Source organism: Salvelinus alpinus, chromosome 9 (genome assembly GCF_045679555.1).
Source record: "Salvelinus alpinus chromosome 9, SLU_Salpinus.1, whole genome shotgun sequence".
Taxonomy (NCBI): domain Eukaryota; kingdom Metazoa; phylum Chordata; class Actinopteri; order Salmoniformes; family Salmonidae; genus Salvelinus; species Salvelinus alpinus.
Genome location: NC_092094.1, coordinates 10248854 through 10310714, shown reverse-complemented (window position 1 = coordinate 10310714; position 61861 = coordinate 10248854). Strand labels below are relative to the sequence as shown.

Sequence of the window (61861 nt, the reverse complement as noted above, 5' to 3'; positions counted from 1 at the left end):
TCCTCCATTATTTATGTGGATATTTAGCATATTTTTGCATCTCATAATGGCAAGGATTCTATATGTAGATGGCTAATATTTTCATTTATGGGCTTTACAATCTGGTTTACCTGGTTTCAGACTACCTCCTTTAAAGCTGTCTATTGAAATGAAAATCTACTGAGTGAAAATCCATGTTATTATGACTGATCTGTCACAATGATAGGCCAGGGATTGCTTTCTGTCTGTAGAATGCGTTGAGCGCGTCGTTGCCATGTAGCGCAGGCCGCTCTGACGTCTCCGTTGAAGTGTTGACATTGGTAGGAGGAAGCAAGGCGGAGCTGGTTGGAGGAGTACATTATAACATCCTGGTTAGAAGGATGATGGGAAGGGATGGGTTTCTCCTGTCTGGCCCACTGCCCAGTCCCAGAACCTTACTGGGTTCCTGTACTGAAAGCCCCACTCAGTAACTTGAAAAAACAACAGAACGGCAGCCCCGCCCCGCTTTGTTTTCTCTAAAAGAGAAAGGACACAGAACACACTCCCTGAAGTCTCACTGTGAGTCAGTTTCCCTTAGGGAAGTAGCGCTGGGAAATTGTGCTGACATTTGTATCCATAATAAACGATAAGAGGACATGAAGTGGTGTTTTGAAATTATTATAAGGTGTCCATTCTGGGAAAGTACAAGGATGAGGTCATGGTTTTAGACAGACACATTTGAAAGGAGTTTGGATAAGAGCTTGTTCTTACCTTTTTTGACTAACTGCCATTAGAATGCTGTTTGGATTTGAAATTGACTAACTGCCATTAGAATGCTGTTTGGATTTGAAATTGACTAACTGCCATTAGAATGCTGTTTGGATTTGAAATTGACTAACTGCCATTAGAATGCTGTTTGGATTTGAAATTGACTAACTGCCATTAGAATGCTGTTTGGATTTGAAATTGACTAACTGCCATTAGAATGCTGTTTGGATTTGAAATTGACTAACTGCCATTAGAATGCTGTTTGGATTTGAAATTGACTAACTGCCATTAGAATGCTGTTTGGATTTGAAATTGACTAACTGCCATTAGAATGCTGTTTGGATTTGAAATTGACTAACTGCCATTAGAATGCTGTTTGGATTTGAAATTGACTAACTGCCATTAGAATGCTGTTTGGATTTGAAATTGACTAACTGCCATTAGAATGCTGTTTGGATTTGAAATTGACTAACTGCCATTAGAATGCTGTTTGGATTTGAAATTGACTAACTGCCATTAGAATGCTGTTTGGATGTGAAGTCCAGGTTACGACCTTGTTAGTCACAGCCAGGGTGTGATTTGAGCACGCTGTGTCCTGGAGCTTTTTTTGGTTGTCAATCCAGCAAGCAGAGTCAAGTAATTTACTCCTTAATCCCTCTTCAATCCCCTGTATTACATTTGAAAGGAAAATGCTTACCCATGTTACGAAGGAAAGTTTGCGTGTGCATTTAAACCGGGAGTGTTGATGTAAGTACACTGTGTTGTATAATGTCCTAGTAGCTCATGGCATGATGAATATCAGACCGCTTCTCTGGGGCGGTTCCCTGGAATACGCTTCTGTCAGCAGATTCACACTTTCCACAGCTATAGCCTAGCTTGTGCTATTAAGGATAATTGCTCTGTGTGTGTGTGTGTGTGTGTGTGTGTGTGTGTGTGTGTGTGTGTGTGTGTGTGTGTGTGTGTGTGTGTGTGTGTGTGTGTGTGTGTGTGTGTGTGTGTGTACCCCAAGCGTGAACCCACTGCGGTATGCTAAGGGACATTAACTCAGACGTGAACCTGGAGAGGCACAGCAAGCCACTTTAACTTCGACATGAACTACGGTAGTGTACAGACACAGCTCCCTGTCCTCCCCAGGCACAGGGGATAACTCACTGTCGTATCCTCATCTTTAGGGTACAGCAAAATACTGTATATGGCACTTGACAGACTATTTTATCCAATGTGACCTACAGTATAGGGAATGCAGACATTTTGAGTCTTTTGTATGTGATCACTGTGGGAATTGAACCCACAACCTTGGTGTTTAGCGCCATGCTGTTACAAACTGAGCCTCTCAGTAGGACCACTCCTTATGGTCCAATAAGGAGCTGATGTGACTCACTTAGACTGTATCAGGTTACGGACCAAGCCCCGATTTCCAGGATATGTTAAATGACGTGGTGATGGGAGAACTACTGATGTGATGAGTAACAAATTGGTGACTCAAAACACAAGTGCCACTCTCTCAGATTCCTGTCTGCATTAGTCAGTCATTGCTCCTGGAAATACGATCCTTTAAGTTGATGCAGAGACAAAACCCTTTCACACAATGGGTCACAGACAGACCTACTAATGTGTTGTGATGTCTGTAGAAGATTGCTGAGTAATGAATGTGTTCTTTCCTCTTTCCTGGACATGTACTTGTTTTGCTTTAACAGTCTCTCTGCATGGCAGTTTGAACTGCTTTGGCTTAGCCTAGGAGCTCTGACACGTACAGTTGAAGTCAGAAGTTTACATACACCTTAGCCAAATACCTTTAAACTCAGTTTTTCACAATTTCTGACATTTAATCCGAGTAAAAAGTCCCTGTCTTAGGTCAGTTAGGATCACCACTTTATTTTAAGAATGTGAAATGTCAGAATAATAGCAGAGAGAATTATTTATTTTAGGTTTTATTTCTTTCATCACATTCTCAGTGGGTCAGAAGTTTACATATACTTAATTAGTATTTGGTTGCATTGCCTTTAAATTGTTTAACTTGGGTCAAACGTTTCAGGTAGCCTTCCACAAGCTTCCCACAATAAGTTGGGAGGAATTTTGGCCCATTCCTCCTAACAGAGCTGGTGTGACTGAGTCAGGTTTGTAGGCCTCCTTGCTCACACACGCTTTTCAGTTCTGACCACAAATGTCCTATAGGATTGAGGTCTGGGCTTTGTGATGGCCACTCCAATACCTTGACTTTGTTGTCCTTAAGCCATTTTGCCACAACTTTGGAAGTATGCTTGGGGTGATTGTCCATTTGGAAGACCCATTTGATACCAAGCTTTAACTTCCTGACGCATGTCTTGAGATGTTGCTTCAATATATCCACATAATTTTCCTGCCTCATGATGCCATATATTTTGTGAAGTGCACCAGTCCCTCCTGCAGCAAAGCACCCCCAGAACATGATGCTGCCACCACCGTGCTTCACGGTTGGGATGGTGTTCTTTGGATTGCAATTCTCCCCCTTTTTCCTCCAAACATAACGATGGTCATTATGGCCAAATTGTTCTATTTTTGTTTCATCAGACCAGAGGACATTGCTCCAAAAAGTATGATCTTTGTCCCCATGTGCAGTTGCAAACCATAGTCTGGCTTTTTTATGGCCGTTTTGGAGCAGTGGCTTCTTCCTTGCTGAGCGGCCTTTCAGGTTATGTTGATATAGGACTCGTTTTACTGTTGATATAGATACTCTTATACCTGTTTCCTCCAGCATATTCACAAGGTCCTTCGCTGTTGTTCTGGGATTGATTTGCACTTTTCGCACCAAAGTACATTCATCTCTAGGAGACAGAACGCGTCTCCTTCCTGAGCGTTATGGCGGCTGCGTGGTCCCATGATGTTTATACTTGCGTACTGTTGTTTGTACAGATGAACGTGGTACCTTCATGGGTTTGGAAATTGCTCCCAAGGATGAACCAGACTTGTGGAGGTCTACAATTGTTTTTCTGAGGTCTTGGCTGATTTATTTTGATTTTCCCATGATATCAAGAAAAGAGGCACTGAGTTTGAAGGTAGGCCTTGAAATACATCCACAGGTACACCTCCAATTGACTCAAATTATGTCAATTAGCCTATCAGAAGCTTCTAACATATCATTTTTGGTAATTTTTGAAGCTGTTTAAAGGCACAATCAACTTAGTGTATGTAAACTTCTGACCCACTGGAATTGTGATACAGTGAAATAATCTGTCTGTCAACAATTGTTGTAAAAATTATTTGTGTCTTGCCAAAATTATTATTATTTTTTTTTTTTCAGGTAAGTTGACTGAGAACACATTCTCATTTACAGCAACAACCTGGGGAATAGTTACAGGGGAGAGGGATGAATTAGCCAATTGTGAACTGGGGATTATTAGGTGACCGTGATGGTTTTGAGGGCCAGATTGGGAATTTAGCCAGGACACCAGTGTTAACACCCCTACTCTTACAATAAGTGCCATGGGATCTTTAATGACCTCAGAGAGTCAGGACACCTGTTTAACATCCCACCCGAAAGACAGCACCCTACACAGGGCAATGTCCTCAATCACTGCCCTTTGGCATTGGGATATTATTTTTTATTTTAGACCAGAGGGAAGAGTGCCTCCTGCTGGCCCTCCAACACCACTTCCAGCAGCATCTGGTCTCCCATCCAGGGACTGACCAGGACCAACCCTGCTTAGCTTCAGAAGCAAGCCAGCAGTGGTATGCAGGGTGGTATGCTGCTGGCTTGTTAACAAGACATTTGTGGAGTGGTTGAAAAACGAGTTTTAATGACTCCAACATAAGTGTATGTAAACTTCTGACTTCAGCTGCAGAGCCTATAGTGGACATATGGTGTGTGTGTGTCCGTGCAACATGGTGAACTCGCCATGTCAAATGACACCGGGTGACACCCGGGGGTGGTGGTGTGTGGACCATCTGAGAACAGCCCACGCTCTCAACACAACCGTTATGTACATGGTTGAATTGAGGATTCGTAGACTCTCACTATAACACACAACTCCTCTCTATATTACAAGCTAAGTCTATTTTCTTCTCCCTCTTTACTCTCAGGAGGAGACCTCCCAACCACCCGGGAGCGTCCTGCCGTGCTTTGCTGATGCTGCACAACGGTACTGTACTGAACCTCTGTCCTCTTCAGGGAAACTGTACTCTCGTAAGAATGTAGGAAGTACTGCCAACTGTAATGGTAAATGTGCAAGCTTTCAGAATATCCATGTACTACTCCTCACTCCTCCTGAAGTAAATGGTAACCTACCCTCGTGTGTATCCAGGAAATACTGCGCATTGTATTGCTAGAATGCAAGCTGGCAGAATTTCTCCATGACGCTCCCTCTTTGTTTCCCTGTTCAGGTTTTCATCACAACCGTTTTGGTTTCTGAATAGTACATGTGACCAGGCCACACTCCCTGTTCTCTATGCTCTCATTTTTAGAAGGGGACATGACATGCAGACAGTGAAATGCGAGAATTAGGAGAGTTACTCTCTCTCTCCAACCCGTCACCAAGGTAACCTGTGATCTCCCTACTTCCTACTTTAATAACAAGCCGGTCTCAGCCAGGCCATCGCATTGCTCTATAATCCACAAATAACCTACCACACCCACTGTCTGCAGACCTCTGCTGGCAGAATGAAGACAATTTCAATGACCTCAGACACAGTAAAAATACAGAGCACTGAAGGTGTACTGAGTTACTCCCCCCAGAAGCTGGTTTCCTATGGTGGTTTAGATGTGTGTTCCCTGTTCTAGCACCATATGAAATCAGTGTTCTGGGAGGCAGATTAGCAGCTCATGGAAACGGACCAAATCGTAGTTTACACGTATATGATATATAATGATGTATGGTGTATATGGTAAGTACAACTGCATAAAGTGTTTCATTGCAATTTTGTAAAAATATATATTTCTGTCTTGATAACTATGTTATTAGTTTGGCTACTTTCTGTATAACATCTAAAGTTATTAAAGTGAATAAATGATACCATCAGTGTGTATGACTCCTTTATTTATGGCTGTAGTCTCTATTGTTATTTATTCCTGTACTCTCTGTTGTTTATTCCTGTACTCTCTCTCTCTCTGTGGTTGTTTATTCCTGTACTCTCTCTCGCTCTGTGGTTGTTTATTCCTGTACTCTCTCTCTCTCTGTGGTTGTTTATTCCTGTACTCTCTCTCTCTGTGGTTGTTTATTCCTGTACTCTCTCTCTGTGGTTGTTTATTCCTGTACTCTCTCTCTCTGGTTGTTTATTCCTGTACTCTCTCTCTCTGGTTGTTTATTCCTGTACTCTCTCTCTCTCTGTGGTTGTTTATTCCTGTACTCTCTCTCTCTGTGGTTGTTTATTCATGTACTCTCTCTCTCTGTGGTTGTTTATTCCTGTACTCTCTCTGTGGTTGTTTATTCCTGTACTCTCTCTCTCTGGTTGTTTATTCCTGTACTCTCTCTCTCTCTGTGGTTGTTTATTCCTGTACTCTCTCTCTCTCTCTGGTTGTTTATTCCTGTACTCTCTCTCTCTCTCTGGTTGTTTATTCCTGTACTCTCTCTCTCTCTGGTTGTTTATTCCTGTACTCTCTCTCTCTCTGGTTGTTTATTCCTGTACTCTCTCTCTCTCTCTGGTTGTTTATTCCTGTACTCTCTCTCTGTGGTTGTTTATTCCTGTACTCTCTCTGTGGTTGTTTATTCCTGTACTCTCTCTCTGTAGTTGTTTATTCCTGTACTCTCTCTCTGTGGTTGTTTATTCCTGTACTCTCTCTCTCTCTGGTTGTTTATTCCTGTACTCTCTCTCTCTCTGTGGTTGTTTATTCCTGTACTCTCTCTCTGTGGTTGTTTATTCCTGTACTCTCTCTCTCTCTGGTTGTTTATTCCTGTACTCTCTCTCTCTCTCTGGTTGTTTATTCCTGTACTCTCTCTCTGTGGTTGTTTATTCCTGTACTCTCTCTCTCTCTGTGGTTGTTTATTCCTGTACTCTCTCTCTGTGGTTGTTTATTCCTGTACTCTCTCTCTCTCTCTGGTTGTTTATTCCTGTACTCTCTCTCTCTCTCTGGTTGTTTATTCCTGTACTCTCTCTCTCTGGTTGTTTATTCCTGTACTCTATCTCTGTGGTTGTTTATTCCTGTACTCTCTCTCTCTCTGTGGTTGTTTATTCCTGTACTCTCTCTCTCTCTGGTTGTTTATTCCTGTACTCTCTCTCTCTCTCTGTGGTTGTTTATTCCTGTACTCTCTCTCTCTCTGGTTGTTTATTCCTGTACTCGCTCTCTCTCTCTGGTTGTTTATTCCTGTACTCTCTCTCTGTGGTTGTTTATTCCTGTACTCTCTCTCTCTGTGGTTGTTTATTCCTGTACTCTCTCTCTGTGGTTGTTTATTCCTGTACTCTCTCTCTGTTATTTATTCCTGTAGTCTCTGTGTGTTGTTGACCATGAACTGTTGCCTCAACACATTTTATGGTTCTTCTTTAACGGTGCCAGTTAATATCAGATTAACCATAAGCATGTCGATACATGTCATCTCTTGTGGTGACTCGACGGTGACTGCACACACACACATGCAAGCTCGCGCACACACAGATGCCCGCACACACACTCAGGGCCGTAACTACATATGAGGACACCGAAGTCCGGACCTCGGTAATCTTTTCGAATTTGAAAAAACTAAAATGTTGGAACTTGGTTGTGGTCTCATCTTACTGTTTAGATTTGTCTGTGTTTTATATATCTCCACACTATGAGGTTGGAATAATACTATGAAAATTATGATAATTACCTTTTAGTGTACGAGCTGTTGGTGGGATGGAGTTTTGGCAAATTAGTTCATAGACAAATTCCAAACCTTTCTTCCAATAACAGCTAGATTTTAGACCACTCCCAGACAGTCCAAGTCAAATTCTTGCTAGAGAAATTGCTCTTTGCGAAGAAGCTTTTTTGTTTATTTTTGACCATTTTAATTGAAAACAACTACAGTAAGGTACTTAATTATTACAGAGAAATTATTTGATATTGAGATAAAAACGTCCGCATTGGATTTTTAATAAAATACTTTTTCTGCTAACAGATCCCTTTGTACTTATTAAATTATTTGTTTTTAATTCTGGTGCTGAGTTAATGTGTAGTGGCTAATTGTATAGCTAATAAGCTATGTGTTTGTAGATAGACTGAGGTTAATGAAGCTACAGCAAGCAATGTGATAATGACAGGAGTCATTTTGGCTTGTTTTTGCTGTTCTCCAAATAGCATTTTAGCATTCACTAAAACTCAGACCCTGGTTACGGTCCTGCACACACTTGCACGCACACACACATATTACACACACACACGCACAAACACATACACACACACACTGTCCCATCTGACATTAAACACACACACCCCTCGCTCTTCGATGTCGGACTATATTTCACCTGACAGACAGGGAGGCGATGTTCATACTTGTACAGCTTACTGGAGTCCGAGAGAGTTCCTCTCTCAAGTTATCATGTTGGGGCGAGTGAGTCTCTGAACTTACAATGGCTGGCCCCAAGTCGTTATACTTTTTTTCCCTGTGCTTTATGCTATTTGCCTCATGACTCATGTGTGCTTTGTTAACTATGAACTTGCTTGTTTACCCAACCGTGGGACAGACTGTTTGTTCCCACACTCGGGACTCTGACTCTCTATTGGTTACACAGACTTTTGGCCTCCCATCCTATTCTAACCACCTCTCGCCGGCTTTGTATTCATGTTACCTGATGAAATTGCTGTACAATATGATCTTGTTGCCATCTGGTGCACATTCAAATGTCATAAAAAATCAACACTGTTTCTAGCCCTAATTCTGACTTGTGCTCTTGTAACCGATGTGAAATGGCTAGCTAGTTAGCGGTGGTGCGCGCTAATAGTAGTTGTAGTTGTTCCCCTTGCTCTGCAAGGGCCGTGGCTTTTGTGGAGCGATGGGTAACGATGCTTCGTGGGTGACTGTTGTCTGTGTGCAGAGGGTCCCTGGTTCGCGCCCGGGCGAGGGGACGGACTAAAGTTAAAACTGTTACATTGATGCTGTTGACCCGAATCACTGGTTACTGCGGGAAAGGGAGGTGAATGTAACCGATGTGAAATGGCTAGCTAGTTAGCGGTGGTGCGCGCTAATAGTGTTTCAATCGGTCACGTCACTCGCTCTGAGACCTAGAAGTAGTTGTTCCCCTTGCAGAGGGGCGGCCGCGGCTTTTGTGGAGCGATGGGTAACGATGCTTCGTGGGTGACTGTTGTTGATGTGTGCAGAGGGTCCCTGGTTCGCGCCCGGGTCGGGGCGAGGGGACGTACTAAAGTTAAACTGTTACACTGATATCGGTTTCACTGATTTCTGCTCTCGTAAAAGCTTGGGTTTTCTGGACGTTATCACTAGAAGCTTATTACCTAAAATGGATCAATTGAAAGTGTGGGTTCACAGCTCCAATCCAGATGTGTTGGTCATTACTGAGATGTGGTTAAGAAAGAGAGTTTTGAACAATGATGTTAACCTTTCTGGTTATATCCTTTTTCGGCAAGACAGATCTTCCAAAGGTGGTAGAGTGGCAGTCTTTAACAAGGATCACCTTCAGTGCTCAGTTGTCTCCACCAAGTCTGTCCCCAAACAATTTGATTCGCTGGTTTAAGCATTACATTTTCAAATAGCTCTTTGTTGACTGTTGCTGGGTGCTATCGTCCTCCATCAGCACCGGGCTGTACCCTAAACTCTCTCCTGGCCCTTTACACGCTAAGTCTTAATTTGTCCTGCTAGGTGACCTAATTTTTTTACATTTTATTTCACCTTTATTTAACTAGGTAGGCTAGTTGAGAACAAGTTCTCATTTACAACTGCGACCTGGCCAAGATAAAGCATAGCAGTGTGAACAGACAGCAACACAGAGTTACACATGGAGTAAACAATAAACAAGTCAATAACACAGCAGGGAGAAAAAAAAATGAGTCTATATACATTGTGTGCAAAAGGCATGCTTAAACATCCTGACCAAGTCCTAAAGCAATGGGACTCCCTAAATCTTTCTCAGATTATTACTGATCCCTCAAGGATCCCACAAGATCCCACCCAGAAAAGGCTACTCTCCTTGATGTTATCCTCACAAATAATCCTGATCGGTATCAGTCTGCTGTTTTCTGTAATGACTCCAAGCACCCAGAAAAGGCTACTCTCCTTGATGTTATCCTCACCAATAATCCTGATCGGTATCAGTCTGCTGTTTTCTGTAATGACCTTAGTGATCACTGTTTTACAGCCTGTGTTCGTACTGGTTGCTCAGTGAAACATTCTGTCCTGATTTGTCATAGACGCTTGCTAAAAAACTTTAATGAGCAAGCCTTCCTTCATGAACTGGCATAGAATCAGCTTGATCCCCTCTGTCGAAGACACTTGGACCTTCTTTTTTAATATTTTCAGTGGTATTATTAACAAACACGCCCCCATAAAGACAATTAGAATTAAAAACAGGTTCAGCCCCTGGTTCGACCGTGATCTGGCAGTTACTCCACCTCAAGAATTCCATTTGGCGAAAGGCTCAGCACGCATACTCAGGGTGACTGGCTCTCGTTCAGGCAAATGAGAAATAAGTGCACTCAGGCCATCCGGAAGGCCAAAGTTAGTTACTTTAAGGAACAGTTCTCTCTCTGTGGGTCTAACCCAAAGAAGTTCTGGAAAACGGTTACAGACCTAGAGAAATAAACCCTCCTCACAGCTGCCCATGTCCCTTAATGTTGATGTGGTTGTTACTGAGAAGGAGCACATGGCTGAGCTCTTCCATCTCCACTTCATTAAATCCTATTTGACTCAGCAATGCCTCATTGCCTGTCTTTCATTTCCTCATCTCCCACCCCTTATAATGCGACTAGCCCCGATGCTCCTCCCTCTTTCCCCCCTGCCCCGCTACAAAGTTTCTCCCTGCAGGCGGACACTGAGTCCGAGGTACTAAAGGAGCTCCTTAAACTTGACCCCGAAAAAAACATCTGGGTCAGATGGTTTGGATCTTTTCTTCTTTAAGGTTGCAGCCCCTATCGTCGCCAAGCCTAACGCTGACCTTTTTAATGTCTCTCTTGTCATGATGTATGTTTTGTCCTATATTTAAATGTTTAATCTCCAGCCCTTGTCCCCGCAGGAGGCCTTTTGGTAGGCCGTCATTGTAAATAAGAATTTGTTCTTAACTGTCTAGTTAAATAAAAAAAATAATAAAAAAATGTAAAGGCAGGGTGATGGATGGACGGCCTCACTGAGCTGATCTACACACGAAGGAGATGATGATGATCTACACACAAAGGAGATGATGATGATGATCTACACACGAAGGAGATGATGATGATGATGTACACATGAAGGAGATGATGATGTACACAAAGGACAGGGCCAGCAGAATCCAAGGAGATCGTTTGACTGAGTGATAACAGGGAAACCTGGGCAGTGGGCAAGTATTCGTAAAACCTCTGAGTATAGGTGCTGATCTAGGATCAGTTTAACCTTTTTTATCAGAGTATAGGTGCTGATCTATGATCATCAAAAAGAAAGGAGGACCAAGGCACTCTTCATATAATGAATTAAAATGCCTTTATTAGTATGGCATGTTCAATAGAAACAAAGTTTTAAAAATCCGACACGTTTCGGCTGCATGGCCTTCGTCAGGGAGTACAAAGAAATAATACAATGTCCTCTTTTGAACAGCTTTTCCAATTAGCCCTAATTAGAAGAGGGAGTGGTTACAAAATTGATTGGACACACCTAGTAAGCAATACTCTACACATTAAAAAGTGAAATACTGTAGCTATGTTATCATAAAAATACAACTTCAAGCTAGAAGTATCAGGACACTTAGAAAGGTAGTTCTGACCTTAAATATGACTGGGAGAAGTGTCAAGAATAAGAAAGCAATATATTCCATAGTACACAGCAAAACATGAACGACAACAGTCTAAACATAGCTGAGGGCAATTGAGCAAAATGTCCACTAGATGACAGCAAATGGACCAATCACGACCCTACAGGAAGGGTGAGAAATCCATATCTTCATTTAAACCAGGGTACTTAGTGGCCTGTAGTTTGTAAATCCATATCTTCATTTAAACCAGGGTATTTAGTGGCCTGTAGTTTGTAAATCCATATCTTCATTTAAACTGGGTATTTAGTGGCCTGTAGTTTGTAAATCCATATCTTCATTGAAACCAGGGTATTTAGTGGCCTGTAGTTTGTAAATCCATATCTTCATTTAAACCAGGGTACTTAGTGGCCTGTAGTTTGTAAATCCATATCTTCATTGAAACCAGGGTATTTAGTGGCCTGTAGTTTGTAAATCCATATCTTCATTTAAACTGGGTACTTAGTGGCCTGTAGTTTGTAAATCCATATCTTCATTTAAACTGGGTACTTAGTGGCCTGTAGTTTGTAAATCCATATCTTCATTTAAACCAGGGTACTTAGTGGCCTGTAGTTTGTAAATCCATATCTTCATTGAAACCAGGGTATTTAGTGGCCTGTAGTTTGTAAATCCATATCTTCATTTAAACTGGGTACTTAGTGGCCTGTAGTTTGTAAATCCATATCTTCATTTAAACCAGTGTACTTAGTGGCCTGTAGTTTGTAAATCCATATCTTCATTTAAACTGGGTACTTAGTGGCCTGTAGATTGTAAATCCCAAAACTTTCCCTTTGGTTTAACTGTTTAAGACGGTCCCCTTTTCTAATAGAGGCCGGAACATGATCAATACCCATAGCTTGTAGGGAGGCAGGGTTGCCATGGTGTACGGACTTGTAGTGCCTTGCCATGGGGTAGCATCTGTTTAATCTTTTTGATCAGAGTATAGGTGCTGATCTAGGATCAGTTTAACCTTTTTTTTATCAAGGTATAGGTGCTGATCTAGGATCAGTTTAACCTTTTTTAAATAAAGTATAGGTGCTGATCTAGGATCAGTTTAACCTTTTTGATCAGAGTAGAGGTGCTGATCTAGGATCAGTTTAACCTTTTTGATCAGAGTAGAGGTGCTGATCTAGGATCAGTTCAACCTTTTTGATCATTTGTAAGTCGCTCTTATCCAGAGCGACTTACAAATTGGTGCATTCACCTTATGATATCCAGTGGAACAACCACTTTACAATAGTGCATCTAACTCTTTTAAGGGGGGGGGGGGGGGTTAGAAGGATTACTTTATCCTATCCTAGGTATTCCTTAAAGAGGTGGGGTTTCAGGTGTCTCCGGAAGGTGGTGATTGACTCCGCTGACCTGGCGTCGTGAGGGAGTTTGTTCCACCATTGGGGTGCCAGAGCAGCGAACAGTTTTGACTGGGCTGAGCGGGAACTGTACTTCCTCAGAGGTAGGGAGGCGAGCAGGCCAGAGGTGGATGAACGCAGTGCCCTTGTTTGGGTGTAGGGCCTGATCAGAGCCTGAAGGTACGGAGGTGCCGTTACCCTCACAGCTCCGTAGGCAAGCACCATGGTCTTGTAGCGGATGCGAGCTTCAACTGGAAGCCAGTGGAGAGAGCGGAGTGACGTGAGAGAACTTGGGAAGGTTGAACACCAGACGGGCTCGGCGTTCTGGATGAGTTGTAGGGGTTTAATGGCACAGGCAGGGAGCCCAGCCAACAGCGAGTTGCAGTAATCCAGACGGGAGATGACAAGTGCCTGGATTAGGACCTGCGCCGCTTCCTGTGTGAGGCAGGGTCGTACTCTGCGAATGTTGTAGAGCATGAACCTGATCAGAGTATAGATGCTGATCTAGGATCAGTTTAACCTTTTTGATCAGAGTAGAGGTGCTGATCTAGGATCAGTTTAACCTTTTTGATCAGAGTAGAGGTGCTGATTTAGGATCAGTTTAGAGGTGCTGATCTAGGATCAGTTTAACCTTTTTGATCATGCTGATCTTAGATCAGCACTCCTTCTCTGAGTTTCTTTATGAATGAAGGCCCAGACCTATGGGCCCCACAGATCAGGAAATCGCTAACTTCCCACGACATGCAGTTTATCAAAACACTTCTTGTGACGTATTCCCATGTTGTGGTACGACTACAATACGACAAGCGATATGAAAATGTTTACCAGAGGGCCAACATGTCCTTTCCTAATCTCCATTGTCTAATCTAGATGGGCCTAGCATTGATTGCTTGTCTGAGCCAATTATTCAGGCAGAAATGAATGCAAGAGCTATTCTCCAGGATTACATCATCAAAATTCTTCACATTTCAGCATCCGCTGTTATCCTTTGTCTAATACTGATGAGCCTCTGGTTACTGTACGCCTACCACACTGTCTCTGAGAGTTCGTAGAATACATAATATGATTATTATTGTAGACAATGCAATGCTGAATAATATCGGATGAAACACTGTCTGAAATGGCACCCTATTCACTATAGTCATAGGGTCTGGTCAAAAGTAGTGTACTATGTAGGCAATAGGGTGTCATTTCGGACGTAACCACTCTCTGTCACGTGCTGGCATTCTGTAATATTCGTAAGAAAACTGAAAACAGACTAGACATGTTATTTCAAATCTACATTTGTCTTTGTTCTTGGAAAAGATTCTTCTCTCCTCAACCCTAATCTTTTCTAATGTCCTTGAATTAAAATGAGAAATACGTGTACTGCGTGTTCTCTCTGTACCTCATAAAGCTGGCGTATGTCCTTTTGTTTCATAAACGGCCTTGGGGTATGAATGATTTCATTTTGTAAGAACACTTCTTTCTCTAAGGTCTTCTGCTAGGCTTAAAGTGATGTCATGCAAACGGTTGGTCCTAAATATATTTCTATGTCTATGTGATGATGGCCCTGTAATTATATTATGTGATTTTATTAACATAATTCCCTTGACTTTGCCTCATACAGCCAATAGAATGGATCCTGTTTTTTCATAAACAACAATATTATGACCAAATGGGAGTAATGATGAGGGATTTTGGGATTTAAAAAAAAACTGTTGGCAACAACTCCAACATATTAAATGCAGCACTATTATACAGTGTTATAACATTGGCTGTATGTGGTCCAATCATTGAGAAATTCAATTAACCTTGAATATGTATAAAATGCATGTATTACAAAGCTATAGTAGGCTCACATTTTAATATAAACTCTACATTTGGTTTGAATAACAAATAGGTTCGAATTTGATTACATTGGTATAGGCCATCATCAGAAAGAGTGAGGCAGGCCTGACAGTGTCTTCCAGTCAGGAGATGTTTTGGTGCTGTTCAGAGGGACATCAATTATCTTTGCAGTGTTCACTGTCTCACATATATTGGAATTTCTCTCCCAGTATTCACTGTTACTGTAACAGTTTTCCATATTAGCTGGGAACCAATGGAATATTACAATACACAAAGGAATGTCACATTTGTTACCATCCACTGACCTACATGTACCCCACCACCACAACCACCCTCATTCAACGCTTCTTGCTCATTGTCCAGGGTCAGATAATTACCATTAATTGGATCCTGAGACTGGTTTCAAAGGAAATAAGTATTCTACAGCATACTTTTCATAACTCTACAGTTAGGTATTTTCCCATGCTCTTTTAGAGGTTGCACCTCACAACAGATCTAGGATCAGCATTATTTGTGTTCTATATGACATGTGTACCATTACATAGGTCTACTATCAGCAGTGGCGATTTTAGCATGTAAATCTTGGTGGGGTAAAAAAATATATATATATGTGGGAATTAGGGTTGCAAAGGGCCGGAAATTTTCCATGGGAAGTTAAGCCTGGGAATATGGGGAATTGGGCTTAAATTCATCAAAAAAAGTTTTTGTGGGATAAACATAAGGCAATTATAGGTCTTGTGGCATATTTTGGTAAAACTATCCCCAATTCAATGGAATTGCAACCCTCTGCATGCACAGTGCATTCTTCCATCACATGTACAGCTGATTCTCAAGATCTTGCACACTAATGAGATGCTATTGAGCCCACACTACTAAACTGTCTGAGCCAAGGACTACATGCTTTCTGGTAAGTTTTCATTACAATACTGGGTGGGGTGAATATATTTTATATGACATACATTATTTTTTGTTAACTAGTAAATAGTAGTTTACATGAAAGTGTGTTTAAATCATTTCTAACTGTTTACAATTTCTGCCTGTTAGTTTTTTCTACCATGTGGGTTTTAGCTTGCTTGAGCCTGCTAACTGAGTGGTGTTAATTCACCTGTTTCCATACATGTTTCATTTTAAAACATTTATCTTACAAAGTAGTTATGTAATCTAACTGCTTAACTATTTATCTGTACATGGAATTGTATTTGTTGTTTTTTTAAACCCATTTTTTACAGGAAAATGCCACGGGCAATATCTGATGTTTGGAGACATTTCACTGCAGCTAATGTAGAAGGAAAAGCTGTGTACATTTGCAAATACTGTGCCAAATCATATGTGAAGAATGCAACAAAGATGCAGAATCATCTGGCCAAGTGCATAAAGTTCCCTCAGCACTCACAACAAGCAACAAAAGTCCCTCTACTTCTATTCGAGGTGAAAATGATGAATCAGACATCGATAGCAACAGCTCATGGTCCTCCTGGAATCAGAAGTTTTTTTGACTCAATGGAGGACCGTAGTCAGAGATATGCTGATGAATGTCTTGCTCGAGCTGTGTATTCTGGTTCACCTCTGATGCTCACAGGCAATGTGTATTGGAAGAGATTTCTGAATGTTCTTCGCCCAGCATACACCCCTCCAATCAGACATGCTTTATCTATACATTTGCTGGATGCAGAGTTCGACAGAGTGCAAGTGAAGGTCAAGCAAATCATAGAGAAAGCAGACTGTATTGAAATCATCTCTGATGGGTGGTCGAATGTTCGTGGGCAAGGAATAATTAACTACATCGTCTCCACCCCTCAACCAGTATTATACAAGAGCACAGACACAAGAGACAACAGACACACCAGTCTCTGCATTGCAGATGAGGTGAAGGCAGTCATCAATTACCTTGGACCACAGAAGGTATTTGCACTGATGACAGACAATGCTGTGAACATGAAGGCTGCTTGGTCTACCCTAACATCACACCCATTGGCTGAGCTGCTCATGCATTGAATCGGCTCCTTAAGGACATCATGGGACTGAAAACAATGGATACACTCTACAAGAGAGCCAAGGAAATGGTTAGGTATGTTAAGGGTCATCAAGTCATATAGCAGCAATCTACCTCACCAAGCAAAGTGAGAAGAATAAGAGCAACACATTGAAGCTGCCCAACAACACCCGTTGGGGTGGTGTTGTCATCCTGTTTGACAGTCTCCTGGAGGGGAAGGAGTCTCTCCAAGAAATGGCCATATCACAGTCTGACGATATGGACAGCCCCATCAAGTGGATCCTCCTGGATGATGTATTTTGGGAAAGAGTGGTAAGCAGCCTGAAACTCCTGAAGCCTATAGCAGTAGACATTGCATGGATTGAGGGAGACAATGCCACCCTGTCTAATGTTCAGACTCTGCTTGCAGATGTAAGAGAAGAAGTCCATACTGCCCTGCCCACTTCACTGTTGCTCCAAGCAGAGGACACTGCAGTTCTGAAATAAGTCAAAAAGCGTGAAGACTTCTGCCTGAAGCCTATACACGCCGCAGCGTACATGTTGGACCCCAAGTATGCTGGCAAGTGCATCCTGTCTGGTGCAGAGATCAACAAGGTCTATGGTGTCATCACTACCGTGTCTCGCCACCTTGGCCTGGATGAGGGCAAGGTTCTTGGCAGTCTGGCGAAGTACACTTCCAAGCAAGGGCTTTGGGATGGAGATGCAATATGGCAGTTGTGCCAACATATCTCATCATCCCCCTGATGGAAGGGACTTTGTGGATCTGAGGCTCTTTCCCTTGTTGCCTCCATCATCCTCCAAATCCCACCAAGATCAGTCACCTCAGAGCACAACTGGTCCTTGTTTGGGAACACACACACCAAAGCACGCAACAGGCTAAACAATACAAGTGTTGAAAAATTGGTGGCCATCCGGGCAAATTTGAACTCAACAAGGTTGGAAAGTGACAATGAAGATGAGGCCTCAGAGTCTGATGTTCAAGAGGTGGTCATTGAGTAGGTGCAGGGAGAAGACATGGAAGCCTGAGAGGAAGACAACCTAAGCTTTAGTTTCTAGACTATCATTTTACAGATGTATGTTGAAAACGTTTTTGGGAGATGCGATGGATCATTGGGGATCATTCAATATTCTCTTTCTTTTGTTGTTCAGTGAAATCATTCCATGTGAAGAGTCAACTCATTTAATTAAAGTTCAATTCGTAACTAAATAGTTTTTTAAATATCTATTAGAAGGATTTAATCATTTGCAATTATGTATACTTATGATAAGGTAAAAGGTTTATGTGTCTGTCTTCATATGATATGGTAAATATAACCAATGCAAAAAACATTACATTTAAATGGTATTAATATTATTTGCATATATTTCTGTTAATTCCCGTTATTTCCCGTATATTCCCGTTAATTCCCACGGAAAGTTTCCACCTCTAAATATTGCCCAAAATGTGCAATCCTAGTGGGGATGCATGCCAGCAAAGTCACCACACAACACAAAAAAATACATTAATTGCACTATAACGGTGACAAACAGTGCCCACAAACTGTTAGGGCCTACATAAAGCTGTCCCAACAGCAGTCCCAACACCTTACCACCGCTACACCTGGTTATCAGCGGAGCCTTGTCTGGCAGCAAAACAGTTCAGTCAGCCTCATTTACTGTCTTTAAAAAAGCTAAATTGATATGGCTGACTTACTTTAAAAAAATTGGTTTCTACTGTCATTTGAGATGTACAAACTATGGCATAAAGGGGACGACAAGCGGATAAGAGGCTATCCGTAATTTTGATTAAGACATTAATGAGTGAGCTAGGACGGACGTAGTCATATAACTATTTGTTTAGCACTTTTGAAATGTACAGTGACAGAATTCGAGCTGCAACAAACACTCAAACTGGACAGTTTTATCTCAATCCCCTTAATCCAAGATTTTGGACCACACAGCCACTCCACTGAATAGCAGGCTAGTGATTGCTTTGCAATGCTAGCAGTTAGCCACTGTCACTGATTCCTTCCAAACCACTCATTTTGAATTTGCGATTTCCAACTTGTTGTTTATGTCTAATGGCCGATGAGTATCGATACATTTTATCTATAATTTCTCTTCATTATTTCTCTTCATATGTCAAGGATTAAAAAGGGTTTGCCAGTAGATTGTTGACTTGATTCATAATGATCGTTAGCTAAGATTTTGAAAGTATGTTGACATGATCAGTCCAATCAAAGCTACTGTACATATAACGTGATTTGATGTCATTTTATCTGTGGCCAATGACCTTGAGCCTTCTTCGAAAGGCACTTCTAATGTAACTCTATGGCAGCACCCAAGGGGCTAGAATTTCGTAACTCTAGTTTTAGACTTGGCGGTGACGTAGTGTCCCCTTGAGTGACAGAACACTGAGCCAATCACAGAGCACCATATTTTCTGCTGGCTGGCCCCACCACCACAGAAAGCACTGAGCTAGGCTGAAACACCTGCATTTTGTAGCTGCCTTACTCAAGAAAACAAAAAAGAGAATGTTTGTATGCAGCTTTATTAACTCAATTATATATATATATATTTTTTTTTTTACATTGTTTGCAAACTGATATGTGACACGTATTAATGCCAAAATAACATGCAAAACAGGCAAGCCCTGCCCCACCTGCCTTGAATAACGGGTCACCACTGCTTGGCATAGATTCTACAAGTGGACCTAAACCATGCCAGAAAAATGCATCCCCCACCATAACACTGTGTCCTTTATTTGGGCACTTACCAGGATGCCTACAGTCGGGAAAACTGCAGTTTGGGCTGGTTTTCTCGGGCAGCATGCAAGCCAAATATACAGTTTGTTGCATTATAGCCACAGACATATACTCCATAGAAAGGATTTGTAACATCTTACCCTGGCAATTTGACTGCTAAACTAATGGGTACTCAAGCAATGGATGCCAGTCCTGATTTGAATGGGAACTGCCATCTATGGATTATATTTCTATGGTGGTTTGGTATTGTCATTTTCCCTTTTGCCGATTTCAAAATACAATCGCGGGAAAAACGTACAGTTTGGAAAGCAAATGCCTTCTGCTGAAAAGAGAGACCCAATAGAATAAAAACAATTCTCAACAACTACAATTTTTTAGCAAACACCAGCACTGATCGCTTAATCCGGCCATGCTTCTCACTGAAATGAATTTACTGAGATGCACCGCAGAGACCGCCAACGTGGTTTTCCTCAATATTCTTTTCAGTAAATTAACTCCTCCCACTCTAAATCCTCAAGCTTTTTCCTTATTGGCCGATTTGTGATATTCCGCCATATTCAAACTTCCGCCGTCACTTTTGGTTGGATTGATCGATTTACTGCGGGTTTGTTTCTTTCTTTCATCATCGTTGCTGCTGTTCCATTATAATTTCATTGTTTTGAATTAGTAATATTAGCTAGCTTCCTACACCCAACCTCTAAAATGGAGGAGTCAGAGGTGGTCGAATTATCTGTGGAAGACAAGCCGAAGAGTCGAAGGATTTCCTCGAAGAGAACGTCCACCATCAGCCTAGCCGTCGTCAGCTCAGAAACCTCCCCCGCCACTGTCAACAACTCTAAAAAGTAAGGAGCGATGGGTAATATTGATACATAAATGTGTGTTTTGACTAAATAATATTCAAGATTAGCTAGCCAAATTTTGAACCCAAAGTTTGTCACATCACATGGCAAATCATTAATGTTTCAATAAATATGGATTCAGGTTTGGCCTTCATGTACCGACGTTACTGTGGCTAGTTAGCCTAGCGTATCTGCTAGGGTATACGTATATTGGCTATACTAACTAGTAACGTTATGTAGCTAACTAGTTCGTTTGATTTATTTAGACAAACAAATGTGAAGTTTGAGTAGTCTCAAATTTGCCTAAAATAGTTAGCTAGATAACTACGTCCATAGCAGTACATTAGTGGACCACCCCACAGCCTTTTAGAGGCATCTGATGCTGAGCTTACTATCTTCTGAGGAAAGAGTCCATCAAAATATGGCATTGTTCTTCTATATCGGTGTTGTAGGTTTATCTAGAACACCTTAGAGGAAAGTTGTATGCTTTGTCTCAAACATACTGACCAGACCCCCATCGCATGTTGATTTTTGTCCACCCACACCAGACGCGATCAGGACACACAGGTTGAAATATCAAAACAAACTGAACCAACTATATTCATTTTGGGACAGATCGAAAAGCATTAAACATTTATGCCAATTTCCCTAGCTTGCTGTTGCTATCCTGGGATATAAACATTGGGTTGTTATTTTACCTGAAACGCACATTGTCCTCTACTCAGACAATTAATCCACAGATAAAAGGTTAAACAGAGTTTGTTTCTAGTAATCTCTCCTCCTCCAGGCTTCTTTTTCTTTGGACTTTATATGGCGGTTGGCAAGCTACATTGCAATAAATGTTTAATGCTTTTCGACATGTCCCCAAATTAATATAGTTTGTTAAGAGTTCGTTTTGATATTTCAATATGCTTGTCCTGATCGCGTCTGGTGTGGGTGGACAAAATCAACATGTAAGTCTACACTTAACACCAAAAGTATGATTTGTGTGTGTGTCTGATTTGTCAAAGAGTCAGATGCCATACGCCCTAGGTAGGGGCATTTGGGTTGGGATACAGTATGAATATCTCAAATAGTGTTTATTTCTGCCTGTTTTCTCTCTCTCACTGTAGACCTCCACTGTGCAGAGGGAGTTCCTTCACCTTTCTGACTCCAGGAACACCATGGGACTTCAGTCTGGTGAGTAGTACTAAACTAATGTCACGCCAACATCAAACCAGCATCTATCTCTGTCTTTCTCAATTACTACGAAGTCAAGTCAATAAACTTTAACACAGTACAAAATAAATACTTCATTTATTTCAATGTGAAATGTACAGTGCCTTGTAAAAGTATTCTGCCTCTTTGTTTAGACAAGCCTACATTAGTTCAGGAGTAAAATGTGGCTTAACAAATCACATAAATTACATGGATTCACTCTGTGTGAAATAATAGGGGTTGACATGATTTTTGAATGACTAACCCTTCCTCTGTCCCCCATACATACAGCATCTGTAAGGTTCCTCAGTCAAGTATTTCAAGCACAGTTTCAACTTCAAAGACCAGGGAGCTTTTTGAAAGCCTCATAAATAAGGGCAGTGATTGGTAGATGGGTAACAATAACACATCAGACATTGAATATATCTTTAAGCGTAGTCAAGTTAATAATTATGCTGTGGATTATGTATTAAACCACCCAGACACATCAAAGATACAGTTGTCCTGAACTGAGCTTCAGGACAAGAATGAAACTGCTGAGAGATTTAGTTACCATGAGGCCATTGGTGATTTTAAAACGGCTAAAGAGTTCAATGGTTGTGGTGGGAGAAAACTGTAGTGACTCACAATAATTACCTAAATGACAGAGTGAAAAGAAGAATACAAATATACAGAATAAAAAATATTCCAAAATATGCTGGGAGGAAAAAAACAGCAAAGCAATACACTTTTTCAGTATAAAGAGAAACTGGGTGAGGCTAAGCAAAGACAAAATCCTAGAATAAAAACCTACTACAGTCTGCATTCCACCAGAAACTGGGGAGATCACCTTTCAGCAGGACAATGAACTACAACACAAGGCCAAATCTACACTGGAGTTGCTTACAAAGAAGACAATGTTTTTGAGTGGCCAAGTTAAAGCTTTGACTTAAATCTGCTTGAAAATCATTAGCAAGTTTAGAAAATTGCTGAATAGCCATGATCCCCAACAGAGCTTGAAGAATTTTGGGGAAAAAATAATGGATAAATATTGCACAATCCAGGTGTGCAAAGCTCTTAGAGACTTACCCAGAAGACTCGCAACTTTAATCAATGCTAAAGGTGTTTCTAACATCTATTGACTCAGGGAGCTGAATACTTATGCAACTACTATATTTGTATTAATATAATTTTTTTATTTTCGTACGTTTTGACGTTAGAGTATTTTGTGTAGATCGTTGACCAAAAACTTACGGTTCAATCCATTGTAATCCCACTTTGTAACACAATACAATGTGAAGAAATTCAAGGGGTCTGAGTACTTTTGCATGGTACTGTATATACACATTTTTACGTTTTGTGAAGGTTAGCAACACACTCATTCTGTACACGTGTTTATCTTTCCCACAGAAGAGGAAAAATAAAGAGCCCAAGGATGATGACACTGTCAGTCTGTCCAGCTTTGACCTCAAAGTAAGCCAAGGCTCCACCAAATGTTACAAGATTTCTGAGGATTAATACACTTGCGTCACACGTTCCCCCCCCCCCCCCCCTAACGGCCTTGTGAGTGTCACTAACTGTAGTCTGAGCCTTCTCTGGTACCCTTTTTACAGAAGAGAAAACGCAAAGAGAAAAAGGAGGATGAAGACACCGTCAGTCTGTCCAGTTTTGACCTCAAAGTAAGTCGACAGAGAGGGATGGAAACTTTGCTGTTTTTATGTATTATTTCTTACATTGGCACAAGCATTTTGCTACACTCGCAATAACATCTGCAACCATGTGTATGTGACCAATAAAATGTGAGAAGTGGAGTAAAGCAAAGCGATAGGGTCGTTAGTAATATCCCCTGGGTATGTATTCAGATTGCCGTCCGTAACACTGATTTCTCTCCTCTGTATTCCAGGAGCCCAGTAACAAGCGTGTGCGGCCACTGAGTCGGGTGTCATCTCTGGCTAACCTGATCTCCCCTTCCAAGAATGGAGCTGTCCGACGCTTTGGTCAAACCATCCAGGTACAGTATATACCCCCTGTATTACACTGTAATAACTCCAGACAGAAGCCAATGGCACTTGACCTGATAGTAGATCATTTTTTCGTGTGGATTTTGTTTAATGAACAGCAGGAAGTTATAGAGAAGGAGATTGACAGTAGAGTGGCACGGACAGAGAAGCCGAGACCAGACTCTGGCATGTCTAAATTTTTACTCATGTCTTCAGAACATGTCACTGCGGGGTGACAGCAAGTCGCCGGGTGCGTCCCTGAAGTCGTGCAGTAAGGCAGCGGGCCCAACACCTCCCAAACGCAGAAACAGCACTCTGTGGTCTGAAACACTGGACGTTCACCAGAAGAGCACCTTCTCCACCAAAGAGATTAAGAGACAGGAGGTAACATACAACTGTAGCACACGTTATCATCATAGTTCAATGACTTTTATAGATAATGCGTTGTGCCAAACATAATATAATCACAATATATCATGCCTTATTGCTTTATTATAAACTGGGTGGTTTGAGCCCCTCTGGCATTATTGCTTAATTATAGTATAGGTAGTAGGGCTGGGTGATATAGTGAATAAAATTTATTCTAATTGATCATTTAGCGCGATATTCCAAATGTCTGTATCGCAAGAATCACGATTTTTTTATTTTTTAAAAATGTTTTTGAGTGTTTGTCTGCTTGTTCTCATGTTGTTTTGTCGTTCTCGCTCCTGTGCTGTGTGCACCTTCCCATTTACAAACACACCAAGCCCCTGCCACTCACACCAAGCCCCTCCCCCTGCCACCCACACCAAGCCCCTGCCACCCACACCAAGTCCCTGCCACTCACACCAAGCCCCTCCCCCTGCCACCCACACCAAGCCCCTCCCCCTGCCACCCACACCAAGCCCCTCCCCCTGCCACCCACACCAAGTCCCTCCCCCTGCCACTCACACCAAGCCGCTGCCACTCACACCAAGCCGCTGCCACTCACACCAAGCCCCTGCCACTCACACCAAGCCCCTGCCACCCACACCAAGCCGCTGCCACTCACACCAAGCCCCTCCCCCTGCCACCCACACCAAGTCCCTCCCCCTGCCACTCACACCAAGCCGCTGCCACTCACACCAAGCCGCTGCCACTCACACCAAGCCGCTGCCACTCACACCAAGCCCCTGCCACTCACACCAAGCCCCTGCCACCCACACCAAGCCGCTGCCACTCACACCAAGCCCCTCCCCCTGCCACCCACACCAAGCCTCTCCCCCTGCCACCCACACCAAGCCTCTCCCCCTGCCACCCACACCAAGCCCCTGCCACTCACACCAAGCCCCTCCCCCTGCCACTCACACCAAGCCCCTCCCCCTGCCACCCACACCAAGCCCCTGCCACTCACACCAAGCCGCTGCCACCCACACCAAGTCCCTCCCCCTGCCACTCACACTAAGCCCCTGCCACCCACACCAAGCCCCTCCCCCTGCCACTCACACCAACAAAGTTGAGAGATCACTTCTTCCTCTCTGACAACTGGTTTCAACTCTCCATTTGGGGTTTGGTCCAACAGATTTGGTCATATGGACATCGAAACACATTGAGACATTTCATTACTGTAATAGAAAAGTTAACCTTTTTAATGATACCATTTTTATGCCTCAAATACTCAAATTGTACGCAGAGCAGACACTACTGAAACGTGAGTATCAATGAACATTGATTCTGGAAAATAAGACCACATACAGCTAACAGAAGAAAAAAAACGATATGATTTTTAGGCCATGTCGCCCAGCCCTAGTCTAGTATGTAGTAAGGGGATTGATGTCATAGTTAGCTGCTTGTGTCTGAGTTCGATATGTACTCTTTGTCTGGTATGTAATAACTTATGAATTCGGAAGTGGCGAGCCTTATTAACAACATATTTCATGTTCTCTCTAGGCCATTCATGAGCTGTCCAGAGGAGAACAGGACCTTATTGAAGACCTCCAAATGGCACGAAAGGTACAATAAATGATTCAATTAACAAGTTTGTCTCTTCCCCTCGTGAAGCTGATTGACCTTAGCTTTCATTTCTTGTTCAACAGGCATATCATGATCCCATGCTGAAGCTTTCCATCATGACAGAGGAGGAGCTAACTCATATATTTGGAGATCTGGATTCTTACATTCCACTTCATGAAGGTACTAGGTCTTCGTCATATTCTTACATTCCACCTCATGAAGGTACTAGGTCTTCGTCATATTCTTACATTCCACCTCATGAAGGTACTAGGTCTTCGTCATATTCTTACATTCCACCTCATGAAGGTACTAGGTCTTCGTCATATTCTTACATTCCACCTCACGAAGGTACTAGGTCTTCGTCATATTCTTACATTCCACCTCATGAAGGTACTAGGTCTTCGTCATATTCTTACATTCCACTTCACGAAGGTACTAGGTCTTCGTCATATTCTTACATTCCACTTCATGAAGGTACTAGGTCTTCGTCATATTCACTACTAGCCTCAACAGGGTTGGGGGTCAATTCCAGTTCATTTTAATTACCTTTTAGTTTCAAGAATTGGAGTTGGATTTTCCATTTACTTCCTAAATTTGAAATGGAATTGACCCCAGCCCTAAGCCTTAGTGTCAAAAGTGCTGCCAACTCTTTATTTGAGAGTTGGTGGCTACTGGTTTAGTAACCCACCATACGCCCTCTGGTGGCTACTGGTTTAGTAACCCACCATACGCCCTCTGGTGGCTACTGGTTTAGTAACCCACCATACGCCCTCTGGTGGCTACTGGTTTAGTAACCCACCATACGCCCTCTGGTGGCTACTGGTTTAGTAACCCACCATACGCCCTCTGGTGGCTACTGGTTTAGTAACCCACCATACGCCCTCTGGTGGCTACTGGTTTAGTAACCCACCATACGCCCTCTGGTGGCTACTGGTTTAGTAACCCACCATACGCCCTCTGGTGGCTACTGGTTTAGAAACCCACCATACGCCCTCTGGTGGCTACTGGTTTAGTAACCCACCATACGCCCTCTGGTGGCTACTGGTTTAGTAACCCACCATACGCCCTCTGGTGGCTACTGGTTTAGTAACCCACCATACGCCCTCTGGTGGCTACTGGTTTAGTAACCCACCATACGCCCTCTGGTGGCTACTAAACCAGTGACTATGACAAGACTATTTGAAAATAAATATCCTCTTCACATAGAGTTTTGTTTGTGTGTTTCTCCTTGCTACAGACTTGTTGGATAAGCTTGCAAAGGGCACCGGACCTAATGGAACAGTTGGTCAGATTGGACAGATCGTTGTGGACTGGGTAGGTGCCTCCTCTCTTGTGTATTGGGTTTATGGATATTATCTGTGTATTTGTATATTTCTTTATGTCTAACTTTTTATCGCGAGAGTTTGAGTGAGTAAGATTTCCAATGTATTAATTACACATTGCAAATAAACTTGAAATGTAAAATCTTTCTCACATCGCCAATATTTAGAATGAATGTGTTTTTGTTTATTTATGAAATAAAGCTTCATGCTCTCGCCCCCACCTGTTGCCTTCATCCGCAGATGCCATCTTTGACCTTCTTCTCCCCGTCTTTAGAGAGAGAGAGGAGTCAGCTGCCATCTTTGACCTTCTTCTCCCCGTCTTTAGAGAGAGAGAGGAGTCAGATGCTATCTTTGACCTTCTTCTCCCCGTCTTTAGAGAGAGAGAGGAGTCAGATGCTATCTTTGACCTTCTTCTCCCCGTCTTTAGAGAGAGAGAGGAGTCAGATGCCATCTTTGACCTTCTTCTCCCCGTCTTTAGAGAGAGAGAGGAGTCAGCTGCCATCTTTGACCTTCTTCTCCCCGTCTTTAGAGAGAGAGAGAGGAGTCAGCTGCCATCTTTGACCTTCTTCTCCCCGTCTTTAGAGAGAGAGGAGTCAGATGCCATCTTTGACCTTCTTCTCCCCGTCTTTAGAGAGAGAGAGGAGTCAGATGCCATCTTTGACCTTCTTCTCCCCGTCTTTAGAGAGAGAGAGGAGTCAGATGCCATCTTGGATCATCTTCTTCTCTTTTGCTTAAAAAGCAGACACATTTCCATGATCTGAAAATGACACTGTCTTCTCCTCTTTTGCTTAAAAAGCAGACACATTTCCATGATCTGAAAATGACACTGTCTTCTTCTCTTTTGCTTAAAAAGCAGACACATTTCCATGATCTGAAAATGACACTGTCTTCTTCTCTTCCAAGTTTCCTTGTCTGAATGCGTACAGGGATGAAACTACTTGTCTTTCATTTCTTTATTTTTTGGGGAATGAAAAAGAGAATGTGTAGACTCATCTTCATGATCCCCCTGTCTTCCTCTAGTTGCCAGGTTTGAATGCTTACAAAGACTATTGCAGTAACCAGCTGGCTGCCAAGGCCCTGTTGGACCAGAAGAAGCAGGACCGGAGGGTTCAGGACTTCCTGCAGCGCTGCCTGGAGTCTCCCTTCAGTAGGAAGCTGGACCTGTGGAGCTTCCTGGATATACCCAGGAGCCGGCTGGTCAAATACCCCCTACTGCTGAGAGAGATACTGAGGCATACACCACCAGATCACCCTGATGTACCCTGTCTGGAGAAAGCGGTTTGTAGAGAGCACCCACACTACCCTACGCTGCTCACTGACATCATCACACACACAGTTATCAGATGCATCATAAAGTTACAAACGATACAGCCATACATGCTAATAGAATTATACATTTATTAAAAATTACTTTCTTAAGACTTGTCTGAAGTGTAACACTGTGATTCCAGGTGGCCATCATCCAGAGTGTGTTGTCTGACATCAACATGAGGAAGGGAGAGTCAGAGAGTCAGTACTACATTAATAAGCTGGAGTATCTGGATGACAGGCAGAGAGACCCGCTCATCGACAACTGCAAGACCTTGCTGTGTCATGGAGAGCTACGCAACAAGAGTGGCTCGGTGAGCATTGTTATAGCAATTATAGCAATACAGCCTGTTCTGTATGGCTTTATGCCCCCTCCAACTAACATGTATCCAGGCTTTCTGTTTTTCTTCTCAGTGTAAAGTTTACCCCCCCCCCCCCTTCAATTAATCAAATGTATTTATAAAGCGTGTTTTACATTAGTAGTTGTCACAGTGCTTCACAGTACCAGACGTGTTATGATAACTCTGTGTGTTGTGTAGAAACTGCATGTGTTCCTGTTCTCTGAGCTGCTGGTGCTGACGAGGCCGGTGACGCGTAATGAGCGGAGCTGCTACCAGGTGTACCGTCAGCCCCTCCCCATCAGAGACCTGGCTCTGGAGGACCTGCAGGATGGAGACGTACGCATGGGAGGGTCATTCAGAGGGGCTTTCAGCCAGGGGGAGAAAGGTGAGTTACTGCAGGGTCTGTCTGTTCCTTATGGGATGGCCTTCAGCCAGGGGGAGAAAGGTGAGTTACTGCAGAGTCTGTCTGTTCCTTATGGGATGGCCTTCAGCCAGGGGGAGAAAGGTGAGTTACTGCAGGGTCTGTCTGTTCCTTATGGGATGGCCTTCAGCCAGGGGGAGAAAGGTGAGTTACTGCAGAGTCTGTCTGTTCGTTATGGGAGGGCCTTCAGCCAGGGGGAGAAAGGTGAGTTACTGCAGAGTCTGTCTGTTCCTTATGGGATGGCCTTCAGCCACGGGGAGAACGGTGAGGTGTTATGGTCTGGGGCTCAATTGTTTCAATTAGACTTTCTTCAATTCCTTTTTCAAAATGCGTTGGACAAGTAGATCTCTGCACTCAGGATTAAATGCCCAGTTTATGAGTCGCTGACACAATATCCTGTGTGTCGTTAACACCACCTATATTTTACTGGGTTCATGATCCTTTGGGACAGATACTGAGACCTAGGAGATGTGCAGTTTCTTCCAGTTGTGCTTTAGGAGGTATTATATGTGGATGTGTTTTACCATGAACGACCGTTTATATCATCTGCAATTTGTCTCCCTCTCTCTCTGTCCTCCAGCTAAGAACGTGTTCCGCGTGACCTCCCTGGACCCGACCCACGGCCAGTCTCACACCCTGCAGGTCAACGACGTCTTCCACAAGCAGCAGTGGCTCAACTGTCTCCGCAGCGCCATCGACGCCCAACCTCGACAGCAGAGGGCGCCACTCAGAGATCAGCGCAGTGAGGCTACAACCATGACCAGGGCCAAGCGTCGTTCTTCTGTGGTGTCCATGTCTGATATGGTGGGGGCAGATGAGAACGTCTGCTCCCAGGTCGGTGAGCCAATCCTGGGGTGTAAAGGCACAGAGACACTCCCCAGGTCTGGTTCTTCAAGTAAAATCAAAAGAGAGTGGAGCCGTGGTACGCATCGCAGGAGGAAAGAGACCGGGGTTTAGGAGAACGGAAGAGTCCATGGAGGCCAGTGGGATGTCTACACCTGTACACCTTCATTCATTTGTATTTTTACTGTGTCTTCTTCTATGGTGTTATGTTGGACTTCTTACTTGTGATATTAATGTGTAGGCTACTCGTGAATTTCCATGGCACCTGTCTGTCAAGTAGTGATTTTGCATAAAATAATATGTCTGACAAATAGCAGTGATGTACCGGGACGACCATGTAGCAGCTATGTCAAAACTGTCCAATCACATCCGTCCAGTGTGCACTGCAAACCAATAAAACTGAAGAGTTCTGTAAATTTCAGGAGAAAAAAAAGTTTTAGAAAAGATTATTGGTTTACTTTACAAGGGAATGATATTTGCCAACCAATGTGACTGAAAATGGTTTACAGCGGTTATGAGAATTAGGATTTTACACTTTTTATGTTAAAATGACTAACTCTGTTTTTATACAAAATAGCACTGTTTTAGCTCTTAGAATAAGAATATATGTTGCTTGGAACTGGAATTATTAATTATTAACCACTTGATTTGATAAGTCATTATTTCTACAGGGTTGGTCAGTGTGTTCTTCGTTACTATTAAAAAGGCCCGTGCTGGCTTCGTTGAGCCGTTTCTCTGTGTCCCAAATGACAGCCTATTCCATGTATTTTTTGGTTCAGAGCCCTATGTGGCCTGGTCAAAAGTAGTTACACTATATCGGGTATGGGGTGCCATTTTGAGACTGGAGCCTCTCTTTCCATGCAGCACCATGTGTTGAGGTTGATCTTCAGTAGTGTACACAGTGCAGACCACATGCAAATATTAGTCAACTGTCTGATGTGTTGTTGTGGAGACAAAGGTGACAAAGGATGAAATGAGTATGTTGTTATGAGAAGGCTCGGTAACTTGTGTGCCAATTTTCTACCCTCCTTCACAGGGAAGTGTTCACTCTCACACATTTTATAAGTCTTGGATTAGTGTAAGAACGGCAGAAGGGGAGTTTCTAACATATTCCTTAAACCAGCCCGTTCCTTTTAAATCCGTGAAGGAGAGAAGGGTAGAGAATTGAACCGCAACTGAGTTGTATTAATGGTGGGAAAGTAAAGGTTTCAGAATGGGTTCTCTTGAGAACTGGAGGTGAGAGAAGCATGAAACTGCATGATCAACCACAAGTTATGCTGTGTGCAAAGAGAGGGAAAAAGTATCACTGGAATGCTTTGTATGGATAGTGAAAAGGGAAAGACCAATTAAAGATTATCCGAGGGGAAATCTGTGAGAAGCTATCTGTGTGTGTCTGATATTTAATTCCTTTTCAAATAAAAATAAAGAGCTTCAATGCTGTGAGATTTCCGTGTGTCAGCTGTCACTGGTGGAGAGAACAAGACCTCTGATGTGAAGAAAGAGGAAGTCCTCTAGTGTGTGTGTGTGTCAGTTGTCACTGGTGGAGAGAACAAGACCTCTGATGTGAAGAAAGAGGAAGTCCTCTAGTGTGTGTGTGTGTGTCAGCATGCTCGGAAGCTGACAGTGACCGCTAAACCATGCTTACTTGTGCAATCGTTTTAACCCTGGAAAGCCCCTACTTCCACGGCTACATCCACCAGACAAGATGTTCCTTCCCCATTCTCCAACATACTGTTAACTGTGACAGTTTGTCATTTCAGATAAAAGCTAATGTTAACCACACAGTAGTTCTGCATTTCTCTTCAAAAAGTATTGTGAATATGCCACTGCTTGGTACTCGGTATACATGTTCCAACATATAATACAGTACCAGTCAAATGTTTGGGCACACCTACTCATTCAAGGGTTTTTCTTTATTTTTACTATTTTCTACATTGCAGAATAATAGTGAAGACATCAAAACTATGAAATAACACATATAGAATCATGTAGTAACCAAAAAAGTGTTAAACAAAACAAAATATATTTCATATTTGAGATTCTTCAAATTAGATGCTCTTTGCCTTGATGACAGTGTTGCACACTCTTGGCATTCTCTCAACCAGCTTCATCTGGAATGATTTTCCAACAGTCTTGAAGGAGTTCCCACATATGCTTGTTGGCTGCTTTTCCTTCACTCTGCGGGCCAACTCATCCCGAACCATCTCAATTGGGTTGAGGTCGGGTGATTGTGGAGGCCAAGTCATCTGATGCAGCACTCCATCACTCTCCTTCTTGGTCAAATAGCCCTTACACAGCCTGGAGGTGTGTTGGGTCATTGTCCTGTTGAAAAACAAATGATAGTCCCACTAAGCACAAACCAGCATTATTCGCTGCAGAATAATGTGGTAGCGATGCTGGTTAAGTGTGCCTTGAATTCTAAATTAATCACTGACAGTATCACCAGCAAAGCACCATGACACCTCCTCCTCCATGCTTCACGGTGGGAACCACACATGCAGAGATCATCCGTTCACCTACTCTGCATCTCACAAAGACACGGCGGTTGGAACCAAAGGACAGATTTCCACCGGTCTAATGTCCATTTCTCGTGTTTCTTGGTCCAAGCAATTATCTTCTTCTTATTGGTGTCCTTTAGTAGTGGTTTCTTTGCAGCAATTTGACAATGAAGGCCTGATTCACGCAGTCTCTGAACAGTTGATGTTGAGATGTGTCTGTTACTTGAACTCTGTGAAGCACATATTTGGACTGCAATTTCTGAGGCTGGTAACTAATGAACGTATCCTCTGCAGCAGAGGTAACTCTGGGTCTTCCTTTCCTATGGCGGTCCTTGTGAGAGCCAGTTTCATCATAGCGCTTGATGGTTTTTGCAACTGCACTTGAAGAAACTTTCAAAGTTCTTGACATTTTCCGGATTGACTGACCTTCATGTCTTAAAGTAATTTCTTTGCTTATTTGAACTGTTCTTGCCAAATAGGACTATGTTCTGTATACCACACCTACCTGGTCACAACGCAACTTATTGGCTCAACGCATTAAAAAGGAAAGAAATTCCACAAATTAACATTTAACAAGGCACACCTGTTAATTGAAATGCATTCCAGGTGACTATCTTATGAAGCTGGTTGAGAGAATGCAAAGAGTGTGCAAAGCTGTCATCAAGGCAAAGGGTGGCTACTTTGAAGAATATAAAATATATTTAGATTTGTTGAACACTTTTTTGGTTACTACATGATTCTATATGTGTTATTTCATAGTTTTGATGTCTTCACTATTATGCTACAATGTAGAAAATAGTAAAAACAAAGAAAAACCCTTGAATGAGTAGGTGTGTCCCAACTTTTGACTGGTAGTGTGCATCATTTATTTTCAGTAAAGCAACAATGGAAGAGTAAAAAGTATTAAGAACAATACAATCAATTAATATGATAGCAAATTAATTTCAAGGGGTGTGCACTTGACCCCTGCGACAACACCCTCATTTCTAACACTCCAACCATACAGAAGAAGACAAAATGCAACACTTATAAACTCAAAATAGACATATACAGTATTCATGGAATTTACATAAATCAAATAATTTGTATTATTTACATAGTTTATATACACATTATTCAAAATAAACATATATGTTTGATATTTACACATAATTACACAATCCTAAAAGCTTAGCTAAAAGATTTAAGAATTCAGAAAGGTTGGACAGACTAGCCTGGTCCCAGATCTGTTTGTGCCGTCTTGCAGTTGGCAAGGCACAACATCCCAAACATAAGGCAGGACAAATAGATCTGGGTCCAAGCATAAGACTATGCTTAGTGGGAACGCTTAGGCCTAGATTCAATCCGTATTGTAGAGACTGCATTTAAGGTGAACGCTGCATATCTCGGTTCAATCAGAAATGACCTTTACAGATGAATAGAAATATAACCCTTCAGCGATACAGATTGAGTATCGCCCTCAGTCTTTCGAGCATAGCTAGCTGACACCTGTCACATCAGTAAGCTTACATTTATATCCCTACTTTTCATTGTAGTTTAACTGAAACCATAACTCTAACAAATGAGTTTGGGCTCTCTTACTTCTAGCCTGGTCCCAGATCTGTTTGTATTGTATAAACAACTCCTATAGTCGTTGTCAATGTGTTTTTAGCCTGACAATGACAATAGGAGTTGGCAAGAACGCGCAAACAGATCTGGGACCAGGCTACCCTGCATCTTCATTCCCATCTAGTCTGAGTGCCAGTCTGTTTGTGCAATCAGCCATTGTTATGCTAATTGGTTGAAAAAATGTCAGCATTACAATGAGTTGGCATTGACAAAAACACAAACAGACCTGGGACCAGGCTTATTCCTATGTGGTGGAATCGTTCGGCACAAGACAAAACAGACTCATAAAAAGGATGGGGCTTGTTAGAAGTAGGATGGGGCTTGTTAGAAGTAGGATGGGGCTTGTTAGAAGTAGTCAAAGTCCAGATCTGGTGGTGGCTGATATGAGAGGTAGCAGGTGATGCGATTGGGCAAGCCCAGTTTGGACACGTCGTCCAGGGCTCTTCTGCCCAGTGCTGTTCTCAGAGCTATCCTGCTGATCTGTTGTAGACTGAGGGGAGTATCTGGGAAAGAGCGAAAGCATGTCAGTTGAGATAATTATATTATATTACCCCTTTTCATACTGTTGTGCCAACCTGAACTGCATTGTGAGGTTCTAATATATTCTTAAATATTTTATTTTCACATTGTCCTCTCCAGCATGGTTCCAGCAACTACGGTGGATGCATAACAAATGCAGCTCAGCTCTGCTCAGTAGTGTGAAAATCTCTCTTTGAAGATCATATTTTCATACATAGGATAATCTCTAGACTTTTCTAGTCTTTTCTACCTACGTGGAAATACTTACTTTCATAGAACTCTAGGCAGATATTGGTGGGAGACCCTTGACTTGTGTAGTTGATGGGCTTTTTGCCCAGGTTGTCCCTGGCATATATGTTCCCACCGAACTCAATGAGCAGCTCGATCAGATCCACGTTCTTTACTTTGGCTGCGTGATGGAGCGCCGTCTCGTGGAGCTTGGCAGCGTTTACGTTCGCCCCTTGGAGAAGATGAAAAGGTTTGATTTTAAAGGAAAGTGATCGAGACTTACCGTTACACACATTCTGAAAATTACAACCTGCATCAAAAAGTACAGAAAAATTTTTAACTGCAGAGTTTCAAGATCAAGTTAGGGTTGGAATTTATGTAACGCTTTCAAATGTACGTCGGACGTTTCTCAATCTCTCAAATTTCACCTTATTTTTAAGGTTAGGTTACTCATTTACTTGAGAGAGCACAGTCCCATTAATGGTCTTTGAATGATCAGGAGCAAAACAACATTTTGAAATAATATTACCACAATGTGGTTCACCCACCTGCATTGAGGAGCACCTTGGCGCAGTCAAAGTGTTGTCTGGCACACGCTACATGTAACGGTGTGCCGAAGTGGCAGTCATGGGCCTCCATCAGAGCTCCCACATCTATCATGAGCTGAACGCAGTCAGAGTTACCTGTAACACACACACACACACGTCAGTCATAGTTTGACACTTGGGTATTGAGGGGGACTAACAACACAATATCAATCAATCAAATGTATTTATAAAGCCCTTTTTTACATCAGCCGATGTCACAAAGTGCTATACAGAAACCCAGCCTAAAACCCCCTAACAGCAAGCAATGCAGATGTATCCCATTATCCCAGTGTATGTGTGTGTTCTTTATACTGTGTGTGTGGCTGCAGCCCCCCCCCCCCCCTCACAACACATGAACATGTACCCCCCATGCAGGCCTCGTGGAGGGGTGAGAAGGTGAACAGCGGAGGGTTGACCGTAGCCCCGTGCTGTATGAGTAGTTTCACACACTCCAGGCTACCCGCAGCGCAGGCATCGCACAGAGGGGTACTGCCGTCAATGTTCCGCGCATCCACCTGAGTGAGACAGACAGATAGACAGACAGACAGGCACACACAAATCAACATTACAGCACAACATTTGTTGTTCACCGATACCCCTCAAGAGTCCTTAAATAGAGAATCTGAACTATTGATGGTCCATTTTATAACAGTCTTATAACAAATCAATGTGTAATTTCAAATCTAAAAACCCTTAGGCTCCCAGGGACTATCTCCCCCTCAAATTCTGAATTTTGCTTCTATTCAAATGTCTCCCGGCCCTCACAGAAACAGTCACAGTTGTTTGCATGTAGGGGTTACTGCAGATAAGTCACCACCCTAAGGTTTCCAGATTCAGCAGTAGTACCACTACCGACAGACCTGTCACAAGAGAAAAATAGCCCTCTGACTCACGTGAGCGCCAGCATCCAACAGCAACCGGACACACTGTGTCTGTCCCTGTATGCAGGCCTCGTGGAGGGGGGTTATGGAGTCCACAGCCACTATGTTGACTGCTGCCCCTCCCTGGATCAGCTTCTGTAGCTGAAGAGCCTTGCCCTGGGCTGCTGCCTCGTGTACCGCCGAACGGTCTGTCCAGAACCCCAGGCCATGAGCTGCAGGCGGGGAGGGAGGGAGAAAAGCAATGAATTCCTATATATGCTCCAAAAAGTATTGGGCTCCAAAAGCTCCAAAAGTATTGGGACAGTGACACATGTTTTGTTGTTATGACTCCACCACTTTGGCACTTCGTCCAAAATAATTTTTGAGTCACTTTTATTGTAAATAAGAATAGAATATGTTATTAAACACTTCTACATTAATGTGGATGCTACCATGATTACGGATAATCCTGAATGAATCATGAATAATTATGAGTGCGAAAGTTAGACGCACAAATATCATACCCCCCCAAAAAGAAATGCTAGCCTCCCATGTTATTGTAATGGTAAGAGATTGGGGCGACGCACAATTGGCATAGCGTCGTCCGGGTTAGGGAGGGTTTGGCCGGTAGGGAGGGTTTGGCCGGTAGGGATATCCTTGTCTCAGTATGTAAAAAAATATATAATAATAAAATGTATGCACTCTACTGTAAGTCGCTCTGGATAAGAGCGTCTGCTCTTGGCCGGTAGGGATATCCTTGTCTCAGTATGTAAAAATGTAATAAAATGTATGCACTCTACTGTAAGTCGCTCTGGATAAGAGCGTCTGCTAAATGACTAAAATGTAAATGTAAATTAGCATGTCTTGGGGGTATGATATTTGTGTGCCTGTAACTTTCTCACTCATCATTATTCACGATTCCTTCATGACTAACTGTAATCATGGCAGTATCCACATTAATGTAGAAGTGTTTAGAAACATATTCTATTCTATTTACAATAAAAACGTGATTTAAAATGACACAATACATTATTTACCATGAATTTCTATTGGGCACTAATTAATCTGAAACACAACCAAAACGAACATCAAATGCATCCAACAAGTTTGTAGAGTCACAAGCTTGATGTAGTCATTGCGTGCTAGGAATATGGGACCAAATAGTAAACTTTTGACTACTTTAATACACATATAAGTGAATTTGTCCCAATACTTTTGGTCCTCTAAAACGGGGGGATATCTACAAAAAGTGCTGTAATTTCTCAACGGTTCACCCGATATGGATGAAAAGAGCCTCAAATTATAGCTGACATTCTGCACTTTAACTTCATTGTCACTGTATCATTTCAAATCAAAGTGCTGGAGTACAGAGCCAAAACAACAACAAAATTGCCACTGTCCCAATACTTTTGAAGCTCACTGTATGATACAGACAGTACATGTGTAACAGTTTAACTTTACGTCCGTCCCCTCGCCCTGACCCGGGCGCGAACCAGGGACCCTCTGCACACATCAACAACGGTCGCCCACGAAGCATCGTTACCCATCGCTCCACAAAGGCCGCGGCCCCTGCAGAGCAAGGGGAACCACTACTTCAAGTCTCCGAGCGAGTGACGTCACCGACTGAAAGGATGCTAGTGCGCACCACCGCTAACTAGCTAGCCATTTCACATCCGTTGCACATGCACATGTTGTATGATGCCTGTATCTATTTATTCTGCCCAATAACTGTTGATCTAATTTTCACATTACAAAGAGGGCAATTATATATTTTACAGTCAAATTATTTGAGCTCATTACACAAAGTAGGCCTTTAATTTATGTCTGTATTTATTATTAAATAATGTCAGTTCTTGATTTGGGCAGGAGCTCACTGGAGCTGAGTACCAGTGTTGTGCCGAAAATCTTCCCCCTGTCAGAATCCTCCCTCCCTATGTTTAATATAACACACATACATTCATTATGGTTGCCTATCCTGACATAAAGTTTGTTCTATAGAAAGTATTTGACTCTGATGTGTGCCACATAAAGTATTTGACATTAGTGACAAAATTAAGGAAATTAGAAGGGGATTTCGGCAAGGCCATTTTCTTGCCTTGCCGCCCCCCCCCCCCCCCCTTCTATCTTGGGACTGCAGGGACTGGCCCACTTCATAATCAATTTGGTAGCTCATGTTGACCAGTAGTGTGTGCCACAGAAATTATTTGACTCCAGCCACAAAATTAAGGAAATTAGAAGGGGGGGGGGGTTCGGCAGGCAAGTAAATGGCCTTGCTGAAATCCTCCCCGTCTAATTTCCTTAATTTTGTGGCTAGAGTCAAATACTTTCTATAGAACAAACTTCATGTCAGGATAGGCAACCGAAATTAATAATGAATGTGTGTGTGTGTTATATTAAACATAGAGGAGGGAGTAAAATGTTGGCAAGCAATAAACATTTCGGAACAACTACTAGTTGAATAAGACATGGGAGAGATGACGAATTTTGGCAAAGAGATTTATTTATAGACTAATATACTTGAAACAAATAGCCAAACCGAAAACTGCAGACATTACTAGTGCTTCCCCCGCGATCAAACCGCCATAAAAAAAAATGATAGAAAGCCTAACGTGATCATTGACAGCTGCCTTGAAGGGCACAAATAAAAAAAATCCTTTCTGCTATTAAGATCAGTGAAATGTAGGCTAAACTGACAACGGAGTGATGAGCAGAAATCTCAACTAGCAAGCAACAATGATGCGTTGAGTGTGTGCGCTTTCACGCAAAGGGGGGGGGGGGGTCCTGGCAGGGGTGTGAAATTCGGCACAACACCGGCACCTCACATTTTCTAACGCTTCAGCTCTTGTTCCTACTATAGAATATGAGCTCGAAAGTATTGTGGAGCCCCTGCACCTAAACATAAATACTAGCGGCACCCAAAATGAGTACCGGCAACTATTTCAGTCCAAGTAAAGCACTGAAAAAACACTGTGCTAGATCTTGAGTTATAGCTGAAACCCTTTATAAGCTCCAGGGCAATAAATCATTGGTCCAAGACGCCGCTCTCACGCCACGTGAATCCTGTCATAAACCCGCCCCTCCCTCCCCACGAGGCTTACCCAATGTGACGTCCGCTGTCTGTCTATGTGATGGTTGGTGACATGCATAGGCATTGCCCTAACCTAAATGTATTACATCTAGACAACATTGGCTAGATTAATGATCTGGTCGGCAAAAAAGCTAGACACAACGAATGAATGTCATATAAGGATCACCTAGGTTACCTACGTAGCCTACAAAATAGTACATGCTCTAATACACTGGTCAATAGCTTGTTATAACAAGCTTAGCTGGATGGTCTCAAATTAGGTCAGTAAAACAAGGAAGAGCAGAACGTTTTCTAATATTAGGCCTGAATAAGCCAGCTAAATAAAATACTCAACAAGGGAGAGGCATGACAAATATTTTACTATAATTTTGATTGTGGGTTAAGCATTCATGCTGTTTACGTCATGAGCATTAGCCTCTTTGAACTTTCAGACAGGCGAGACACAAATAAAACAACTCACCTATATCTCCAAACAGCGATGGTCTGGCACGAGTAATCTCCATTTAGCTATAGATATTATATCCTCTAGTCTTGCAGAATAAATTGATGCATTTTAAAACGCAGAGAAGACCAGTGAAGCATTGCTGCAGTAACGTTGTTGATAGTGGTGGATGATGGCTTAAATTAGAAGCACATAGAACTAAAAAGAACATCAATGGCTTGTGGGATATGTAGTTTGTTGTTACCTGGTCTCAGAGTATTTCATATTATCCTGTATGAGACACTCCATTTAGTATGAGATGTTACGTTTCTTATGGTATGTATTCATTTGTGGTTGTCCATTACCCATTTCATATGATATGTTATGAATTACAATTCATATTATATGTTCCGAATTTGCTAAATGTACAATATGTTAGGAATTTGCTAAACGTATGATATGTTACAAATTCTAGCTAGGTGGCTAACGTTAGCCAGCTGGCTAACACTAGCTAGGGGTTAGGGGTTAAGGTTAGGAGTTAGGTTAAAGGGTTAAGGTCACCGTTAGGGGAAGGGTTAGCTTAAAGGTTTAAGATTATGGTTAGGGGAAGGGTAAGTAGTTGCAAAGTAGCTAAAAAGTAGTAAGTAGTTGAAAAGTTGCTAATTAGCTAAAATGCTAAAGTTGATGAGATTCAAACTCGCAACCTTTGGGTTGCTAGACATTTGCATTATACTCCTACCCATCCACCCCGACCAACCACCCTGCTTTCGTTTTCTGTCTTAAGTAACCATCTGTTTCATGTAACCATATGAAATGTAACATATCATGCTAAAAGGAGTGTCCAGATTTGCATACAAAATCATATGAAATGCTCTGAGACCAGGTTGCAACGAATGATGGTTCCAGCCAGAAATATATTTTTCTTAATATTCGGTTCTGGTTCCAACATGGACCAACTTGAAAGAAAGTTGAACATCCATGCTTCTGCAGTAACTTAATTGGAAGAAGACCCAGATCCAGGTAATATTAATAAAGACATCACACTAACCTGTGTAAATCCAAATTGTGTAGAATGAAATGAAATCAAATTTATTCATGAAGCCCTTCTTACATCAGCTGATATCTCAAAGTGCTGTACAGAAACCCAGCCTAAAACCCCAAACAGCAAGCAATGCAGGTGTAGAAGCACGGTGTCTAGGAAAAACTCCCTAGAAAGGCCAGAACCTAGGAAGAAACCTAGAGAGGAACCAGGCTATGAGGGGTGGCCAGTCCTCTTCTGGCTGTGCTGGGTGGAGATTATAACAGAACATGGCCAAGATGTTCAAATGTTCATAGATGACCAGCAGGGTCAAATAATAATAATCACAGTGGTTGTCGAGGGTGCAACAGGTCAGCACCTCAGGAGTAAATGTCAGTTGGCTTTTCATAGCCGATCATTCAGAGTATCTCCACCGCTCCTGCTGTCTCTAGAGAGTTGAAAACAGCAGTTCTGGGACAGGTAGCACGTCCGGTGAACAGGTCAGGGTTCCATAGCCGCAGGCAGAACAGTTGAAACTGGAGCAGCAGCACGCCAGGTGGACTGGGGACAGCAAGGAGTCATCAGGCCAGGTAGTCCTAAGGCATGGTCCAAGGGCTCAGGTCCTCTGAGAGAGAGAAAGAAAGAAAGAGCGATTTAGAGAGAGCATGCTTAAATTCTCACAGGACCGGATAAGACAGGAGAAATACTCCAGATATAACAGACTGACCCTAGCCCCCAACACATAAACTACTGCAGCATAAATACTGGAGGCTGAGACAGGAGGGGTCGGGAGACACTGTGGCCCCATCCGACGATACCCCCGGACAGGGCCAAACAGGCAGGATATAACTCCACCCACTTTGCCAAAGCACAGCACCCACACCACTAGAGGGATATCGTCAACCACCAATTTACCATCCTGAGACAAGGCCGAGTATAGCCCACAAAGATCTCCGCCACGGCACAACCCAAGGGGGGAGCCAACTCAGACAGGAAGATCACGTCAGCGACTCAACCCACTCAAGTGACGCACCCCTCCTAGGGACGTGTCAGCATGGTTTTAAATGCTTGTCAGCAACGGGTGTGGCTGAAATAGTCGAATCTACTAATTTGAAGAGGTGTACACATACTTTTGTATATACAGTGTAACTTTGGAAGGCGGCTCACGTAGTCTACTCCCTATTCACAAAGGAAGTGACCGGTCGTGACCAAAATAACCATTGATGTAATGGTGGCTTGAGAAGTGGTCTTCTAAGTTTGCCAAACATTTTCCAAACAGCCTGCCCAGCCACGGAAAGACGCCCTGTGTGAAAAATTCTATGACAAAATATGCCACTTTGAATGACCGAAATTTATAAATCCAATATTGGTCTTTCAAAGTCAGCTAATCAAAACTGTACTGTGCAAGTAGGCTAATAGTAGGCCTACTATTAAAACAGATCAATTAGGATGTCCATAACAATGCTTAAACCACATCAGACCACATTGGAGGCCTGGAGAAAATGTACAACATTTTGATTTTGGATTGTAGTTACCCTTTAATTCAAGTGTGCAGGCACCTAGCACTGTTGTTTGGTTTCTGTAGTGTTTCTGTAGCAACTGGATTGATGCAAATAATCATGATATCATTCTGCCAGGTAGGCATAGGCTACGTTGTAGCTGGTTAATATTTAATTGAGAAGATTTTTGGGAAAGCCTTTCCATCTACCAGATGATGGTTAGGCCAATCATTAGCATCGTTATATTTTTCCTGTTCTTTAATTGTTTGAAACCTGGACATTTTACTTCATATTATGAGGCATGTTTTACCTTGCTTCAAAGTAGCCTATAGCCAAAATCCCAGCATAGAAACGTGGAGGCAATTATTTTATAAAAACTTCCTCATATGCGCTCTCCTGTTCTATTGGTTTTCAAAAAAACTTTATTTCATTGTCTAGCAGCCAAAGGCTAGTCATATTAGCAACCCATGTTATTTGTTGCATCTTTAGATCTCCCCTCGTTCTAAATTTCTAACGGATATTTCCATCTCTGTTCATGAAACCGCTTGCATGTCCAGTACGCATTTTAAAACAGTATTTTCCCGCAAATTGTATTTTGGAACATTTGCCCATAGACTTACCGCCATGTGCACATTGCTGCATTTAAAATGTGAAGAAATGATAGTTTATCAAAATGGTAAGCTAAACATTCTGATCCTTTCTATGATAACTATTTAAAAACTTTCTTTCCTTGCAAACAAATTAGAATCCTTCAATTATCAGCTAAGATCTTTAATTATCTCTGAAATGTATTCTGAATGTTCATTAGTCTGGTTTTAGACCAGGTCATAGCACTATCTCGGCTGCATCCCTCGTAGTAAATGATGTAGTAAACTGTATGGATATGAGACAATATTGCGGTGCCTTCTTTATTGACCTTTCCAAGGCATTCGACACGGTTGATCATTCACTGTTAGTTCAGAGGCTATCTTCAATTGGCTTAGATCAAGCAGCATGTAATTGGTTAAAAACTACTTGACAGAAGCCAATGTATAGCCTATCTATTGATGGTGTTCAGTCAAGCTTCCTAAATATAACAAAAAGTCTCCCTCAATGGTATAGTCTGGGTACAGTACTTTTTACTGTGTACTTCTATTTTTACACACAGCTCTGACACTCACACTTACCCCACCAGACATGCCACCAGGGGTCTTTTCACAGTCCTCAAATCCAGAACAAATTCAAGAAAGTGTACAGTATTATATAGAGCCCTTATTGCATTTAACTTCTTTCCATCTTATATTGCTCAAATAAACAGCAAACCTTGTTTCAAAAAACAGATAACAGCAACACCTCACGGCACAACGCCTCTCCTTATCTGACCTAGATAGTTTGTGTGTATGCATTGATATGTAGGCTACATGTGCCTGTCCTTGAGCTGTTGTTGTCTATTGATGTTCTGTATTATGTCATGTTTTGTGTTTTGTGTGGACCCCAGGAAGAGTATCTGCTGCTTTTGCAACAGCTAATGGGGATCCAAATAAAATACCAAATACATGAACAATATTTGTTTGTCTGGGATTTTCTTTAAACTGCACCTGTGTGTGGACAATACTGTTGTGTATTCTATTGCCCCTACTGTCGACCAGGCTCTATCTGACCTACAGTCTGCTTTGGTTGTTTTACAAAATACCCTTATTGATCTTAAATTAGTATTGAATGTGGGAAAAAGCAAGTATGTGTTGTTTTCTAGAGAGCATAAAAATGACTTAAAATATTTAAGCATCTGTACCTTAGATGGTGCCCATATTGATCGTGTCCCTACTTACAAATATCTTGGCATTTAGATAGATGATAAGTTGTCCTTTAAAAAACATAGATTAATTTAAGTAAGAAGATGTGAATGAAAATCTTCTATAGCTTCTTCTATAGAAAAGGGTAATGCTTCTCACTTAATAGTAGAAAGCAGTCAATGTTCCTACCGGTCCTAGAATATGGCAAAATCATTGACACGCATACAGCTGCCACTTCATTAAAGCCGTTAGATGCAGCTCGTTCCAGTCTCTAGCTGCAGCGAACTGAAAAGAGGAGCAACCCAGGGATGTGTGTGCTTTGGGGAACTTTAAGAGAATGTGACTGGCAGAACAGGTGTTGTATGTGGAGGATGAGGGCTTCAGTAGGCATCTCAGATAGGGGGGAGTGAGGCCTAAGAGGGTTTTATAAATAAGCATCAACCAGTGGGTCTTGCGCCGGGTATACAGAGATGACCAGTTTACAGCGGAGTATAGAGTGCAGTGATGTATCCTATAAGGAGCATTGGTGGCAAATCTGATGGCCGAAAGGTAAAGAACATCTAGCCGCTCGAGAGCACCCTTACCTGCCAATCTATAAATTATGTCTCCATAATCTAGCATGGCTAGGATGGTCATCTGAATCAGAGTTAGTTTAGCAGCTGGGGTGAAAGAGGAGCGATTACGTCAAAGCTGCAGGCTATGTGCTGAGAAAAGGACAGTGTACCGTCTAGCCATACTCCCAAGTACTTGGATGAGGTGACTACCTCAAGCTCTAAACCCTCAGAGGTAGTAAACCCTCACACCTGTGGGGAGAGGGACATTCTTCTTACCAAACCACATGACCTTTGTTTTGGAGGTGTTCAGAACAAGGTTAAGGGTAGAGAAAGCCTGTTGGACACTAAGAAAGCTTTGTTGTAGAGCATTTAACACTCAATCCGGGGAGGGGCCAGCTGAGTATAAGACTATCATCTGCATATAAATGTATGAGAGAGATTCCTACTGCCTGAGCTGTGTTGTTGATGTAAATTGAGAAGAGATTGGGGCCTAGGATCGAGCCTTGGGGTACTCCCTTGGTGACAGTGGGTGAGACAGCAGATTTTCTGACTTTATACACTGCAGTCTTTGAGAGAGGCACGCACAAACAAAACGTACGCTTGAACGAATAAGACAACAAAATGTGTCTTTTGGAAACAAACTTTAGAAGAGGAATTGGATCAGCAAGAAAACAGAATGAGACGTAACAACATGACAATATTGTCCTTACCAGAACTTTCCAGGTACGTGGTCAAACTGATAGAGGAACTTAATGTGGGTATATCACCAGAGGATTTGGATTGAAGCCATAGGATCTGCGTGAAACAGAAATATTCTAAATACACACGAATAATAATGTTCACACTATGGAACTATCAGGCCAAAGTCAACATTCTGAAGGCGCAAGGGGGAAAGGAGATCAAAATCCAAGGCCAGAACATTCTATTTTTCCAGGACCTGTCTGCTAAGCTGAGAAAGAAACGTAAAGGAATACCTGCCAATCAGACAGCCTCTTGAGGAAAATGGGATAAAATCTCAACTCCGCTTCCCGGCAGTGCTGTGGGTAAGGAAGGGAACGCAAAGGATGGAATTCACAAGCGCTGATGAAGCTTTAATCAAGCTGCAAGAAACCTTTCCAGTCGAAGGCCTACAAACATTCTGCATAATGGGGACCTCAGTGGACAGAGTGGAGTTCTCTGCACTGAGAAGAAGATGGAGTGGGAAAAAGCCATGAAGGCACTGTAGGTTACATACAGTGATACCTAAGACCTGCTTATCGTATGTTGTGAAAATATTATTTTCCCCTCCCCCAATACAATCTATACTCTACTTTCCCCAAACTGTTCTTCTCTATTTACAGTACCAGTCAAAAGTTTGGACATACCTACTCATTCCAGAGTTTTTTTTTTTTACTATTTTCTACATTTGTAGAATAATAGTGAATACATCAAAACTATGAAATAACACATGGAATCATGTAGTAACCAATAAAGTGTTGAATAAATCAAAATATATTTTATATTTGAGATTCTTCAAAGTAGCCATCCTTTGCCTTGATGACAGCTTTGCACACTATTGGCATTCTCTCAACCAGCTTCATGAGGTTGTCACCTGGAATCTGGTGCATCAGACACTTCCCTGAAGTATGAGTGGGGCCTCCACTCACCTCACTTTGTTCTTTCGGTGGACCCACTCGCCCCACGTAGAGCCCCAGCCACTATACTTTAATTTAATTCATAAGGTATAATTCATAAGAAGTCCTTTCTTTATGTTTTTTGTCTGTTCCCTGTTAAATGTTTGCTCAGCCTACATGTTCACACGTTCCCTATATGTAATGTATAGAATAACTATGTACTCATACTATGATTCTTCCATACCCACGGGATGTCTAACACGCTCATATGACATGTCTGCTCAAATGTTTTATCTGGTTCTTCAATGAAAGACAAGGTTAACTTTTATTCTATACAAGTAAAAGCCAACAAAATCCAACTGATTACATTGTGCACAGGCTTCATGATGGGGGAAAAAAAACCATAAGGTTCTTGAACATTTAAAGAGATTGTCAGCAGATGTGGTTTCCTGCAAGAGTTACACTTCCAAAAAGGAGAAATGTAATATTTAAAGAGGAGCTGGGTTGGAGAAGTCTATGCTTCCACCTACTGTGGTAACAACAGAGGTATAGGCATCCTGATAAATAAGAAGATACCCTTTTCCCTTATATCCCAGCACATGGACCAAGAAGGACATTTTCTACTTTTGGATTGTACAGTCGTGGTCAAAAGTTTTGAGAATGACACAAATATTAATTTTCACAAAGTCTGCTGCCTCAGTGTCTTTTGATATTTTTGTCAGATGTTACTATGGAATACTGAAGTATAATTACAAGCATTTCATAAGTGTCAAAGGCTTTTATTGACAATTACATGAAATTGATGCAAAGAGTCAATATTTGCAGTGTTGACCCTTCTTTTTCAAGACCTCTGCAATCCGCCCTGGCATGCTGTCAATTAACTTCTGGGCTACATCCTGACTGATGGCAGCCCATGCTTGCATAATCAAGGCTTGGAGTTTGTCAGAATTTGTGGGGTTTTGTTTGTCCACCCGCCTCTTGAGGATTGACCACAAGTTCTCAATGGGATTAAGGTCTGGGCCACTTAGTTATCACTTTTGCCTTATGGCAAGGTGCTCCATCATGCTGGAAAAGGCATTGTTCGTCACCAAACTGTTTCTGGATGGTTGGGAGAAGTTGCTCTCGGAGGATGTGTTGGTACCATTCTTTATTCCTGGCTGTGTTCTTAGGCAAAACTGTGAGTGAGCCCACTCCCTTGACTGAGAAGCAACCCCACACATTGAATGGTCTCAGGATGCTTTACTGTTGGCATGACACAGGACTGATGGTAGCGCTCAACTTGTCTTCTCCAGACAAACTTTTTTCCGGATGCCCCAAACAATCGGAAAGGGGATTCACCAGAAAAAATAACTTTACCCCAGTCCTCAGCAGTCCAATCCCTGTACCTTTTGCAGAATATCAGTCTGTCCCTGATGTTTTTCCTGGAGATAAGTGGCTTCTTTGCTGCCCTTCTTGACACCAGGCCATCCTCCAAAAGTCTTCGCCTCACTGTGCGTGCAGATGCACTCACACCTGCCTGCTGCCATTCCTGAGCACGCTCTGTACTGGTGGTGCCCCGATCCCGCAGCTGAATCAACTTTAGGAGACGGTCCTGACGCTTGCTGGACTTTCTTGAGCGCCCTGAAGCCTTCTTCACAACAATTGAACCGCTCTCCTTGAAGTTCTTGATGATCCGATAAATGGTTGATTTAGGTGCAATGTTACTGGCAGCAATATCCTTGCCTGTGAAGCCCTTTTTATGCCAAGCAATCATGACTGCACATATTTCCTTGCAGGTAACCATGGCTGACAGAGGAAGAACAATGATTCCAAGCACCACCCTCCTTTTGAAGCTTCCAGTCTGTTATTCGAACTCAATCAGCATGACAGAGTGATCTCCAGCCTTGTCCTCGTCAACACTCACACCTGTGTTAACGAGAGAATCACTGACATGATGTCAGCTGGTCCTTTTGTGGCAGGGCTGAAATGCAGTGGAAATGTTTTTGGGGGGATTCAGTTCATTTTCATAGCATAGAGGGACTTTGCAATTAATTGCAATTCATCTGATCACTCTTCATAACATTCTGGAGTATATGCAAATTGCCATCATACAAACTGAGGCAGCAGACTTTGTGAAAATTAATATTTGTGTCTTTCTCAAAAGTTTTGGCCACAACTGTACCTTACATGGTGAAAAATACACATTGATTTCATTGTATGTGGTGTTTTTAGATAGAATTCAAGCTATATTAAATCAAACCCAGACATGAATTCTTATTTTAGCAAGCGACCTAAATCAGACATTCAGCAAGTTAGACAGACATAGCAATAAAAACGGGAAATTCAAGGAGCCTCCTAAGAGGCAGAAAAAGTGAATCTCTACCAATATTTTACAGGACCCCTGGAGATACCCAACTACAAAATACTACTCATTTTTTCTCAAAGTAAGAAAAGCTATTCAAGAATTGACTACATTTTTATTTCCAAAAATGCACTCAACAATATACTGGGTTCAAAAATCCATGATAAAGTGATATTGGATCATTCTCCTGTACCATGCTTAAATATACAAACAGAAAATGCACCTAACAATAGAATATTATGGAGAATGAACAGAGCGCATCTTCAAGACCCGAAATGTATTTAAAATATAAATTATATAATTAAAACCTTTACCATTTACAAATGTAGACATACAGGACAGAGAAAAGCCGACCCCCAACATAATTTGGGATGTTTTTAATGCGTACATTATGCCAATGATAATCTCATACTCTGCTAAAATTACATCTGAGTTGGAAATTCAATTTATAGAAAAATATAAATAAATCACTATCTTAGCCCCAAAAAAATCTTTACGAGGTAAAGAAGAAAATGCAATTTGTGAAATTAACCAGGAATATGATCTTCTACCTTTGAAGAGAGCTAACAACTACAGGTGCAACTCAAATAACATATACTATTTAATGGCAAATAAACCTCGCAGCCACCTCGCAGCCATCCCAAAAATAATACACGCCAAACCAGTTATAATTTAAAAAGATAAGGATATAAATGCTTTAATTAGAAACAACAAAGCTATTAATAAAATATATATAGTTACTATGAAAATGTATATAAATCAGAATTAAATAACAGTTGGATTGGTCCTACAGCCTTCTTAGACTCAATAACCCTGAAGCAACTATCAGCAGACAAAAAAATAATCGAAATAACCCAAAAAGAAATACAAGACACTGCACAACTACGCTACTTCATGCCGAAATGTCAATACCGGCTTTCCCCCTATTTACTCAAATGACTCTCAATTCAGTGTTTTCGAGTTCCATGATAAAGTAGAGGAATTTCTATGTTTTTATTTCAGTAGGTTGATATACATTTGCAAGTTAACTGTTATTTCAGCTATATTATAACGAGGAAAATCTGGAGTCCACTGAGGATTATAGACCCATAAGTTTAATAAATTGAGACAATAAAATAATAACAAAACTCATAAGCAACAGAATGACAGTCTTGATACATATTAATAATCAAACTGGGTTTATTAAAAATAGACACTTACAAACAAATACAAGAATATGTTTCAATATAATACAATATGCTAAAAAAACAAGATGTTGATTTAACAATAATGGTTGTTGATGCCGAAAAGGCTTTCAACTGTCTTCAATGGCCTTTTCTAGTAAAATTTTTGGAAGCTTTCAACTTTCCAACTGAGACAATACATTTAATAAAATACTACATTATCTGATGAAATTGCTTTAGAAAGGGGCACAAGAAATGGATGTACTTTGTCCCCCCTCCTGTTTGCACTGGCAATTGAATCGCTTGCTGAAAGTATTGGTAAGCATGAATACCGACGATCTCTTGACATACCTGACTAATATTGAAAACTCAATGCCCCGCTTTGTAAAAAATATTTTTAAAATACAAAAAAATCTCAGGATATAAAATATAAGTGGAAAAACTGAAATAATGTCAATAGGAAAAAGAAAAAGAATCACTCAGCAATACTTTAAGTGGACCACAAAAAACAAAAAAAAATACTTAGGATGCTTAATAAGGGACAACAAACAACTAATATATTAAGATAACTTTATCCCATTACTCAACAACATGAAAGTTGATCTAATGAAATGGAACAATCTTGCCATAAATCTTACAGGTAGAATAAACCTCTTCAGAATGGCATGGCTCCCAACGTTTTTTCTTTCTTCTTCAGGTAATACCAATTACCCAGCCAAAGACATTCTTTAAAATATTGTTAAATGCACTAAAGAGGAACAATGTGTACATATTGAAGATGCGCATGTTCATCCCCAGAATCTTTTCACATGTCTGTGTTCAAAGGATGGCACTGAGAACATGAACAACTTCATAGTTAAAAACATTGATATGTAAGAAAATGAAATGGATTCTACAAGAACCAATATTTCTCCCTAAAAACACACCCCTATGGAACAATCCTTGGATAACTATTCAAGAATTCACTGATAAATTGGTCCACATGGAAAACTAAAGGCATAGAAACCATAAATTACTTGGTCACAGGAAATACATTTATTTACTTTACAGAATTAAAAAGCAACTTGGACTGACCAATGTAGACATTTTCAAATACATGCAACTTAAAATATCAAGACATTTCGATCTAAAATCAGAGTAATGTTGGGGGAATTATATTTGAGTCAGAAAAGGATACTCATATGATAGGTAAGATATACAAAACCTTGCAGAAAGCATATCCAACTGACAATCTCTTAGAAAAAAAGGTAAACTAATGGAACCAAGACCTAAAAAACTGATATTGGCACAAGATGGAGGGAGTGTTGTAACAAAACTAATGGAATTACAGTTAACGAAAATGTTTGCTTAATCCAGTATAAATATATGTACAGAATTTCTTATATAAAAGACAAAATTCACAAATTTTACACCACAATGCTAGATACTGTCTTAAATGTAAAACTAACAGTGACTTAATGATTCGTGACTTTTGGGAATGCTATAAAGCCCAAACGTTGGGTGGAGTAAGAAAGTTGGCCACTAGATGTCTTGTGATAGAAGACATAAAATCCTTGAAAGATACCAACATTCTTGTAGTTTAATGGTAAACTTTGAAAGTTTCTAGTAATATACCCTCCCTTTGCAACCTTAGTCTTGCCTACTACTTACTAAAACTACACACTGTGTACTAATCATACAACATACTATTTATTACGTACTGTTTAATATAAATGCATCCAGTAAGCAACAAATCAACATGCTGGGCTCCCATACTGAGAATGTGTCATCTAATGCGAAATTGTGTTGTTTCCTGCCATTGCGTTGTTTCCCGCCATTGCCCCCCCCCCCCCCCCCCCCCCCCTCCAGTCGTTCATATCTAATTATCAGCTATGTATCAGCTGTTGCCAAACACATGTGAGTCTGAAAAGACTCAATAATGTGCAGTGAATTCTAGATGAAAAGTATAAATGAGTTTGAATCCTGGCCTCTAAAGCAAACAAAATGTTCAACATTTCACAAAGGCCTACTATAAAATCTATTTTCGGGTACCCAATTAGCCTACTATTTATATGGGTACCCGGACATGGCACTTGTTTTAGTACCTCGTACTCAAATGAGATTGGTTAACATAAGTGGTGTCGCTCAGAAAAGTTGAACATTCTTAAACGTTCGGTGCCGAAGCGAAGCCGTGTTTATGCGAGCAAACATAACAAGTCGCTCCGCTTGGTGAACCACCAGAGGTTCGGCTCCCAGCATCCATACGAAATCAAAAATGTGGTTGTATAACCAGAGTCAGTGTGCTAGCTTAGCATATAGCGCTGCCTCCCTCAACTTGCCTCTGACTGTGCTTAAACCAGGGTCCTCTACCTCGTCAACATACGTGACATTCCGCTTGACAGTGTACAAAGCGATTGAGCTATACAAAAGGATAGATCCATCTGCAATATTTCAAGCTAGCTGTGGAGTAAGCTTACGGTAAGCTCTTAACTCCGTTACATTCACCCCCTTCTAAACTCACTCCACAGCGACACCAGCCGTCAAGCCGTGCTTTTTAACATTTCACTAGGAAAGTCAGTTAAGAACAGATTCTTATTTACAATGATGGCCTAGGAACAGCTGGCTGGTTAGCTGCCTTGTTCAGGGGCAGAACAACAGATTTTTACCTTGTCAGCTCGGAGATTCGATCTAGCAACCTTTCGGTTACTGGCCCAACACTCTAACCATTAGGCCACCTGCCACCCCCTGCTGCTAACAGTAGAGCTTCCACCACTGTCCCTGTCCCATACCAAGGGGAACATTTTGGGTTTTGCCCTAACACTTACTTTACTTTAAGAGTAAAAACCAAGTATAATACAAATCTAAACGCATTTTAAGCTAAAATCTTCTTCCAGCAGTTGACAGGTTCTTCTAGCAAGCTCAAAAAAAGAGTCCTCGTCCAAAATCATGCCTCCTTAATACCCTCCATTTTTCTTTCTGCGAACTCATTGTGGCTAACACCTACCCCAATGACGCATCCAGTGGTGAACAAACACCTAATGAGGCCATCGTTCAAAGAGGTGCTTTTTCAGCCCCCTTAACTCCCACCTTTTTCTCACCTAAGCAGGATGTCTGCTTCAACCCCTTAACTGCTCTAAACCTAGGGATTTCCAAATCCAACTGACTCCCTTATCATACTTAATTACCTTTAACTTTTAAAACAGTAATTTTTAATCATGAACCTTCCTTACTCCACTCAATTCTAATCTTACTCCAAATAAACGTATTACCCCCCCATTACATCTTAAACATCCATCAACTTAAACATTTCATCATTATAACATTTCATTATCAACCTCCTAAGGCCTTGTTAATCTTTTTCCCCCTTTTTTGCACCTTTATTTAACTGGGCAAGTCAGATAAGAACACATTCTGATTTACAATGATGGCCTAAGCTTAACAAACATAGTCTATATGCATCGTACCTTAAAGCAAACAACATTATAACATTTCATTATTACCTTCCTATGGGCCCGACGGTCTTGTTCCTCTAAGCTAAACAACACTATTAAACTGTTAACCATTTACTGCATTCCTCTAATCACCCTTGAATATCTTCCACTGTATATTTTCCCCTGTTTTCAACTTTTAACATTTAACATATTTAACCTTTAATCTTTATTTTAATAAATGCCACTCCCGATTCATTAATTTTTGATATTTTTCTTATTTTCTTTAATCAATACCAATTCCCTCTGTGTTAATTCTTCTTTGTGCTCCATGTGTGTGTGTGAAAGTGAAACTTCTTCATGAGTGTGTGTGCGTGGGCGTATGCAAGTTGTGTTTTTAAAATGTCACACAGAGAGATAGGCCTTAATCTACTACTCTTGTCAATGTGACTTTATTAAGCAAATGTTGACTCCTAAACTTATTTAGGGGTTTTATAACAAAGAGGTTGAATACATATTAACTCAAGACATTGCACCTTTTCATTTTTAATTAATTTGTTTAAAAAATAATTGAACAACATTATTCCACTTTGACATTATGGAGTATTGTGTGTAGGCCAGTGACAAATAATCTCCATTTAATCCATTTTAAATTCAGGCACCAAAAACAAAGTTAAGTCAAGGGGTGTGAATACTTTCTGAAGGCACTATATAGGTAAAGTAGGCAACAGGATAGATAACAGACAGTAGCAGCAGCGTATGTGGGGAGTGTGAAAGTGTGTGTGGTCAGAATGCATGTGAGTGCATGTCATGTGTGTGTGTGTGTGTGTGTGTGTGTGTGTGTGTGTGTGTGTGTGTGTGTGTGTGTGTGTGTGTGTGTGTGTGTGTGTGTGTGTGTGTGTGTGTGTGTGTGTGTGTGTGTGTGTGTGTGTGTGTGTGTGTGTAAAGAGTCCAGTGTGTGTGCATAGAGTCAGTGCAAGAGAGTTAGTGTGAAAAAAAAGCAAATGCAGGTTGTCTGGGTAGCCATTTGATTGGCTATTTAACAGTATTGTTTAGAAGCCTTATGGCTTTGGGGTGGAAGCTGTTCAGGGTAATGTTGGTTCCAGACTTGGTGCATTGGTACTGCTTGCCGTACGATAGCAGAGAGAACAGTCTGGGGTTTGGGTGGCTGGAGTCTTTGACAATTTTTGGGGTCTCCTCTGACACCGCCTGGTATAGAGGTTCTGGATGGCAGGGAGCTCGGCCCGAGCAATGTACTGGGCCATACGCACTACCCTCTGTAGCGCCTTGCGGTTGGATGCTAAGCAGTTGCCATACCAAGCGGTTATGCAGCCAGTGAAGATGCTCTCGCTGGTGCAGATGTATAACTCTTTGAGGATCTGAGGGTCCATGCAGAAACGTTTTAGCCTGCTGAGGAGGAAGAGGCGTTGTCGTGCCCTCTACATGACTGTGTTGGTGTATTTGGATCATGATAGAACCTTAGTGACAGTTGTGGCTACTTCGCATGATGTATTGTTTTCTCTACCTTCTTGCCCTTGTGCTGTTGTCTGTGCGCAATAATGTTTGTACCGTGTTTTGTACTGCTACCATGTTGTGCTGCTGCCACGTTGTGTTGCTACCATGTTGTTGTCATGTTGTGTTGCTACCATGCTGTGTTTTCATGTGTTGCTGCTATGCTATGCTGTTGTCTTAGGTCTCTCTTTGTGTAGTGTTGTTGTGTCTCTCTTGTCGTGATGTGTGTTTTGTCCTATATTTATATTTTATTTGTTATTTATAATCCCAGCCCCCAGGAGGCCTTTGCCTTTTGGTAGGCCGTCATTGTAAATAAAAATGTGTTCTTAACTGACTTGCCTAGTTAAAGGTTAAATAAAAATGTAATAAAATTAGAAATGTGGACACCGAGGAACTTCACGAAGTTCAGGATCCAGTTGCAGAGGGAGGTGTTCAGTCCCAGGGTCCTTAGCTTAGTGATGAGCTTGGAGGGCACTATGGTGTTGAACACTGAGCTGTAGTCAATGAACAGCATTATCACATAGGTGTTCCTTTTGTCCAGGTGGGAAATGGCACTGTGGAGTGCAATAGAGATAGCCTCATCTGTGGATCTGTTGGGGTGGTATGCAAATTGGAGTGGGTCTAGGGTGTCTGGGATGATGGTAGTTCACTTGCTGATATTAGCCTAGCTAATGTTGTTAGCTAGCCCAGATAACTTACATGGCCAGCCACCACCACACATAGTGACAATGACGTGCTAGACACAATAAATGCTATTATCATCGGGTGATGGTTAGCCATGTAGCCAGCAAGCTAACTTAACTGCAAGGAAAGCTAGCTAAAGTTAGCATGCTAACATGCTATATAACTAGGCTACTAGCTGCTAAAGCCATTCATAGAAAAAAAGTAAGCATTAATATCTAGTTATCTTAGCTCTACACATTTCCTCAAGTTCAAGGCAGAGTTTTTTTTTTACCATTGTGGGTAAGCAGCTTGCATTGCATGATTACACTGTCTCCTCTCCTGTGCTTGAAGGAGAACTGGTCACTGAAATGCAGCCAGAGATTCTCCTCCTCAACTTCTTCAAGGATTCTCCTCATCATCTTCTTCAAGGATTCTCCTCCTCGCCTTCAGACACTGGGTTGACTCTCTCCTCAGTCTCTTCCATCTCCATTGTTTTTCACACACACCGCTTTAATAAAAGCGACACGTCTCTCTAAGTAAGTTCTTTTATTAGCCTTTTTCCTACCAGTGCAGTAACAGTGCAGTAATATCTAACAAGTAATCTAACAAATTCCCAACGACGACCTTACACACACAAATATAAAGGGATGAATAAGAATATGTACATATAAATATATGGATGAGCGATGGCCGTACGGCATAGGCAAGATGCAGTAGATGGTATAGAATACAGTATATACATACGAGATGAGTAATGTAGGATATGTAGACATTATTAAAGTGGCATTCTTTAAAGTGACTAGTGATACCTTTATTAAATCCATTTATTAAATGCATTAAAGTGGCAAGAGATTTGAGTCTGTATGTTGGCAGCAGCCACTCTATGTTAGTGATGGCTTTGAGATAGAAGCTGTTTTTCAGTCTCTCTGTCCCAGCTTTGATGCAACTATACTGACCTCACCTTCTGGATGATAGCGGGGTAAACAGGCAGTGGCTCAGGTTGTTGTTGTCCTTGATGATCTCTTTGGTCTTCCTGTGACATCGGGTGCTGTAGGTGTCCTGGAGGGCAGGTGGTTTGCCACCGGTGATGCGTTGTGCAGACCGCACTACCCTCTGGCGAGTTTGGAGGGTACTATGAGTTTGGAGGGTTTGGAGGGTACTATGGTGTTAAATGCTGAGCTGTAGGCAATGAACAGCATTCTTATATAGTTATTCAGTCACCCGAGCCACGGCCTGTTCACCCCGCTGTCATGCAGAAGGCGAGGTCAGTACAGGTGCATCAAAGTTGGGACCCAGAGACTGAAAAACAGCTTCTATCGCAAGGCTGGATGGACTTGGATGGACTTGACTAGAATACAGTATATACATATGAAGTGGGTAAAACAGTATGTAAACATTATTAAAGTGGCCAGTGTTCCATGTCTATGTACATAGGGCTGAGCAGCCTCTAAGGTGCAGGGATGAGTAACCGGGTGGTAGCCATCACTAGCCGGCCTCCACCCAGTGCCCTGCCCTGAACTTAGCCTCTTAGCTAGCTGGCTAGCACACAAGTGTAATGTAGGGTATGTAAACATTATATAAAGTGGCATTGTTTAAAGTGACTAGTGATACATTTATTACATCCAATTTTTTTTTTATTAAGGTGGCTAGAGATTTGAGTAAGTATGTTGGCAGCAGCCACTCAGTGTTAGTGATGGCTGTTTAACAGTCTGTGTACGCGACCAATAAAATGTGATTTGATTTGAAGTCAGTGGTAGGGAAGAGTGTAGGATATTGTTTGAAAGTTGCTCTTACTAGTTAGGCAATCCCGGGGAAGTTATAATAGTATTTTATCTGTTATATACCTGTTTGGGTTAGTGGTCATTTGTAATGTGATTCTCTATTTGCCCTCAGCATGCATTTCTTCAACATTCTGAATTCCATTTCGCTGCACCCGTGATAAATATTTCTTCTGTAACGGGTTTCGTCCTCTTCGTCTGACGAGGAGTAGTAGGAAGGATCGGAGGACCAATGCGCAGCGTGGTAAGTATCCATTTTAATAAGAATACTTGAACAATGAACAAAAACAATACACTGACAAACGACCGAGACAGTTCCGTATGGTGAAACGCAGACACAGAAAATAACCACCCACAAAACACAAAGGAAAACAGGCTACCTAAATATGGCTCCCAATCAGAGACAACGACTGACACCTGCGTCTGATTGGGAACCATACTAGGCCAAACACAGAAATAGACAACCTAGACATATAACATAGAATGCCCACCCACATCACACCCTGACCAAACAAAACATAGAAACATACAAAGCAATCTATGGTCAGGGCGTGACATCTTCAACATTCTGAATTCCATTTCGCTGCACCCGCTACCTATTGCTATTCTGCTTTCACACAGCTGACTTGTTCTTTTTCCTTCAATACTTTTCTCGGGCAGTATAGACTTGTGGCTCACAGAGTGGTCTTGGAATGAGGGTTGAAAAGCGTACAGAATGGCAGCGGTCAGAGAAAAGTGTTACCCAGTTACAGTATGTCGTCAGAACCATCCGCAACAAGTACCCCTCATCCACCGGTGTCTACACTGAAGTCAAGGAGGCAGATGACGCCTTCAGAATCCTTTGAACAACCTTCCACAGATGGCCGTCACCTTTCCCTTCCCTTAGTTTCTATCTCATTTTCTCATTCATAAATGTTTTGTTTGTATACTGCAATTCTACTGCCAATGTGTACAAGATCAAATACTCCTTACTATACATGCAACACATAGCCTTGAAAAATCCCAATTGACACCTGTGCTATGGATGTATAAGAACACCAAAAACAGTATAATCACTTCGAATTGTTTTCTGAGGGAAAATAATACATTGTCAACTTTTACATTTCCAATTGAGGAATGAACATGTATAAGAGTTTTATTTCACAGATGAAATACATAATAATATATTGACAGTATCTGTAGAAAATCCCCTCTGGACCCTGGGAGTTTTATCATTAACAGGCTGCATCAAGTAGCTTACCATCCCCCAACCAGAGCCTGACTATTGTTTTGCAATAGAGGGCAATTCACAATGCCGTTGTTATGGAGGTTACTAGGGAGCCTTCTGTGAGAGTTCCAGAGATAATCACAAACGCTCCCTTACTCCCTGGGTCAAAGAGAGAGGGTTCAGAGGGGATTCTCTACACTATCAGTGCAATACAGTAGCATCAGTTAGCTAGATGGTGGTTGGTAGGATAAAATGACTGGATTTGAACAGTAAAATATATAGTAATAATGCTTAGAGTAGGTTGGGTGGGTACATTGCAGTTGAGTCAAGTAAGAGGTAGTTGTTTAAGTGATAATGCCCTCGAAGCCGGTTTTTGGAGGATATATTGGCATGGGTGTTGTTAGGCCCGAGACGAAGTCGATGGCCAGCAAACCGTGCCAATACAGTATAACCTGCAAACACCGGCTTCGAGGGCACTCACTTTTATACAACGGGTTACCAACATATTCAAATAATGATTGACATATTTTAATTTAAAAAACTTTATGTTGATGCATTTATTTATACTATTTCATCCTTCCACAACATTTTACATTTACATTTTAGTCATTTAGCAGACGCTCTTATCCAGAGCGACTTACAGTAGAGTGCATACATTTTATTACATTATTTTATTTTTTTTTTTTTTTTTTTACATACTGAGACAAGGATATCCCTACCGGCCAAACCCTCCCTACCGGCCAAACCCTCCCTAACCCGGACGACGCTATGCCAATTGTGCGTCGCCCCACGGATCTCCCGGTTGCGGCCGGCTGCGACAGAGCCTGGGCGCGAACCCAGAGACTCTGGTGGCGCAGCTAGCACTGCGATGCAGTGCCCTAGACCACTGCGCCACCCGGGAGACTGATACACAAGATACAGTCCCGACACAAATCAAGGGTTGTGTCGGGACCCAAGCCGACTGGTCATTCATTCTATCGGTTCGGTTGCTAGAGATGCAACCCAGTCGTTCAGTCTTTTTGTTCTATATCTATGGACAGTTGTTTGTTCTAAATGTTCCATTTCCATACTGGCTGGCAACGTTCTTATCCCTTGCTTGCTAGCTAGCCAACTACGGTTAACTTACAAAGCAAAGTAGTCGCATTTGCATTTGTTTAAGCAGTTTTTTAGTGACATTTATTTGGATTCATCCATAGTAATGAAATAATGAGGTGCAATTTCACCTGGCATAGAACATTTTCTCACTCGTCAGGACACTGTTGTTCAGAGGAGCTAGCCAACAACACAGCTAACACAATCACTTCAAACTGAAGCTGGAAAGACTTCAAACTAGCTTTAGCCGGTGGTACTTGTGGAATAGACACCAGCTGGAATGCAGTTTTAACCAATCAGCATTGAGGATTAGACCCACCCGTTGTATAATGTGGCATAGGTAGTAGCGCAGTAGCAACAGTTGTGTGTGTGTGTGTGTGTGTGTGATGTAAGGAAAAAGATAGTTTCAATCTCGACAAAAGGCAATATTTTATTACCAAGTCCTGTGAACATCATGCTACACACTCACTTTTGCTCACACACATATAACACGCACACTCACATACAATCATAATTTACGCTGCTGCTACTCTGTTTATCATAAATCCTAATGCCTAGTCACCTTACCACTATACATATCTACTTCTGTCACTCCAGTATCCTTGCACATTGTAAATATGGTATTTCTCGTGTTTTTGTTCTACCTTACTTTATTTTATAGTACTACATTGATATTGATTACTGCATTGTTGGGATAAGAGCTTGCAATAAAGGATTTTCACTGTAATTGTGCATGTGACATTAAAAACTTGAAACTTGGGGCCTCCCGAGTGGCGCAACGGTCTAAGGCACTGCATACTGTTGTGTCATCAGCAAACTTATTGATGGTGTTGGAGTCGTGTTTGGCCACACAGTCTTGGTCGAACAGGGAGTACAGGAGGGGACTGAGCATCCACTCCTGAGGGGCCCCAGTGTTGAGGATCAAGTGTGGAGACGTGTTGTTGCCTATCGGTTCGTCAGGAAGTCCAGGATTCAGTTGCAGAGGGAGGTGTTTAGTCCCAGGGTTCTTATCTTAGTGATGAGCTTTGTGAGCACTATGGTGTTGAACTCTGAGCAGTAGTCAATGAACAGCATTCTCACATAGGTGTTTCTTTTGTGCAGGTGGGAAAGGGCAGTGTGGAGTGCGATTGAGATTACGTCATCTGTGGATCTGTTGGAGCGGTATGCGAATTGGAGTTGGTCTAGGGTATCCGGGATGATGCTGTTGATGTGAGCCATGACCAGCCTTTCAAAGCATTTCATGGCTACCGACGTGAGTGCTACGGGGCGGTAATCATTTAGGCAGGTTACCTTCGCTTCCTTGGGCACAGGGACTATGGTGGTCTGCTTGAAACATGTAGGTATTACAGACTCGGTCAGGGAGAGGTTGAAAATGTCAGTGAAGACACTTGCCAGTTGGTCCGCGCATGGTTTGAGGACACGTCCTGGTAATCCGTCTGGCCCCGCGGATTTGTGGATGTTGACCTGTTTAAAGGTCTTGCTCACATTGGCTACCGAGGGTGTTATCACACAGTCGTCTGGAACAGCTGGTGCTCTCATGCATGCTTCAGTGTTGCTTGCCTTGAAGCGAGCATAAAAGGCATTTCGCTTGTCCGGTAGACTCACGTCACTGGGCAGCTCGCAGCTGGGTTTCCTTTTGTAATCCTTAATAGTTTTCAAGCTCTGCCACATCCAACGAGCGTCAGAGCCGGTGTAGTAAGATTCAATCTTAATCCTGTATTGACGCTTTGCCTGTTCGATGGTTCGTCTGAGGGCGTAGCGGGATTTCTTATAAGCATCCGGATTAGTGTCCCACTCCTTGAAATCGGCAGCTCTAGCCTTTAGCTCGATGCGGATGTTGTCTGTATCCCATGGCTTCTGGTTGGATTATGTACGTACGGTCACTGTGGGGACGATGTCGTCGATGCACTTATTGATGGAGCTGATGACTGAGGTGGTATACTCTTCAATGCCATTGGATGAATCCCAGAACATATTCCAGTCTGTGCTAGCAAAACAGTCCTGTAGCGTAGCATCCGGGTCATCTGACCACTTCCGTATTGAGCGAGTCAATGGTACTTCTTTAGTTTTTGCTTGTAAGCAGGAATCAGGAGGATAGAACTATGGTCAGATTTTCCAAATGGAGGGCAAGGGAGAGCTTTGAATGCATCTCTGTGTGTGGAGTAAAGATGGTCTAGAGTTTTTTTCCCTCTGGTTGCACATGTTGAAATTAGGTAAAACAGATTTAAGTTTGCCTGCATTAGTCCACGGCCACTAGTAGTGCCGCTTCTGGATGATCATTTTCTTGTTTGCTTATGACCTTATACAGCTGGTTGAGTGTGGTCTTAGTGCCAGCATCGGTCTGTGGTGGTAAATAGACGGCTACAAATAATATAGGTAGATCTTATCTTATCTTGGTAGATAGTGTCGTCTACAGCTTATCATAAGGTACTCTACCTCAGGCAAGCAATACCTCAAGACTTCTTTAATATTAGACATCGCGCACAAGCTGTTATTGACAAATAGACACACACCCCAACCCTTTGTCTTACCAGACGTAGCTTCTCTGTCCCGCCGATGCATGGAAAATCCTGCCAGCTCTATATTATCTGTGTCGTTGTTCAGCCACAACTCGATGAAACATAAGATATTACTAACCCTAACCCTAATGTCCAGTTGGTAGGATAGTCTTGATCGTATATCATCCATTTTGTTTTCCAATGATTGC

The 61861-nt window shown here is 41.9% G+C and overlaps 2 protein-coding genes across 2 annotated transcripts; one reads left to right on the top strand and one right to left on the bottom strand.

Annotated features, from left to right (window-relative positions):
- Positions 1–20054: 20054 nt before the first annotated feature.
- On the top strand, positions 20055–30452 carry LOC139584281 (neuroepithelial cell-transforming gene 1 protein-like). The gene is made up of 13 exons (XM_071415940.1): positions 20055–20347; positions 21457–21523; positions 22931–22993; positions 23134–23199; positions 23424–23531; positions 23737–23904; positions 25429–25491; positions 25575–25671; positions 26729–26805; positions 27834–28091; positions 28265–28435; positions 28661–28847; positions 29464–30452. The coding sequence occupies exons 1-13, from the start codon at positions 20208–20210 to the stop codon at positions 29838–29840; spliced, it is 1842 nt and encodes a 613-aa protein (XP_071272041.1). The 5' UTR covers positions 20055–20207; the 3' UTR covers positions 29841–30452.
- A 2614-nt stretch (positions 30453–33066) lies between these two features.
- asb13b (ankyrin repeat and SOCS box containing 13b) lies at positions 33067–39721 on the bottom strand. The gene is made up of 6 exons (XM_071415939.1): positions 39575–39721; positions 36060–36259; positions 35531–35681; positions 35128–35262; positions 34620–34811; positions 33067–34335 (listed from the first exon to the last, which is right to left on the bottom strand). The coding sequence occupies exons 1-6, from the start codon at positions 39615–39617 to the stop codon at positions 34178–34180; spliced, it is 879 nt and encodes a 292-aa protein (XP_071272040.1). The 5' UTR covers positions 39618–39721; the 3' UTR covers positions 33067–34177.
- Positions 39722–61861: the final 22140 nt, after the last annotated feature.

What these genes read in the sequence shown, in the direction of transcription:
- asb13b (XM_071415939.1), bottom strand. Translation starts at nt 39,617, where the DNA reads ATGGAGATTACTCGTGCCAGACCATCGCTGTTTGGAGATATAG. An exon ending in ATCGCTGTTTGGAGATATAG is followed by an intron (nt 36,260 to 39,574) that starts GTGAGTTGTTTT and finishes CCCCGCCTGCAG; the next exon opens with CTCATGGCCTGGGGTTCTGG. An exon ending in CCACGAGGCCTGCATGGGGG is followed by an intron (nt 35,263 to 35,530) that starts GTACATGTTCAT and finishes TGTGTGTTACAG; the next exon opens with GTAACTCTGACTGCGTTCAG.
- LOC139584281 (XM_071415940.1), top strand. Translation starts at nt 20,208, where the DNA reads ATGGAGGAGTCAGAGGTGGTCGAATTATCTGTGGAAGACAAGCCGAAG. An exon ending in TACCCTGTCTGGAGAAAGCG is followed by an intron (nt 28,092 to 28,264) that starts GTTTGTAGAGAG and finishes CTGTGATTCCAG; the next exon opens with GTGGCCATCATCCAGAGTGT. An exon ending in TACGCAACAAGAGTGGCTCG is followed by an intron (nt 28,436 to 28,660) that starts GTGAGCATTGTT and finishes TGTGTTGTGTAG; the next exon opens with AAACTGCATGTGTTCCTGTT.